At 41.8% G+C, this 60,948-nt stretch overlaps 2 long non-coding RNA genes across 2 annotated transcripts; one reads left to right on the top strand and one right to left on the bottom strand.

Moving 5' to 3' along the window:
* Nucleotides 1-2,580: 2,580 nt before the first annotated feature.
* On the bottom strand, nt 2,581-9,511 carry LOC117073217. The gene is made up of 3 exons (XR_004433172.1): nt 9,104-9,511; nt 7,287-7,383; nt 2,581-3,277 (listed from the first exon to the last, which is right to left on the bottom strand). It is a non-coding gene; the product is annotated as an uncharacterized LOC117073217 (long non-coding RNA).
* Nucleotides 9,512-9,688: 177 nt separating this feature from the next.
* LOC117073475 lies at nt 9,689-44,139 on the top strand. Its single transcript, XR_004433244.1, has 3 exons — nt 9,689-10,181; nt 26,393-26,456; nt 43,993-44,139. It is a non-coding gene; the product is annotated as an uncharacterized LOC117073475 (long non-coding RNA).
* The last annotated feature ends 16,809 nt before the right edge of the window (nt 44,140-60,948 follow it).

Genomic DNA, 60,948 nt, shown 5'->3' with positions numbered 1-60,948 from the left:
TCTTTGGGGGGTGATTGGATTTAGATGAGGTGATGGGTGGGCTCATGATGGCATTAAGTGTCCTTATAAGAAAAGGCAAGAGAGACCAGAGTTCACTCACTTTTTGTCTTCATCTCTCTTTCTCTTTCTCTCCCTCTCTGCCTTCTCCCTGCTATGTGAGGACACAGAGAGAAGGTGACCATTTGCAAGTCAGGAAGAAGGCCTTCACCAGAACCCAACCATGCTGGCACTCTGATCTCTGACTTTCAGCCTCCAGAACTGTGAGAAAATAAATGTCTGTTATTTCAGATGCTTAGTCTATGGTATTGTGTCACTGCAGCCCAAGTTGAACAAGGTAGATGATTGTAACAATGAAAATGAAAATAAAAACTTCAGCAGTGAGCATTTATTGAGCATGCGGGTACCAGGCATTAGGAAGAACACTTTGCTGTGGGTTTACCCACATAAGCCACACCAAACCACCACACTACTCTTTCTATAGGGTCGAACAGTATCCCTATCCTACTGATAGTGAGCTGGCCTTAGACAGCTAAAATGGCTTAAGCAACTAGAGAATTAGATGAAATTTCCCAGGAGGGGATCCTTGAAGGACAACATGTGTTGGTTCAATAGAAAGTGGGTCAAGGTGGGGGCCAGTTAGGCAGAAGCACAGAATGTGAGAAGCCATGAGCAGAGGGAGTTTATGCCACACACTGGGAGGTGAGCAATGGGGAATGGTGAGGGATGAGGCTGCAGATGAATCAGGGACAGATCTGAAGGGCCTGGAAGGCAGTTTGAACTTTAACCTGGGATCTTAAACTGCCCTAAGCACTGGGGCAGTGTAATCAGAAGAACATTGCAGCTGTCATGTGGGGAATTAACTGAAGCCAAGAATATGACTAGAAAGGATGGCTACATCACAACCATCCAGTCATCAGGAGAGTAAATTGGGCTGGACCAAAGATGTTAAAGAAACATGATAAACAAAGGCGGGGATGCCCAGGGATTGATCTAGTGCTTTTTGCCTGGTCAAACAGCAGCATGGAAGTGCTGAGGGCTGAGTGGGCAATCAGTCTAAGGGGACAGAGATGATGTGTTTTGTTTTAGATATGTTGATTTCAATTCCTGGGGGACTCTTAGTAAGGAGTTGGAATTGCTCTTTGGGAGTTGGGGAGGGAAGGCTGTATGTAAGACACAAGGGGTTGGTCATTAACATGTGGTGGTGGCTGACTCTAGGGAGGTGACAAGGCAACTAAGGGAGCATGTGTAGCCTATGTAGAAGGAGACAGGAAGGCCACAGAGGAAGCCTAACATTTCACAGCAGAAGGAGAGTTGCTAGCTAAGGATACTGGAAGGAAGTGGTCACAGACTTGGGAGAAATCAGAAGGATGTGTGTGATCCTAGCCAACAGAGCTCTCAGTTGCAAAGCAATCTTCTCCAGCGGATATAGGATTTCTTTCTTGACCCCTGCTGGAGGTACTCCAAACACTTTACTTACTTTCCACATTCCCCATCTGTCCTAGTTGGCTCGGGCTGCCATAACATAGTATCACAGGCTGTGTGGCTTAAGCAACAGATATTTATCTTTTCACAGTTCTGGAGTTCAGATGCCAAGATAAAGGTGCCATGGTTGGTTTTTGGTGAGGGCTCACTTCCTGGCTTGTAGACGGCTGCCTTCTTGCTGTGTCCTGACATGGCCTCTTCTCTGTGCATACAAGGGTGGTGGGGAGAGTACCCTAATCTGTTTCTCTCTTCCTATTCTTATAAGGCCACCAGTCCTAGCAGGTTAGGGACCCACTTTTAGGACCCCGTTTAACCTTATTTACCTCCATAAAGGCCCTATCTCTAAATATAGTCATATTAAAGGTTAGGGCTTCACCATAGGAATTTTGGGCAAAACAGCTTAGTCCAGAATACCACCCAACTCACTCAATTTTTGTAGATGGTCTCACCAAGCGATTTGTCAAATAACCGTCTGAAGGATGTAGGAGGAAATAATATCAACTGCAGAGGTAAGTGGGACTAGCCTAGAACCTGAGGATCCTGAATTCTCCAAGACAGGAGGGAAGAGAAGACGTGAATGAGAGCAGGGACAAAGAATGTGAACAGCGAGAAGGGGATGTGAGGGGCTTTCACATGGAGTGACCCTGAGCCACATACATTGCAAATGACTTCCTCTACTCCAGTGACTTTTTAAAAATTTATTGCCTAAAAATTGAGTTTGCAGTCCCTCCCTAGCTCTATTTTCAGCCATCCATTGCAGTAGATCATTTATGCTGGGAAGGTCTATTCTATGCCAGGTTCTGTGATTGAAGCTTGGGGAGGAACATGTGCCTCAGACATAGATTCTTCCCATTACAGTTTCACTGATTATTTGAAAGGGGGCTTAGACATGCAAAATAAATTACAGTACGGTGTAACTGGCCCTGTAATACAGGTGTGTTTTAAGAATTATCATAAATAGTTGTTCAAAGTCTAACATTAGTGACATGTGGTCTAACAAAGAAAGAAAGCTTTTCAGGCTGCTTCTCCCTCCTGTTTGTCTGTTTGTGCCTGTGTAGAAACTGAAGTGATGCAGCTTATAGAACTTCCAGGAAAGCTTTTGATTTTGAATTAGACTTATTTCAGGGGCCTTGTTGAACTCTCATAGGCTTTTGGCTGTCATCTGCTAGTGAAATTACTGAAGATCATGAAAGCTTATTTTAAGGTGCCCAGCATACCCAATGATCACAGATTCTGGGCATGGGGGATTGAGTGCTCTGAACACAAGTTGGTAAGCATGGCAGACTGCTATGAAAGGGGTGCATTTCAACTGTGTCTTGAAGCATGAGTACCTTACTAAGACTGAGATTTGAAATCAAATATTCTCTGGCACCTTGACCTTAGCAAAAATGGGACTGTGTTTCCTGAGGTCCATTTCTGTAATAAAATTCCTATGAGGCATATTGAAATATTAACAGGATTTCACCTATTCTGGAATTCCTCTATGGTTGGTGTGCCCAAGGAAAGTGTAGATCAATAAGTATAAACAAACTGAGACCCATTTTTTGAGTTTCCTCTTATTAACAATATCATTTTTTTTAAAAAATCAGGACTTAAAAAGCTAAACAAATGAAGAAACACAATAAACGGATGATCGATGATAATAGCATCGTCTATGGAATTAATCATATAAAGTTCTCTGTAAAGTGGTCTCTATCCGGAGCTGCTGTTCTCTCATAGTATCCTGTGATTCCTCACCCCTCTTGACTCTGAGCTCTTCACGGGTAGGTGCCTTGTCTCACTTGTCTTCCCATCCCTGGAAACGGCAACAACTATTTGCATAATAAATGAATGAATAAGTGGATAAATCAATGAATGAGTAAAAGCATTTTCCTTCTTTCCCGTCTCTGTGGTAATCAGAAACCGAGGTGTGGTGTTCTTGGTTCTCTATGACCAAAGATGCTCATTCCTCATGTCCTACCTCCACTTCAATTCCCAAGACACCCCTGACTAAGGATGTTACTTAACCTTTGAGCCTCTTATTTCTCATCTCTAAAACAAGAACATTAAACACCCTCTCTCAAAGCTGTTGTGAATATGAGAAGTAACACACATAAAATCTCTAACCCAAGGCTTGATAGGTGGCAGGTGTTCAACCATGGAAGAGTCATAAACCTCTCAGGTATCAGGAAAAGTTCAACCTAGAACATGGGGTCATCCTTATTGTAGAAGGCTTATGACTGGAAAAATGTAAAAGAAATTTGGTAGTGTCTGGGCATCTATAACAGCACATTTCCATACATCTCACTTGTTTGCAAGAGGGATGGCCAACTTAGACAGCAGTGGCTAAGTTGAGTTGTTCCCCAGTGAGTGTACAACATGCAACCCTTTTTCTGAGATCTCATTCCTGCCCACCACCAGAGTTTTGCTTGAGGAAGGTTCCTTCATTGCTAAGGTGAGGGGAACCTCAGGCACCATTTTAAATAGCTCCTTTCTGGTTTTGTTGCCATCCAAGGCAGGGTTTTGGTTAGATCTAAATCTCTGCTTTCAGCTCAGTGCAAACCCTTCCTATTGCAAGGACAATGCGAATTCCTACAGTTGACATTAAGTGGGCTCTTCCGTCAGGACCCCTGGACATCACTGACAGCAAGGGGTCTGGGGTCTGGGAATCCTTGGACCTGTGCCAACTCAGAACTGGCCTGAGGCCTTTGGAAGCCATGGCTACTGCCATTGAAGCTACTCGGCCCAGTGCCTGAAATCCTTCAGACACAATGGAGCATCTGGTTGCACCCATCCTTCCCAGGAAGCTTCCAGGCTTCCCCAGTGGTCAAAATGAGGATTACGGGAACACGCTGCGTCTGTTCATTCAACAGCTGAGACCCTACCTGCCAACACAGCTCCCACTTTTCTGTGCACATGAGTAAAAAGAAACTACAAATTGATTGTTAGCTTTTGTGGACAGTAATGCTTATAGGAATGGGATATAGCCCCTCTGGTTTAGCCGGAACCTGCAAAGTCTTCTAGGCTGCTCAGCCACTCTGAATGTAACGTGCCTTGAGAGTCAATTTTGTGACTTCATAAAGTCGGTGAGTTCACCTCTGTTCTGCACAGCACTTTACCACCCTAGTTATAATGTTTTAAATCCGTGGAAAGAAAAGTATCATTTTGATTTAAGAAATGCACGTGTGGAGAAGGATACCGATATATCCTGAGAGACTAGCAAACGCTCGTACACACCCTACACCCTGTGCCAATGAGTTTTAGATTTCTTTCTTATTTTGTCCACCGTCATGGAAATGTAATTTTTTCCATGTGTCAGATGATGGAGGCCACGTCTTTCTGATTCAAAACCATGAGCTTTTTCCCACATCAGAGCCAGCCAATAGGATAATGGTGTCTAATTCTCTTTTTAAGCCACATTGAGACCAACAGATAGCATCAGTTAGGATTAGATTTGGCTGCATATAAAAGAAATCTGAATGCAGTGGTCTAACCAAATGGAAAGTATTCTCACCCATAAGATAAAGTCCAACCCATAAACTGCTCCAAACCCACAGATAAATTCCTTTTTGGCTTGAACTGTGTTGTTCTGTGATTTACAATTTTTGAATTTATTACCACATTTTAACAAAAATCATATATCATATAGAGATACACATTGTTAGGCTCCTTCCCAAATAGCACTGTTGGCTGATGCTGCCTAAACTGTGACTGCCTGTTCAGCCCCTGCACGGCCCTACAGTGACCGTCCATCCCTCCTCTGTCACCCCAGTGCTGAGAATGAGAGTCTTGGCCAAGTACCTCTCAGTTGCTGCCCTCTGAGTCTGCAGCCTCTGGTTTGCGCTCCAGCATCTGTATTCGTTTCCCAGGACTGCAGGAACAAAGTACTGCCAAACTGGTTGGTTTGGGACAACAGAAATTTATTGTCTCACAGTTCTGGAGACTGAAGTCTGAGATCAAGGTCTCGACAGGGCCAAGCTCCCTTTGGAATCTTCAGGGGAAGGGTCCATCCTTACTCTTCCAGCTTCTGGTAGCCCTGGGGGCTTCTTGGCTGGCAGAGAACCACCTTAGCGCTATGCTTCACATTATCTTCCTCTGTGTGTGGCTTTGTGTGTAAATGTTCCCTTTTTATAAGGACACCAGGCCTATCAGGTTAGGGCCTCACCCTAATGACCTCCTTTTAACTTGATCATCTGCAAAATCCCTATTTCCAAATAAGGCCCCATTTTGAGGTAGTAGGGGGTTAGGACTTCAATATCTTTTGAGGAGACATGATTAAACCCATAACACCTTTTGAATCTCCTTTGATCTTTCATTTCCTAACCATTTCCCCCTATTTTGGTATTTTTTGTGTTTTAGCTCTTATCCTTTCTTAGGGCTACAGTTCCTACCTTATCATACCCTTGTTTGTGGCCATTCACTTTTCCATTAAGAAAACTTCAATTCCAGTTAAAATAGCTTCTATCTCTTTATCTTGGTAACTCAAAAACAAATTTAACTCCATTAGGATAGACTTTGTTTAATGTGTTTTTTTCAACAGAACCATTTGGGTGAGGATGGGAGCCTGACATGGGGGTGACGCATTTGTTCTAATCTCATGGGAGTTGCTGCCTGGATCTCTCATACTGAGAAAGATGTAAGTCCCAACCAGACTTAGTGGTTGGGAGTTCTGTGAGGGATGGGTGGTGTCTCCTTAAGTGCCAAGGAGCAGGGCAGGCAAGGGTATGGTGGGGTGCATGCTAGGTAGTGCCCATTTGGCTTGTTCAAAGTTAAGTGTTTTTTTGACCACTAGGAACTCAGTGATGAATTATAGAGTGGTGCTTACCTTTGTAAGCGAGGAAAAGACTCTTGATAACAAGTGATTGCAATACAGAGTAGTAAGTACTCTTGTAACATGGAGCAGACCCAGAAAGATGGAATCTGGCTCAAGTAGCATTCTCTAAAGTACACTTCTAAGAAATAAAAACTCTATTTATAGTGAGATATATTGGGAAGTCTTAATTCAAACTACACTGAAGGCAAGAATGTGGTCCCAGGTCCCAGGATCGAGCCATCACCGAGGACCTGAAAACGGCCTGTGACCACTGGGCTGGAGAGAGCAGTATTGCAGACCAGAGGCTTCTTTTCCACATATATCTGCTGTATCTTAGGTTCTTTGGTACTAGAATGTCCATTACCTGCTTTAAGGCCATTATAATTAAGTCCTGGGGTTTTCTTACCCACTGAAAGCACAGCTTTAGAGTTATAATTGAAAAAATGGCTGTGTATCAGAAATGTTGCATCTGTCCTATTTTCTCTGCAAATTTCAGGTTGTCTGCCTGACCTGTTAACCTGGGAAAGGCTGTGGAGTGCTGGTACTCTCTGCCTGTCATGTGGCTTCTGTGCATTCTTCGTTGACAAGCAGCATGCAGCGCATGGTCTGGAGTGGGGGGAGGGGCTGAGACATCCAACACAGAGTCAGACCCCAGCATACGAGCTCCTCCTCCTAGAGTTTAAAGTCGGGAGAAGTGCTGGGGGGAAGCAAGGTGAGTAGCAGCAGTCAATACTTGTGATAACAAGTCATTCTGCTTCTTTTCTTTCTGATCTATCCCCAGACCCCTACTACTTATCTTCTATGTACCCTTCCATCCCCACTATGCTTGCCTGGGTCAGCCTCACACAATCCAGGCACAGGGCTTGGTGTCCAGTCCTCTAGCGATATGCCCTGGAGGTTCCTGTACCTGGCCCACGTTCTTTGATAAGCACGCCCTTCCCCACTGGGGCCCTTTCCTAGTCCCACTATGGAAAGCCTGAATCCAGGGTTAGGGAGACTGGAGCCTACTCACCTCTTCTGGGTGGGTCAGACCGCGGGTTTCTTCACATTGCTGGAAGCAGCCTCATTACAGCTACTATTGGGACAGCACTGTGTGCCAGGTCTGGGGTCTGAGGGGTCAGATATTGTAGCAAATAGAAAATAAATGAAGAGGTCAAGATTGGAGATCCAGGACTGGTCAGAAAGGGGTGGGTAAGAGGACCACCAGCAGCAGGTCCTTCTAATGACCTCCATCCTGACAGTCATCAGAAGGAAGTGCCTCTGTTGCTCTTCCTCCTAAGGTACAGCAAGGCAGGATGGGAGAGTGGGCCGAGATCTGTGGACCCTGGGCTCCTGACTTCAGCCTGTCTCAGGAGCCCACTGGGAGCCATTACAGATATCTGCATGTTTGCAACTACTTTAAGGCTCTCGGCTGGGCATGGAAGCATGGCCCTTCCCTTCATTTCCCACAGAACAGCTCAGGGCAAGCTAGAATAATCACACAACACTTGCCCAAGGCCCAGCAATGCCCCAGCAAGTGACCAGAGGCTCAGTCAGCTTCTCAGACTTGCAGCCCTGCCCCACCCTCACCAGGCAGAGGGACATGATGGCAAAGGGGACTGCCTGTGTTTCAGTTCCTCTGTGCTCCTGCTACTCTTCTGGGGAGGAAGCATGCATGGTTTGGCCACCATGTGGAGGGAGCCTTGTGCCTAATGGGCCACTCCGAGCTGTCAGAGGATCTACTGGCTGAGGATGTCCGCAGAATGGCCGTTGGAGGTCCAGCCATGGGACACCATCATGGTGACTTCTTCCTGGTTGCCCAGTGTGCTGCCCCACCTGGTAGTTGTAAAGTCCTGATATTGATGACTGTAGGGGTGAGGCACACATCTGGTGTTCAGAGTTCAGTCTGGCCTAAGCGCTGCACATGAGTTGGATTTATGTGAGGCTGGCTGGAGGCTCCTGGAGGTGGGGTTGACCTCTGGCCTGTTTGTTCTCCTAGCCCTTGTACCCTCTCTCCTTTGCTATCTCTTCCTCCCCCGCTGGCCCCTCTGGCTAAATTTCCCTGTTCGCCCAGTGCTCCATGTGTGGAAGAAGAAAAAATAACAGCATTGTCTGCATTTAGGGCTCTTTTAAATTTAAAAAAATGTATGGAGTTGAAATTCACATTACATACAGTTGGATATTTTAACATAAACAAATTCGGTGGCATTACATGCACTCACAGTGTGAGCTTTTAATCATATCAGTAACTTAAAATCATTGATCCAGGTCCCTGGCCACTTGCTATGGATTTGACATGTGTTGTGTCATTTACTGCTGTCACCAACTCTAAAACAGGAGTCACCATCACCCCTCTTTCACTGATGCAGAAATTAGGTCATAGCCTTTCCCAAAAATACATGGCTGCAAAGTCTTAGAGTATAAACTTAAACCCAATCCACTGACCCTGAAAGTTTGGTTAAATAATTTATTTTCTATTCTACCATGTTGCTTATTGGAATATGAAATCAAATTCTCTGCAGTTTTCCCACTTGAGAGAGGGCAGCATGCTGGTCGAGGAGAAAAGGACCAAGTAACTTCTTGTCTCTGACCTGCTGCTGCACCAAACTCCGTGGCTTGAGGATGGGGTCCAGGCAGTGCCTCCGAGGCCTGAGCACCTTTGGGATTTAATGCACTCACCTGGCCTCAGAATTCTTAGCAGCAGAGCATTCAAGGGAGCAAACACCCAACTATCTGAGTCAGCCCAAGAGAGAGAACTGCTCCCCACACTGATCTCTAGGCCAGCCTCCCTTTATGTGGAAAAGGACAAGGATAAGGGCTTTGTTTAGTGCCATGGTGCCTGTTACAGACCTTGGGGCATTGGGCTCTCTGTCCAGCTCTCTGTTGGGTATGATAAGCTGCAGAATAGAGGTCACTGGGTCATAGCTGGCCACTGCTTTGGGGCAGAGACACTATCTCCATCCAGTCCCCAGGAGGCTTTTAACGGGGTGCTTCCTCCTGTGAAATGTCCCCTCAACCAGCATGCAGCTCACATTTGCTGTGCCACCTCACAGTGACAGCTCACACAGCCAGATCTCCACTATGGCAACAGGCAAAGCTGCTGATGTGGATGGCAGATGGCTGTGGCAGTGGTTGGGGAGCTGGCTGCGTAGAGGAACAGTGTGATCGGGTTCACATCAGATAAGAAGAGGAGGCAGGGAGGAAAGGAGAGAGTCTTAAGTGTCTGACAATGGAAAGCCAACCCCAGCTGGAACCTGGCAGCCCTGAGAGCAGCATAGGGGCGGGGAATGGGGGGCACTATAATGGGATTAGTGGGACTCACTGTGTCATAAAGGAACATTTGAGCACACCTGTCCCAGCAGAGCTGAGAGACCACTTGGAGTGTCATGCTGTGGGGGGGGGAGGAGGGGGCGGGGGCCAGTTGTTTCTCTCCACCAAAACTCTAGGTCTTTTCTTTCTTCTTTTTCTTTCCACTGCCCCCCACCCACCACCCCACTTCTAGGTGGGAAGAGGTTTGGGGAGGCTCTGCTGTACTAGGGCTGGTGGCTTGCACCTGTTAGGGTAATAGCTAATTCCTTCAGCCCATGGCTTTTGTGGCTAATGTAATGCTGTATTTCCAATTATTCTGGGGAGAGTGTGAGTGACCCAGGGCCCAGTCACATATGTGTCCACCTGGTTGAGGTTGAGCCAAAACCTCGTGAGGCAGCTGCCAGTGCCTACCGCACTGAGAAGCCAAGCCAAGAGGCTGGAGGGGGTTGGAGGCAATGGGTGAGTGTTTATTTCAAACCTGGTTAGTCACTATATTTGCTTCAAGGACCCCTGCAAAAATTGAGGAAACACAAATCTATAAGTAGGAGAATCTTCTGGAAGTCTGCTGATGAATTCTATGCAAAGAGGTCACAGTCTAGTTTAACTTTTTAAAATAATGGTAAGATGATAGTTATATAATAACATAAACATCATTAACAACCCTAGTGAGCTTTTTTTGGGTCAAGGTTTTGCAGCACACGAGGCTAGGATTTACCTGTTGGCTGTTGAACCCAGACTCGAGCAATATGCAATGCACCAAATTCCACAGAGATTTTGTGTGAGGTTGATATGAAACCTGCTTGCCAAATTTAATAGCAGTGGTATTAAAGTAATGATGATTTAAAGACCAAGTTTAATTTAGTAGCACTAAATTTTTGCTTCCTAGGCTGGGCTTGGTGGCTCACACCTGTAATCCCAGCACTTTGGGAGGCCTAGACAGGTGGATCACCTGATATCAGGAGTTCAAGACCAACCTGGCCAATATGGTGAAACCCCGTCTGTACTGAAAAATACAAAGAATCATCTGGGCGTGGTTGCAGGTGCCTATAATACTAGCTACTTGGGAGACTGAGGCAGGAGGATTGCTTGAGCCTGGAGGCAGAAGTTGCAATGAGCTGAGATCATACTGCACTCTAGCCTGGGCAATAAGAGTGAAACTCCATCTGAAAAATAAATAAATAAATTTCTGCTTCCTCACATCTGTGGTGCATATGATACTCTCTGAACTAAAGATTAAGACACATGATGTGAAAGACCTTTCTGTTGCTTCTGGGTGCAGGATGTAACATAGAAGATACAATTGAGACCCACAATGTTAAAATTTAGGAGACAACCCTACTGCTGAGAGCAAAACTTGGGACGGTGCCCAGTAGAAAGTGATGAGTCCTCCCTGTGAGTGATGGCTGCACCATTCTGACAGCCAGTGGCCCAGATCATGGGCTGTGCCCATCACCAGGCAGGTCCCCCTAAGGGATTCAGAGATGGGGTGGAGGCCTGGAATATACACAAGGAGGGAGGGGAGAACAGAAGCCCTGGGGTTTAAAAATGAGCTTAGATCCTAGTCAACCATTCAAACCCAATCACTGGGCTGGGGTGGAATTCATAATGATGAGTGCACAAGCACAAAATCACATCTGGTGGGACCATCTGGTCCCTTCTGACTGGTTCCTGGGAGAAGGGGGAGGGAGAGTAGAGAACTGTACAGTTCACCCGAGTGGCAACCGCTCTGTCTGTGGAGGATCTCACCTTTTTGATGTGGATTTCTGCTTGAAATCAAAAGAGTGAAATTTGATTGAGTGAACAGAAGAATTGGTTCAGATTTTCATTTTATAACATGATCCCTTTGCCTTGCCGACTTCCTGTGCTCTGCGCCCAACTCTCTCTGTCTGTCTGTCTGTCTGTCTGTCTGTCTCTCTCTCTCCTTCTGTTTCTATTATCTCTATCTCTATTGCCACCTTTTCTTCTAACTCCATCCCTATCTCTAACTCTAAGCTATGGAGATTTTTACCAGACCATGTGGCTTTTATAGATTATACCCCAGTCTTAGACCAGGCAGCTCTTCCTGCTTCTGGAGAAGAAGGGTTCAGGGAATTTAAAGTATTGGACTTTACAATACACTCACAGATGTTTTGGCTTAAATTTTCTGCTAGTTCTGCCAATTCCTTTATGAGCTTTTTATTATTTCTTTTCTGGAGTCAGTAGAGAAACAAATAACAAACAAATGGCAGATGCTTTCCTAAGAGATAAACCCGTCCACCTGGAATGCTGTACCTGCTGGCACTCTGCCTGCTGGAGGAGGGATCGAGGATGCGGATGGAGAACAAAAGCAAATGCATCCGAAATGGCAGAAAGACTTTGCAGAGTCACAGGGGACACTGCAGGAAGGGACCCTGGCATGTGGCAGACACATCATTTGATAAGAAAACGGGGGAGCTAAGGCCAGAGAGGGAAAGTCGTTCACTCAAAGTCAAACACTTCTTACAGGTGGTTGATCCATAAATTGTGTCTTCTGATTTCTCATCTAGGAATTTTTATCCCACATTATCAGGTTTGTTTTTCAAACCCAGGGTGGACATAGTGTGTGGGAAGTGTAGCTAACGGTTTGTATGGCTTAAGGGATGTTGGGAGAGTTACCATGCCGTATTTATTTATTTATTTGTTTACATTTTGAGAGAGTTTTTTTTGCTCTTGTTGCCCAGGCTGGAGTGAAATGGCATGATCTCAGTTCACCACAACCTCTGCTTCCTGGGTTCAAGTGATTCTTCTGCCTCAGCCTCCTGCGTAACTGGGATTATAGGCATGCGCCACCACGCCTGGCTAATTTTATTTTTAGTAGAGATGGAATTTCTCTGTATTGGTCAGGCTGGACTCGAACCTCTGACCTTAGATGATCCACCAACCTCAGCCTCCCAAAGTGCTGGGATTACAGGCATGAGCCACCGCCCCTGGCCATATCATTTGTTTATTTACTTGTTCATGTATTCATTCATTCACTCACTCAACAAAACCTCACTGTTAACACCCTCTATGTGCTAGATACTGGGGATGCAAAGGTGAATGGGATGTAATGTCAACCCTTAGGATGGGCTCTGGCTCTAATGGAACAAGTAGAGATGTAATTGGCCAAGGAGAACACAGAGAGAGAGAGACGGCCTATGGTAGATGTGGAAGAAATCCTAAGGTTTTATAGAGAAGAGGCAACTCACGCTTTCAATGATTTGGAGGTGATTTTTATAAGAGGTGGTGAGGTTTGCTGGATAGGAAAGCTGTGGAAGAGAAGAGAGAGCCTGGCTGAAAGTTCAGACATTTCTTGAGATGGTTTGTGGAGACAGGAAGAGATTCCCTGGGGCTGGAGTGATGGAAGGTCAGAGGGCTTGACAGCAATAAGGCAGGAAATGCACATAGATATTGTGATACTTGAAGGTTCACAGTTGGATTTTTATTCTTTTGGCTGGAAGCTGTTTCCTGTGTTAAAATAGATCAAGAATGTGGTACGCACACATTTACATCTCTGGAATAATGAATCCATGGGATCCTATTTTGAAACAATATTTGATGGGCTTACAGGTTAAGTGGAGCTGAAGTATTGTGGGTGATGTCCTCCTGAAAGCAGACCCAGACACAGAGCTAGGTGTACAGAAGGCATACTGGGGAGGAACCTCAGTGCCCGGAGGAGAGGAGGAAGTGAAACTGGGCAAAAAGAGCCGCCGGTCAGCTCTTTGACCTCACTGCCAGCCCATCTCTGCTAGCCCATCTCAGCTGCCTCTGATGGTGGGGAAGGTCAGGCCATGGGTCCCTGACTATGTCAGTCCGAGGCCAGCAGCTGCTCAGGAAGTGTGTGTTTATGGCTTGAATACAGAGGGGAAGCTGAGAAGATCAACAGAGGCTGCCAGGCAGCCAGGGTCCTGTGGCTGGCTGGGCCACAAGTCCTTCTCTTCGTGGGTCTGAGTAGCACGTCTCTGTGGATGACTCCTGTGGGATGCAGCAGGCTGAGGACGTTGCAGAAAAGAAGGAGGAAGGTAAACAGGATTCTGCATATGGTCACCTCCAGGTCTAGACGTTGCCTCTGATGACATATCTTTCTCATCTCCCCCTCGGAATTCTTTGAGAGTTCTGTGTCCATGACAAGCTCTCAGAGAGCCTAGTCATTTTGTAAGTGATGTCTGTGCTTCAGGGGTACCTTCCAGAAATGAACCATATAGTAGATGCCCAGTGCACACAGGCTGACAAGGAGCCTGTCAGGCAAGGCCCTGAGAAGGGAAGGGGCTGATGGCAGGAGTCGATCCGTGGCTTTCTGAAACCCAGAGTCATGAGGAGAATCAGACTTGGAGTGAGGAGCTGATGTGACAGAGAGCAAGGAGTAGTGGGTTCCAGCAGAGCACCAGCTTCTGAGTATCATCCTGCAGGCCCTGAGATGGGCAGTTCTGTCCATAAAAAAGAGGAATTTTATGTGCACCTCATAACACAACAGAACAGGAATACAATGTGCATTGTTTAAAAGTTGAGATAAGTGTGTCCTGATGGAATTCTCTTACACTGGAATATCCTTCCACCAGTAAGAGCCCAGGACCTTCCAAAGCCCACTTTCAGTGGAGTCCACTCAGGGAGCCATTCCCCCACTCCAGGAGCCTGTGGCCCTGCCTCTTGGATCCCCCAGACCCCAGAGCTCCTCTCAGCCAGGCCCAGGGCACTGGCTTTTAATCTGTAGGCTTTGTGTCTTGGGCGTCCTTCCTTTGTTGAAACAAGGGTCCTCCCAGAGCCTGGCCCAGAGGAGCAAATCATTGTCAACAAAATGCACAGTGGCAGGCCATAGGAGCTGACTTCCATAAATCACAACAGACAATTTTTAAAAATCCTGGCAGTTAAGTTTGGTATGTCAACCTCAGGAGACTCTCTGAAAGGTTACCCAAGTTTCCCCAACTTTCATGCCAGAAAACATTCTGAGTGCCAAGAATGTGAACTCGAGTAGAGCAAAACAAATTCTAAGTAAAAATGGCACATGGGGCTAAAAGGTAAAATAATCTCTGTGTAACAGAGCAAGATTGGGATTAGAGATCTATATGCAGGTATAACTTCCATCCCTGTCCTTTAGTCTTTATTCTTAATTTCCTCCTTTTAGAAGGGGAAAATTACTCATTGAGTCTTACAGATCTATTTATAGTGTGCTATGCTTATGTCAGGAATGTCATAAGATGAAGGACTCGTTACTTTTGTATTTTTAATTCCCTAAATTGTGAAATGTCTTCTAAACAGTAAAGACTATATAAACATATTGTACATTTTAAAGAATATTAATAATAATCAGCACAAATAATTCCTATGGAGTTCCCCACACAGTACCCTTAAATGTCTCTGCACATTTTTCCTCAGGTATTCTAGATGCCTCCTCCTCTCCCACCCCAGAGGACCCCTGCTTGGGATTTCATGTTAATCACATTCCTTTGCTTTATGGCCTAATCTCACATATCCAATCTTCAAAACAATGCATTTCTTAGTTGCTTAGTATAGCCTACTGTGAACTTTATGTACATGGAATTACAATGTGTCCACCATTCTGAAACTGACTTTTTATTCAGACAATATTATGTGTTCAAAACATTGTAACTTGTTGATGTAACTGTAGTTTATTAATTTTTCTGGTTTGGTCTTATGATTTTTCTTAAGCCTGTGGATGTGGTGAGTTCATTTACTGGTATTGCTCTATGATATTTCATGTGCGAAGATGATACCGCAACCTGTTTTTTCACTGTACTCCCAAGGGAGTGCTGGTTGTTGCCTTCCCTCCTTGGTTTCCAGTGGGCAGAGAGCCGTTTTGCACAGTTGGCAGTCTCCCAAGCACATGGGCACTTGTCCTTTTTTGGGTGGAATGACTGTGTTGTAGAGTATGTATATGCTCTGTTCTGTTAGATTTTGTCAAATTGATTTTCCAGATGGTTGGGCCACATTACCTTCCACTGCTCCACATCCTCACCAGCACTGGGTTTCTTCAGATTTTTATATTTTGCCAGTTTGATGGTTCAAAGAGGCACTGGACTGTGGTTCTTGTTTACATTTCTCTGGTACTGATGAGCCCCTTGGGGATAACTGGAGAGACACTGAGTGAGAGTGGTGGTCAGAACTGGATTCTGTAGGACGGGGTAGAGAGGAGTAGAAGGCTGCAGTGGCGGGGGGTGGGGCACACATGGGTCTGGTGCACACTCTTTCTGCTTTTTTCTCATTTGTATTGGTTCCAAGTTCAGTCTCAGAAGAATCACATCAATTCTGACTTGTAATCTCAAGTTTTCAGAAATTTTCTGTGAGAATCTTTGAAGCTTGAGGGCTGTGATTTTTCTCCAGGATGAAGGTTAAAGCCTGAAAATGTGCGGAACATTCTCCTAACAACCCAGTCCAGTAAATGGTGCATGAGACATGTGTAGGGCACTGTGGGTGAGGCTGAGGCATCACCCCAGATGCATGGGTACATTCCTGGGAGCACAGACATGTGAACCTGCTTCACCCTCCACATCTGACCCTGGGACTCACCCATTTTTCTCTACTCCCACTGCTCTCCTGGTCAGATGACCCATTAGAAGACTCAGGGAATGGTACTTTATTTTCTTATAAAGCTACCTTTACTGAATTTGCATATATTAATGATAGTATTCCAGCTTGACTGAAGCTGGCTGTGAGGTTTGTGTCTCATGGAATTGTTCTGGGAACTTCCCAGAAGGCATGCGAGCTCTCTGACAACATGATAGATACTCAATAAAGAGTAGCTAGTATCAATTAGCCATGTCTAATTGAACAAATACTATGACTAATATCCTAAATGCAGGAGGTATGGTGATAAGTAAAACAGTGCCTTGTCCCCTGAAGCATGCATTCTACTAAGGGAGACAGCTGCACATATGGAACATGTGAAGACATAAGGCAATCACAGATAGTGGCCCTTCCAACAGGGAGAGCCAGGTGGCACAAGCCAGGTGGCACAGTGAAAAGAGAGGAGACAGGGCATTCCAGACAGAGGCAGGAATACCTGCAAATGCTCCCTGGGTACGAGCTCTGTGTGTTGTACTCCCAAGGGAGTGCTGGCTGTTGTCTTCCCTCCTTGGTTTCCAGTGGGCAGAGAGCCATTCTGCACAGTTGGCCGTCTCCCAAGCACATGGGCACTTGTCTTTTTTTGGGTGGAATGACTGTGTGGTAGAGTATGTATATGCTCTGTATATGCACCAAGAGAAGTCAGGCAGCTGAAGTGATGGTAAAGGTTGAAGGTCATAGAGATGTGAGGCTCCACCAATCCCAGGTGTGGGCCAAGGCACAGAGAGGAGAATGCTCTCTGTTTGTATCTTATATCAGCATTCCGTGATGGGGCTCAAAGTTATGCTCTCTGAGGGATCCCACTCCCAGATCTATATGGTAGATGCTGGGGAGGCTTAGGGGCTTCCTTGCTCCAACCCAGCCTGGGCAGGAGGAAACTTTTGATGCCTGCCATGGGGTAACGTTGGCAGCCTCAGCTCACTCCAGCTTTTGTCTGGTGTCTCTACTTGCATCCCATCAGTGGAACCCCAAACAGTTCTGGGGATCCCAGGGTGCAGGCATGGTGTCCATAATCATGCTGGGCGCCATGCTGTGCTATGGGGACCCTGTTGTCACAGAAGTAAACCATTGCCTAGTGGAGGAGGCCTGCCCCTTGCCTCTTCCTGTACCAGCACTCAGCGTCTGTGGTCCCCAGCCCTGGGCCGGGGTGCCCGTGAGTCGTGGGTAACACTGGGCACACGTTTACGAGTGTTTCTTACATATGAATGCCGTATGTGCCCCAGTGGAAATAAAATAAGGACTCATTTCAGTGTTTTATTATTTGGATCATTTCCTGATACCTGAATAATGAGCATTGGAATGTGCTCACGAAATTCGTGTTATGTAAGGACTATTTCTTGAATGTAAACTTTCAAAGGATGCTGAATTAGAACTTTGGCAATAGCCAAATACTTTTTTCCAAACCATCCCAAACTTTCCATGGATGGTGGCTCCCTTCCAATTTGGAATGGCTTCGGTTGAAGATGTTTTTTGCATTGGTCTTTGTGTTCACAGTCCCTGGTGAAGGGGCTGATAGGCTTAGAAGCAGCATTTGAGGAGAGAGAGACATGCACAGAGGGAGAGAGGGAGGAGGCAGAGAGGCAGAGTGAGCAAGAGAGAGCTGTACTGTGTTATTTCTCAGAAAGTACCTGGCAGGCTGGAAGCAGCTCATGAGCCAATATTTGAAAACTATAAATAGAGTCCTTTGGGATTGGCTCACATGAATTGGTAGGAATGTCAAGCTTGGGAAGCTGCTGGGGCATGGTGGGGGGAGAGCAGGCAACAGTGTGCTATTCCTAGGACAGGTAATGCCTCTCTTTAGTGGAGCGGGGAGGGCCCTAGGAGGACTGCAGACAGGAGGAGCTCAGGTACAGGTACACTGTCAGGTCAGACATGTGAGCGAGTTGGTGAGAAAATTCATACGTTCAACTGCATACCACACTTGGGAAGCAGCTGTAGCATTCAGGGTGGGAATTCTCAGCCCTGCTGCAGCTGCAGCATTCAGGGAAGGACTCTGGGGCCGGGCTGGGACAGGGCTGAGCAGGGAGCTGGATTGAGGGAAGTTTGAAATCACGGATCTAGGTAACCCTTCTAATTTGATGATGGGGAGATTGAGGCTTGGCTCTTTGTTCTTTTTCCTGCACCTCCACCAATCTTCCATGGGGTAAAGACCAATTTTAATGCAATTCATTAAGATTCTTCTGCCCATCCGTGGAGGAGGTTGGTCGGGGGGCCAGGACACAGGAAGACTGCCATCCTCAGCTCCCCTAAAAGCCACTGCAGCACAGGATGCCTGGACTGGCTCCTCTCCAGCTTCTTCTCAGAAGATAAAATGTCAAACTCAGAGCTATCCCACGCTTGTCAAAATGCGTCACAAAGAAAACTCATGGCGACAAACACCTAGGCATGCTTCCTTCCATTTGCAAGTGTTCAGTACTGTTCGTTTGGTGCCAGCCTTAAGTCACATCATCAGAGTGCTCTGGGGACCACATGGCATTCTTTTCTTGCAGTACTTTTCCTGAATGCTCCTAAAATGTAATGTACATTGCAGGGGCATTCTAAGACAGAGCCTAGACAGTGAGGCTGTCCTTGACTACGTTACACCATGATCTCTGTATAAAGACCTTAGGGAGAAACCTCTGACCTCTGTTTGACTTGCTGTGTTTCTCCTTGGGCAGCCAGCTAACCTTTACACTGCAGACTTGGGAAATGGTGCCACTGATCCCATATCCCTTGATGCACTGGTTACACAATCTCACAGCCCAATGTGCCCCCTCTTCTGTGCAAGTGCATGGTTATATCTACTTGTGGGTCTTCATCCTTTTTTTCCTTCCTGGCATTGTGAGTGTGTCCATCTGCGTGAGAGCTCTGGGTTCATCCTGAGCCATCCTGGTGAGGACAGAGATTGTTCAGAGCTCAGGTCCCACCACCAACATCCCTCCCTTTCCTTCTGTCTTTTTCTTCCCCACGACCCCACTTCTAGCATCTCACTTCCTTCCTTGCCTAAGAATCTGCCTGTTCTCATCCTCTAACTGCCTCTGACTCATTCTGGATGATCAAGCATCTTTGGGATCTAACAGTCTAAGGTCCCAGTTCCAGCTCTACTGCTTATTACCTGGGCAACTCTGTATTTGTGATTTAGCCTCGCTGAGCCTTAACTTTCTGCCAAATCGGGTAGACATAACCCTACTGAGGGCTAACACAGGGGAAAACCATAACCATGGCTGATCCATTATGGCTGCCCCAGAAAAGCCAATTTCCTTGTCAATCAATGCCAAGACCACTCCCTTCTGCATTAATCAGACCCCACCTGCCCTGCAATTTGTTCCTTAGAATTCAGAACAAAACAAAACGAAGCGCAGAAACCTCTGGCCGTCCCCTTCATCCAGCAGATGGCAGTCTCTGACCAGGAATCTCTTGGCCTAACTGCCATGGGAAACTGCTGCCCTGTAGAGGATTTGTCCAAGAAAACCCAAATAAAGAAATATTATATATTATTTTCTATGGAGAACTTGTGTAATGAAGAGGAAACACTTTCTCTCAAGCAACTGATGTGGATTTCTCTTAGGTTTCTGCAAAATGCAGGTGATAACCCTTGAGGTCGCACGCTTTGTTTTCCGGGTGCGTTGCCAGGTTACAGGGCACACCTATGCTCTAAGAGATGCGCGACAGCTAGGGGATGGCTTCCCCTTGTTCTTCCTGATCTTCATCTTGGTATTTTCTTAGAAACACAAACAAAAAAAAAGGCGTTGTGTCCTTGGTTACTGTGACAGCTGTGATTGGGGTCGTCAGGTGGGAAATGGGTTGGGTTACTTTCCACAGAAAAAACAGAAAACATCTGGTGCTGACATGCTGATGAATCTTCCTCCAGCTGCTTTGGAAAATCTGGGATTGGGGTGGGGGTGTGGAGGCATTCTGCTGGCTCATGCAGAGGAGAAGCTGAGAGGAACTGGGCTCATCTGCAGGTAGCAGGGCCTGGCCCCCTCCTCTCCTTGCCTTCCTCCCTTTCTCTTTCTCCTTCTGCACTCACACATGCATATTCTATCTTTCACCTTTTCTCTCTGGATGCAGGGGTAGCCAGCCAAGTGGATTCCTTGTCCTGAAAGAGTTTATAACTAATATCAACAGGGAAATAGGATTTTGAGGAGGAGAATCCTCAGTTACATCATCTGTTTCCCCTACAGCTGGAGTGGTCTATGCAGAGTGAGGGACACCCTTCAGACAGTGGCTTGCAGGGCGACTGTGGCACATGCTCAGCAGAAGGAAATGTATACACGCAGTCTGCTTACATCCCAAGCTGCAAGGGGCTTGTCCAGCTTCTCACTGAGAGATGGGCTCCTGATGTGTGTGTGTGTGTGTGTAATAGGGATTCCTCAAACCCCAGAAAGAGGTGCAGAAGCTCTACAACCCTCCACTCCCAACACACACTCAAGAAATAGCAAATATGCTTTGCAGACAGTAAGACACCTCATCTCAGGCCCTAGTCATTCTGGCCAATTCTACTCCACTTACTAAAATGGTCTAAATTCAAGCAATGCACTAACTTGCCAGCATTTACTCCTCGCTCACTCACACAAACACACATTTGTGTGTTTCTTATACAGCGTGTTGGAAACACATTTCGAGGTGGTCTTCAGCCAACAAACCCAAGCATCTCTAGTCCATCTTCAAGACATACAGATATTTTCTTCCTTGTCTTTTGCTTCTCCCCCAAGGATGCAGCCATTGGGTTACTGCACTGGCCCTGCCCATTACCTTCTTTCCCTTGGGCGAGCCTTGGGGCTTCCTGCCCTTCCAGCCACCATCATCATGCTTCACAGCCTCTGTCTTCCCTGTCTCTCACATGCTTGTGCTTTGTTATGTGCTGTTGAAATGACTTTCCTACCAAGATTAAAGTCTTCCTCACTGCAGGAATAACTATAATCTGTAATCTCAGAGCAGAGAGGCCTGATGCTGGACACACCCAGCCCCCAGCAGGGGAATGGCAGGACTCAGGACCTGTGCTTTGGTTCAACCTTTGCTTTCACCACACCAGGCTGTCCTGCAGAGGGACAACCACGGGGCTGTCCTTCCAGTCAGAGGCTTTCTCACGTTGCTTCTCTGTCACTAGTCGGTAAGTCTAAACTGGCAAAACACATAGGCTTTTCTTCTCCAAAACAAAACCCTGAAGAGAAATGTTCAATTAGAAAAAGGAAATGAGAAGAGAGTCCTTTTTTTCACTTTATCAGGGTCCTGTGGGCTCTGACTTTCCCACTCCCTGAATTCATTAGGGTCCTCTCATTCTGCAGCTTGGCGTGTGCCCCAGACAATTTTTTTTTTTTTTTTTTTTTTAAGACGGAGTCTTGCTCTGTCGCCCACACTGGAGTGCCGTGGCCGGATCTCAGCTCACTGCAAGCTCCGCCTCCCAGGTTTACGCCATTCTCCTGCCTCAGCCTCCCGAGTAGCTGGGACTACAGGCGCCCGCCACCTCGCCCGGCTAGTTTTTTGTATTTTTTAGTAGAGACGGGGTTTCACTGTGTTAGCCAGGATGGTCTCGATCTCCTGACCTTGTGATCCGCCCGTATCGGCCTCCCAAAGTGCTGGGATTATAGGCTTGAGCCACCGCGCCCGGCCGACAATTCTAATGGTAAACTGTGTGTGTCAACTGCCTTGCCCATGGTGTGGCCAGTTTACCCTTTTGTTTCTGAGTGTGTCTGTGAGGGTCTTTCTGAATGAGATTGGCATGTGAATCGCTGGATTCAGAAGAGTAAATTGCTCTCCCCAATACGGCTGGGTTTCAACTAATCCATTGAGGGTCCGAGGAGAACAAAAGGTGTAAGAAAGAGGAATTCTCCCTCCATGTTTTTCTGCCTCATTGCTGAGCTGGGACCTCTCATCTGCTCCTGTGCTTGAACTGGGATTTCCATCATCAGCTTCCCTGGTTCTCAGGCCTTGGAACTCAGACTGAATGATTCCATTGGCTTTTCTGGGTCTCTAGCTTGCAGACGGCAGATGTGGGACTTCTCAGCTTTCATGTATTTGTCAGTTTTCATGCTGCTGATAAAGACATACCTGAGACTGGGCAATTTACAAAAGAGAGAGATTTAATGGACTTACGGTTTCACACGGCTGGGGAGGCCTCACAATCGTGATGGAAGGTGAAACACATTTCACATGGCAGCAGACAAGAGAAGAGAGCTTGTGCAGGGAAACTCCCCTTTTTAAAACCATCAGATTTCATGAGACTTATTCACTATTATAAGAACAGCACAGGAAAGACCTGCACCCCATGATTCAATTACTTCCCACTGGGTCCCTCCCACAACATGTGAGGATGAGATTTGGGTGGGGATAAAACCAAATCATATCATTCTGCCCCTGGCTCCTCCCAAATCTCATGTCCTCACATTTCAAAACCAATCATGCCTTCCCAACAGTCCCCCAAAGTCTTAACTCATTTCAGCATTAACTCAAAAGTCTATAGTCCAAAGTCTCACCTGAGATGAGGCAAATCCCTTCGCCCATGAGCCAGTAAAATCAAAAGCAAGTTAGTTACTTCCTAGATACAGTGTGGGTACAGACACTGGGTAAATACAGCCATTCCAAATGGGAGAAATTGGCCAAAACAAAGGGGCTACAGGCCCAATGCCAGTCTGAAATCCAGCAGAGCAGTCAAATCTTAAAGCTCCAAAATGATCTCCTTTGAATCCATGTCTCATATTCAGGTCATGCTGATGCAAGAGGTGGGCTCCTAAGGCCTTGGGCAGCTCTGTCCCTGTGGCTTTGCAGGGTACAGCCTTCTTCCCAGCTGCTTTCGTGGGCTGGCATTGAGTGTCTGTGGTTTTCTAGGTGCACGGTGCAAGCTCTCGGCGAATATACAATTCTGGGATCTGGAGAATTGTGGCCCTCTTCTCACAGCTCCATTAGGCAGTGCCCCAGTAGGGACTCTGTGTGGGGGCTCTGATCCCACATTTCCCTTCTACACTGCCCTAACAGAGGTTCTCCATGAGGCCCCAGCCCTGCAGCAAACTTCTGCCTAGGCAACCAGGCATTTCCATACATCTTCTGAAATCTAGGAGGAGGTCCCCAAGTCTCAATTCTTGACTTCTGTGCAACCACAGGCTCAACACCACATGGAAGCTGCCAAGACCTGGGGCTTCCACCCTCTGAAGCAACAGCCCAATCTGTACCTTGGCCCCTTTTAGTCACAGCTGAAGCGACTGGGATGCAGGGCACCAAATCCCTAGACTGCACACAGACAAGGAACCCTGGGCCCAGCCTATGAAACCATTTTTTCCTCCTATACCTCTGGGCCTTTGATGGGAGGGGCTGCTGCAAAGATCTCTGACATGCCCTGCAGACATTTTCCCCATTGTCTTGGTGATTAACATTTGGCTCCTTGTTACTTATGCAAATTTCTGCAGTCAGCTTGACTTTCTCCTCAGAAAATGGGATTTTTCTTTTTTATTGCGTTGTTAGGCTGCAAATTTTCCAAACGTTTATGCTCTGTTTCCCTTTTAAAAGTGAATGCCTTAAACATTCACTCAAGACATGACTTCAGTGTTTTGTTGCTTAGAAATTTCTTCCACCAGATACCCTAAATCATCTCTCTCAAGTTCCAAGTTTCACAAATCTCTAGGGCAGGGGCAAAATGCCACCAGTCTCTTTGCTAAAACATAACAAGAGTCACCTTTATTCCAGCTCCCAACAAGTTCCTCATCTCCATCTGAGACCACCTAATCCTGATTTCATTTTCTGTATCATTATCAGCATTTTGGTCAAAGCCATTCAACAAGTCTCTAGGGAGTTCCAAACTTTCCCACATTTTCCTGTCTTCTTCTGAACCCTCCACACTGTTCCAACCTCTGCCTGTTACCCAGTTTCAAAGTTGCTTCCACATTTCCCAGTATCTTTTCAGCAGCGCCCCACTCTACTGGTACCTATTTACTGTATTAATCAGTTTTCATGCTGCTATTAAAACATACCTGAGACTGGGCAACTTACAAAAGAAAGAGGTTTAATGAACTTACAGTTCTGCATGGCTGGGGATGCCTCACAAACATGGAGGAAAGTGAAAGGCACATCTCACATAGCAGCAGACAAGAGAAGAGAGCTTGTACAGGGCAACTCCCCTTTTTAAAACCATCAGATCTTGTTAGACTTACTCACTATCACAAGAACAGCATGGGAAAGACCTACCCCCTGCTGATTCAATTACCTCCCATTGGGTCCCTCCTATAACACATGGGAATTCAAGATGAGATTGGGGTGAGGACACAGCCAAACCATATCACTCCATAACTGCATGAGCTAGTCCCTCATGAGACGTTTCTGTATATATACATTGCCTTGGGTCTGCTTCTCTGGAGAATCCCAACTGATACAACAAGAGAGTCAGATTGAGACAAAGGCTGAGGCTGTGTCCTCACAAAGTTCCAGCTGACTAGACCTGACTGTCCATAATCCTTCCCTCCAGGGCCTGGAAGTCTGCACAATTGGCACACAGAGCTGGGCTTCTCACCTGGGCTCTTTGGGATGCTGCTCTGGGAAAGTTCCTTCCTCTGGCCGACCCCAGGTAAAATGAATAGAATGGCTCTTATTTTACAAAGTTGAGAATGGATTAAAATGGCGTGACTGAGCCTGGTACAAAGATGCTCCCATACCAACACATCATGCCGTTTCCTTCTTAGACTTTTTGCAGCACAAACCAGTGGAACATATCACCTGGTGGCAGGATGAGTGAAAGGTGTTGAAGAGGAAGGGACTTTCAGAGACAGAGTCAAAAGTATTGGTTTCTGGATTTTCTGGGACTTGCAGAATGTATCGGGGGCTTGTGATTCTGACAATTGCACAGTTTAGGTTAAACTTTTCAAGTTTCGTTTTTTGATATTTTATTTTATGATGCCTACTTTCAATTCTTTGGCCTGTATGACTTTTTTAAAGTGATTTCTTCCAGGCATTTGCTATATGTTACGGGTTGAATTGTGTCCCCTGCAAAAGGACCTAATCCACAGTATCTGGGAATGGGACTTTATCTGTAAACAGGATCTTTGCAGATGATCAAGTTAAGGTGAGGTTATTTGGATGGGCCCTATTCCAATAGGGTTGCATCCTTTTAAAAAGAGGAAAAAGATGTGAAAAGACAGGCAGAATACAACCATATGCAGACCAAGGAGAGAGGCCAGGAATGAATCCTTTGCTAGCATCTTAAGAGGGAGTGTGGCCCTGCCTTGATTTCAAACTTGTAGCCTCCAGAACTGTGAGACATTAAATTGTGGTCCTTTGTTTTGGTAGCCCTAGCAATTGAATATACCCTATTATTTCTGACTGGCCATCTCTGTGTGGAATGGGAAGCTGGCTTCAGGGAAGGCCTCCCCTGGGAAGGCTTTCCTGTAGGGTGGGGAAGATGACCTGTTGTCTGGCTGGGATAATGGAGCTGCCTCCGGCTCCAAGTATCATAGCTAACCTATCCTCTGCCTTAGTGGGGGCATGAATTTCAGTGTGTGTAGGATATGGTTCAGGAAGGAGGCAATTATATCGTGTATTTTTATAATATGTGTTTGTTTTATAGCTCAGTCTCACTCAAATACTTAAAGGCTGTGAAAATCATTCCATTTTATTTCTTCTGATCCTTAGGGACACTCCCTTGCTGCTTCCTTCCATCTCTATTGTCTGTCCTCTGTCTCTTTTCCTCTCTCTCTCTCCAACACTGATCACCTATAGGGTGCAAAGATGCTTCCAGTTGATTGCCTTCATCCTTGAGAAGTCCACAGTGTGTGAGGAATACAGATGCATGAACATAAACACGGCTCAAGGTGGTCAGTGCTGGGAGGATGCTTCCTGTAAAGGAGATTCGGGTGCACAGAGACAGTGTGGTCTAAATCTTCTAGGAACATTTAGGAAGCCTCCAAAACTTCAATGAGATTTTGGAGTCTGCCAAGAGGGAGCTGTAATGGAGAACATCAAAAAAAGCACTAGAAAAACATTAGCATCATGGTTAAATGCCTGGGACATGGAAGAGGTTGATGCAGTTTTGTGCACCATCAGAGGATGCAAAAGTTTCCCAGGTTATCAAGTATTCCTTTAGAAAATAACTTTAAGTGGTTTTATGAATCCATTTTTATTATCTCACAGTTTTAAAAAGTCCTTTTTCATGTACATTTAAGTATTCCTACTTATTTCTATTATAAATACCTTAGATATGTAGGCATAATTACAGCTAAGATTCCACGCATATTTGCATTTATGCTCTGTGTGATCCCAAAAAGTCAATAAAAATTATTTTATACCTTTTAGGTCATCACACTTAAGGGGGAAGAGATGAACAAAGACACCTTCAGAGGAGAGAAGCCAAAACCAGGTCTGACCATCACACCTGCCAGGGTTCTGTGTCTAGGATAAGCCTGTGCCCTCCATGTGCCAACAGGGGAGTCAAATGAACAGGAGGACTCCTTGTGCAGGCAGATAGCCTACCTGTCCAGCATTGGCGCTGAACAGTTATCACTTCTGGAGTGAAACAAAGCTCTTTGGATTTTTAGCTATGAGAGACTAGAAGTTTTAAGCAAGGCAAGAGCAAAGCACATTGTCTCACTGCCCTGGATTCTGATGGAGACCCATGTAATCATAAGGGGAAGAATGTCCTTGTTAGCCCAATCTCTGGCATGAGGTCTTCAGTCTCAGAAGCTGGACACAGGCCCCAGACTAGACCTACCCCATGGAGTGGAGGGCTTTCATATAGACACAGAGGTCACTGACAGTTGCTGTGCTTGACTTGGGGGGTTCTGCATCAACGGCTAAAAATTAGTTAATTATTACCTACCCACTGGAGTGGAGGCCATTCATATAGATACTGAGGCCACTGACGGTTGCTGAGCTTGACTTGGGGGTTCTGCGTCAATGGCTAAGAATTAGTTAATAATTTATTGAAACAGCACCATGGTTACTCTCTCGCATCCAGTTCCGACTCCACACGTGTGCCATGCTCACTGGAGCTGCAAAGTGATGCTGCTGGGAGAGAAATGTCGGCTGCTGTTTGCGTCATTCTCACAATGCCACAGTTGACATGCCCAGACTACTCCAGAGACTCGGAGTAGACACTTTTGGCACAGACACTATGTTCAACCTTTGCACAGCAGGCATTTATAGTCTCTGATGGTCAAAGAGAAAAACACTTGCATTTCAGATTATGCCCTGATTACTTGGCATAGGATGGATACTTAGAGGATGGATACTTACATAGTTTCCTCTACAAAATAGCTGTCCATTTCTTATTAGTCATAAGAATTAAAGTTAGGGAAAACATTTAGCCAAATTATCCTCAAAAGCTTAGAAGGAAATATCTACTTGCCACATACTAATCTTGTTTTATATGTCAATGTATTGAGATGCAATTTGCACACCCTACCGTGCCTCTGTTTGGAGTGCACTCAGTGTTTTTTAGCATATTTCCTGGGTTGTGGGGCCATTATCATAATCAATTTTACCACATTTTTGTCACCCTATAAAGAAACCCTGTGCCTCTTAGCAGTTCCTCTACTTTTCACTCATTATCCTCGACTCACCCGCTAGCCCTTGGCAACCACCAGTGTACTTTCTGTCTTTATAGATTTGCCTGTCCTGCACATTTCATGTAAATGGAATCATACAGAGTACTTTGTACTTCTTTTACTTGGCATAGTGTTTTCAAGGTTTATCCACCTTGTACCCTCTGTCAGAATTTCCTTCCTTTTTGTTATCAAGTAATATTCTATGTATGAATATATCACATTTTATGTATTCATCTTTGATAGACATTTGGCTATTTCTGCTTTTTGGCTATTATCATGATGCCATCAACATTTATGTACAAGTTTTGTGTGCACATATGTTTCATTTCTCTTGGATCTATACCTAGGAGTAGAATGACTGGGTCACATGACAACTCTGTGCTTAGCCTTTTGAGGAACAGCCAGACTGTTTTCTAAAGTGGTCGCACCATTTGACATTCTCACCAGTAGTGTATAAGGTTTCTACTTTCTCCAGTTACTTGCCAACACTTGCTGGGCATTTGATTACAGCCATCCTAAAAGATATGAAGTGATAGCTCATTTTGGTTTTTATATTTATTGCCCTGATAGCTAATAATGTCAAACACCTTTTTGTATGCTTAATGGTTTTATATGCCTATTTTCTTTGGAGAAATTCAATTCTGAACTTTTGCCCATTTTTATTTTTGCATTTTTGATTGTATGTTTTATCTTATTTTTTTTGAGATGAGGTCTCACTCTGTCACCCAGGCTGGAGTGCAGTGGTGCCATCTTGGCTCCCTACAACCTCCGCCTCCTGGGTTCCAAGTGATCCTTTCACCTCAGCTTCCTGAGTAGCTAGAACTACACCATGCTAGGCTGATTGTTTATGTTTTGTAGAAATGGGGTTTTGCCACATTGCCCAGGCAGGTCTCAAACTCGTGGCACCAAGTGACTCACCTGTTTTGGCCTCCCAAAGTGCTGGGATTACAGGTGTGAGCCACTGTGCCCGGCCTAGATTTTTCGCCCATTTTTAAATGAGATTATTTGTCTTATTTCCATCTTAATCTTCACAATATTTTATGAGATGTTGATCTCTGAATAACATAGTAGTCTCTTTGTTAGCATTCATGAGAATAGCTGAAACATTAGAAAAGCACTCTCACAGCAAAATCAATTTAAGTAGTTTAATTAATAGAACGTACCCTTCAACACATATGTCATGCATTGAGTCAGCCTGTAGGGTGTGCTGCTGTTTTTTGACCACCTCAGCATTCACTTTGCTCACAGGTAATAATCTGAAGCCTGTGTTGATAAGATAATACATTATTACAGAATCATTGGGTAGCAATTAGACAATATTGATCCAGGTTAAACATGCATATAGTTTTTACAAAACAATTTCACTTCTAGAAAAATTTCCTACGGCTATACACATATATGTATTTGCAAAGACATCATTACAAGAATGATAACCACATTGCGCCACCATGCCACAAAACACTGGAGAAAGCCTCTTAGAACGGCATAGCTGGCGTAAAGTCTAATAATGTAAAGATCATCCAAAGACTATGAACCATTGAAAGGAATAGAAAGATATGTATGTGCTGATATGGAATAGTCTCCAAAGAAGTTAAAAATAGCACAAGGCACAGAACAGTGGATAATGTAAAAACGTGTGTAAATATAGGGATATATATGTACGTATTCATGCATTAATCACATGTATGCGTTAAATATTTCTGGAAGAACACACAAGTGACTGCTCATAGTAGGCCATCTCTAGGGGAAGGAGATTGGTTGTTGAACGTATATCCATCTACGTTTTTGCGTTTTATCACGTGTATATACTAATTGTTCAGTAAAATGTTTTAAAAGTGTGTTTAAATAGTCAGTACAGGTACTTCTCAAGTTTTGAAAGGATTGTAGAATTCCAACAAATTAACCAGATTTGGTTCCCTTCATGGGTAGAGGCGCTGGTATATGGATCCCATTCCTTGAACCCACAGGAAGGAAGTTAACAGACAAGCAAACAACAATAAAATCCTGGCGTCAGTTACCACTTCCTGATGGTGAAGTTCTAATGGACCGTTTTCCTACTTCATCAGGCAGGCTCTCATCCACAACCATGGATGAAATTTTTAAGGAGAAAGGGAATGCAATCAATTTTCTCTCGTCAATATCCTTTCCTCTTCTCATTGCTCTTTTCCCTGTGATGGCTAGAAATTTGAATGTCCTTGTTTCTTTCCCCACAGTTAGACATCCAAAGGCTCTTTCCTCCAGCTGTAGTTTACCCCGGAACTGCAGTCTCCCTGTAAGCATATATTAAGTGTCTGCCCTATGACTCTCTTGTGACAGCCCTAAATCCATAATAAATATATTGCCTTATTTTATACTGTGCAAGATATTGGATTGTGAAACTAGATTATATTTACTATTTGTTTAGTTTGAAATGGATATAGCTATTCTTTTTACAATTGTGTTTTATCTGTACATTCAAGATTCATTTAAAATTTCCTCACCTCCTTCAGGATGTGGATGGAATTAGACACACAATTTTAAGATACCGCACATATGGAAAAATAAGATCTAATTTACGTGGTTTGAAATTGAGAGGTGGATAGGCAGGAATCTGGTGTAGAGTAACCGTATGTTCAGTTGCTTCATAAAGGCCTATGGTGTGCTGGTCATTGTGCTTAGACCTGGGCAGGTACAGAAAATCATGCCCATGGGCACTCCCTGAAGACTAGATTTGGTAAGCAGGAAGCAATCATTACAGTTGAGGGAGGACAATGTGCTATGGCAGATGTGGGGCACAGAGGAGGGGGCAACTGATAGGATTTGAATGTTTTATGATGGAAAATTACAAACATACACAAAAGTAGAAGAAAGACGATGCCAAGCCCCTCTTGTAGCTCTCACCTAATGAAGCCATAATCCACATGACCAATCTTGCCTAGTGTCTACCCCACCCCCATGCACTCACAGCATTGAAGCAAGCCCTGGCCCGCATATCATTTTATCCATTCTCAATAGCATCTCTAACCAATACAGGCTCTTCTTAAAGTGCAATAAGAAATGCTTTGTTACAGCTAGGCTAACTGACAATTACCTAAATTAACAGATGCTCAGTCAGTGTTGAAATATTTCTCGGTGTCTCATCAATGCTCTTGTTGGCTTGCTAGGTCTATACCTTGCAGCTGATGGGTATATTTCTTGTATCTTTCTAGTTTTGTCTTTCCTTTTCTTCCCCCTTATTACTTATTCATTGAAGAAAGTAGATTATTTGTCCTACAGTCTTTCCTGAATACAGAATCTTGCTAATTTTATTTCCGTGGTGAAGTTTGATATGCTCCTGTCTCCTGTCTGTTTCCTGTAAACTGTTGGTTCTACTGAGAGGCCTGGTCAAGTTAACGTGCTCAGTTGGTAAGAATTCTTGGGAAGAGGCATCATTATGTTCTCCCTTTTGTACCACATGGGGAGGAATGGAATTGTTTGCTGATGTTAAGTTGGATCAGTGGTATAGATGAGGTCAATGTGATCTGCTCATTATAAAATTTCCCATCAGCTCTTTACCTAAAAGATTTAACAGCCCCTAGCAACTATTGTCCTATCTATATCAGTAGGAATTGCAAGGCAGTTATATTTATAATTATATTCTTCTTTTTGTACATCTTGGTTTGAATTTTTCAACTGAGGTACCGTTCTTAAGAAAGCAAGATTAAAGTGTGATTATTGCTATTTTTCAACCAGTTTTCAAGATCATGAGCTTGTGTTTCTTTACTTTCTCCAGCTCTGTGGGGTAACAGTGGAGTGTGCAAGTATGTATGTTTGATTATGAATGCATGGATTTTTGTATATTTCCTCTATTTTTGCAGTTATTACTCATCGGATTCTCAAATTGTCCTATCCTTGGCCAGTTGACTTCTTCTGTCCTAGCCCCAGTAGCTGTGATAATGCTCCCACTACCTAGAGGAAAAACACATTCAGACCCAGCCTTAGTTATTCCTTCCAGGGGACCTGGTTGCTGTTAGTGGGCAAAGACACTTTGAGACCTGGTCTAGACATGGTACAAAAAACTCTGTCTGAGTGAGTTAGAGAAGTCGTCTGACAAATACATGTAAATACAAACAAAGCAGTAAGAAACAGGAGTGTGAATAGGAGAAGAGTAAAACAAAGTCAAAAGGGATATGCGAGCATCTGGGAAAAGAACTGGATTGGGATTTAGGAGCCCTGTATTCTAGGTCTTCCTTCCCAGTGCTGAGCCTCTGCTTCCCCATCAGGGAAATGTGTGAACCAGGGGGAAATGGATGCCTTCTATTCAAAACTTTCTGACCTTTGCCTCCAGCATTTTGAAAATAAACTTTATGTTTTAGAACAATTTTACAGAAAAGGTGCGAAGATAGTACAGAGAGCTCACGTGTATCCCACACCTGGTCTTCCTCATTATGAACACTTTTAGTATGGTCCATCTCTTACAACTAATAAACCAATATTGTTGCATTATTAACTAGAGTCCATACTTTATTCAGATTTCCTTAGTTCTATTCTAGGATATTATCCAGAATACCACATTACATTTAGTTATCATGTGTCCATAGGCTGTGACAGTTCTTAGACATTTATTTTTGATAACATTTTATTTATTTATGAACTTTTATTTCCTTTTCTCATCTAATTTGTGTTAACTAGGGCTTACTAAGTAAGATGTTGAATAGAAGTGGGAACAGGGGATATCCTTGCCTTGCTCCTGATTCTAGGGGGAAATTGTCTAGTTTCTCACTGCTACGTATAATATTAGCTGTAGGGTGTTTTTTAAAAAAATATTTTTAAATCAAGTTGAGAAAGTTCCCTTCTATTCCTTGATGAGAGTTTTTATCATGACTGGTAGTTGAATTTTGTCCAATGCTTTTTCTGTATCAATTGATAGGATCATATCATTTTTTGTCTATGACCTGATAATGTGGTGGATCATGCTGACTGATTTTCAAATGTTAAGTAGCATTCCACACCTAAAAAAAAAATCCCACTTGGTCGTGGGATGTAATTTTTTTTGTACATTATTGGATTCAAGTCACTAATCTTTTGAAGGCAATAGTTTAAAATATATTTGCATCTATGCACATGAAACATATGGATCCATAGATTCCCTTCCTTAAAATGTCTTAACCTGGTTTTGGCATTAGGGTAATGCTAGCACCATATAATAAGTTACGAAGCAATTTTTCTGCTTCTACTTTCTAGGTGAGATTGTAGAGAATTAGTAGGATTATTTTTTCTAAACGTTTGGTAATATTTACCCCTGAAATCATCTGGACCTGCTTTGCCTTGCTTTCTTTTGGGAGGTTATTATTTATTAATTCAATTTCTTAAATAGATATAAGCCTATTTAAATGAATATTGTCAAATTTTGGTAGTTTGTATCTTTTAAGGAATTGGCCCATTTCATGTACGTTATCAAGTAACAAATAGCGTTGCTTGTAACATTCCTTTATTATTCTTGTAATACTCATGAGATCAATAATGATGACCTCTCATGGATTTCTGATTTTGATAATTTGTGTTCTCCCTCTTCCTCTCTTTTGGTTAGACTGGCTGGGATTTTATAAATTTTAATGATCTTTTCAAAGAACCAGCTTTGGGTTTCATTTATTTTCTCAATTGTTTTTCTGTTTCTAATTTCAATTACATTGGTTCTAAATGCTATTGTTTTCTTCTATTTGCTTGAGACTTACATTGTTCTCTCTTTAGTTTCTTAATGTGAAAGTTACTCACTATAGGGTTTTCTTATTTATTTATTTATTTATTTTTATTTTTGAGACAGAGTCTCACTCTTGTCACCCAGGCTGGAGTGCAATGGCACTATCTCAGCTCCCCACAACCTCTGGCTCCTGGGTTCAAGTGATTCTCCTGTCTCAGCTTCCTGAGTAGCTGAGATTACAAGCATGCGCCACCATGCCTGGCTAATTTTGTATTTTTAGTAGAGACGGGGTTTCTCCATATTGGTCAGGCTGGTCTCGAACTCCCGACCTCAGGTGATCTGCCCGCCTTGGTCTCCCACAGTGCTGGGATTACAGGCGTGAGCCACCGCAACTGGCTGGGTTTTCTTATTTTCTTGCATACACATTTAGTGTCATAAATTTCCCTCTGAGCATTACTTTGCTGTTTCCCAAACATTTTGATAAATTATATTTTCATTTGCAACTAGTTCAAAATATTTTTAATTTCTCTTGAGTTCTTTTGACCCTTGTGTTATTTAAAAGTATGCTGTTTTATTTTTATTTTTTATTTTTTATTTTTATTATACTTTAAGTTCTAGGGTACATGTGCATAACGTGCAGGTTTGTTACATATGTATACTTGTGCCATGTTGGTGTGCTGCACCCATCAACTCGTCAGCACCCATCAATTGTCATTTATATCAGGTGTAACTCCCAATGCAATCCTTCCCCCCTCCCCCCTCCCCATGATAGGCCCCGATGTGTGATGTTCCCCTTCCCAAGTCCAAGTGATCTCATTGTTCAGTTCCCACCTATGAGTGAGAACATGCGGTGTTTGGTTTTCTCTTCTTGTGATAGTTTGCTAAGAATGATGGTTTCCAGCTGCATCCATGTCCCTACAAAGGATGCAAACTCATCCTTTTTCATGACTGCATAATATTCCATGGTGTATATGTGCCACATTTTCTTAATCCAGTCTGTCACAGATGGACATTTGGGTTGATTCCAAGTCTTTGCTATTGTGAATAGTGCCGCAATAAACATATGTGTGCATGTGTCTTTATAGCAGCATGATTTATGATCCTTTGGGTATATACCCAGTAGTGGGATGGCTGGGTCATATGGTACATCTAGTTCTAGATCCTTGAGGAATAGCCATACTGTTTTCCATAATGGTTGAACTAGTTTACAATCCCACCAACAGTGTAAAAGTGTTCCTATTTCTCCACATCCTCTCCAGCACCTGTTGTTTCCTGACTTTTTAATGATTGCCATTCTAACTGGTGTTAGATGGTATCTCATTGTGGTTTTGATTTGCATTTCTCTGATGGCCAGTGATGATGAGCATTTTTTCACATGTCTGTTGGCTGTATGAATGTCTTCTTTTGAGAAATGTCTGTTAATATCCTTTGCCCACTTTTTGATGGGGTTGTTTGTTTTTTTCTTGTCTATTTGTTTGAGTTCTTTGTAGATTCTGGATATTAGCCCTTTGTCAGATGAGTAGCTTGCAAAAATTTTCTCCCATTCTGTAGGTTACCTGTTCACTCTGATGGTAGTTTATTTTGCTGTGCAGAAGCTGTTTAGTTTAATGAGATCCCAATTTTCAATTTTGGCTTTTGCTGCCGTTGCTTTTGGTGTTTTAGACATGAAGTCCTTGCCCATGCCTATGTCCTGAATGGTACTACCTAGGTTTTCTTCTAGGGTTTTTATGGTATTAGGTCTAACATTTAAGTCTCTAATCCATCTTGAATTAATTTTCATATAAGGAGTAAGGAAAGGATCCAGTTTCAGCTTTCTACTTATGGCTAGCCAATTTTCCCAGCACCATTTATTAAATAGGGAGTCCTTTCCCCATTTCTTGTTTCTCTCAGGTTTGTCAAAGATCAGATGGCTGTAGATGTGTGGTATTATTTCTGAGGACTCTGTTCTGTTCCATTGGTCTATATCTCTGTTTTGGTACCAGTACCATGCTGTTTTGGTTACTGTAGCCTTGTAGTATAGTTTGAAGTCAGGTAGCGTGATGCCTCCAGCTTTGTTCTTTTGACTTAGGATTGCCTTGGCAATGCGGGCTCTTTTTTGGTTCCATATGAACTTTAAAGCAGTTTTTTCCAATTCTGTGAAGAAAGTCATTGGTAGCTTGATGGGGATGGCATTGAATCTATAAATAACCTGGGGCAATATGGCCATTTTCACGATATTGATTCTTCCTCTTCATGAGCATGGTATGTTCTTCCATTTGTTTGTGTCCTCTTTGATTTCACTGAGCAGTGGTTTGTAGTTCTCCTTGAAGAGATCCTTGACATCCCTTGTAAGTTGGATTCCTAGGTATTTTATTCTCTTGAAGCAATTGTGAATGGAAGTTCATTCATGATTTGGCTCTCTGTTTGTCTGTTACTGGTGTATAAGAATGCTTGTGATTTTTGCACATTAATTTTGTATCCTGAGACTTTGCTGAAGTTGCTTATCAGCTTAAGGAGATTTTGGGCTGAGACGATGGGGTTTTCTAAATATACAATCATGTCATCTGCAAACAGGGACAATTTGACTTCTTCTTTTCCTAACTGGATACCCTTGATTTCTTTCTCTTGCCTGATTGCCCTAGCCAGAACTTCTAAGACTATGTTGAATAGGAGTGGTGAGAGAGGGCATCCCTGTCTTGTGCCAGTTTTCGAAGGGAATTTTTCCAGTTTTTGCCCATTCAGTATGATATTGGCTGTGGGTTTGTCATAAATAGCTCTTATTATTTTGAGGTACATTCCATCAATACCGAATTTATTGAGTGTTTTTAGCATGAAGGGCTGTTGAATTTTGTCAAAAGCCTTTTCTGCATCTATTGAGATAATCATGTGGTTCTTGTCTTTGGTTCTGTTTATATGCTGGATTACGTTTATTGATTTGCGAATGTTGAACCAGCCTTGCATCCCAGGGATGAAGCCCACTTGATCATAGTGGATAAGCTTTTTGATGTGCTGCTGAATCCTGTTTGCCAGTATTTTACTGAGGATTTTTGCATCAATGTTCATCAGGGATATTGGTCTAAAATTTTCTTTTTTTGTTGTGTCTCTGCCAGGCTTTGGTATCAGAATGATGTTGGCCTCGTAAAATGAGTTAGGGAGGATTCCCTCTTTTTCAATTGATTGGAATAGTTTCAGAAGGAATGGTATCCGCTCCTCTTTGTACCTCTGGTAGAATTCAGCTGTGAATCGATCTGGTCCTGGACTTTTTTTGGTTGGTAGGCTATTAATTATTGCCTCAATTTCAGAGCCTGCTATTGGTCTATTCAGGGATTCAACTTCTTCCTGGTTAGTCTTGGAAGAGTGTAAGCGTCCAGGAAATTATCCATTTCTTCTAGATTTTCTAGTTGATTTGCGTAGAGGTGTTTATAGTATTCTCTGATGGAAGTTTGTATTTCTCTGGGGTCCGTGGTGATATCCCCTTTATCATTTTTTATTGCGTCTATTTGATTCCTCTCTCTTTTCTTCTTTATTAGTCTTGCTAGCAGTCTATCAATTTTGTTCATCTTTTCAAAAAACCAGCTCCTGGATTCATTGATTTTTTTGGAGGGATTTTATGTCTCAATCTCCTTCAGTTCTGCTCTGATCTTAGTTATTTCTTGCCTTCTGCTAGCTTTTGAATGTGCTTGCTCTTGCTTCTCTAGTTCTTTTAATTGTGATGTTAGAGTGTCCATTTTAGATCTTTCCAGCTTTCTCTTGTGGGCATTTAGTGCTATAAATTTCCCTCTACACATTGCTTTAAATGTGTCCCAGAGATTCTGGTATGTTGTATCTTTGTTCTCACTGGTTTCAAAGAACATCTTTATTTCTGCCTTCATTTCCTTATGTACCCAGTAGTCATTCAGGAGCAGGTTGTTTGGTTTCCATGTAGTTGAGCGGTTTTGATTGAGTTTCTTAGTCCTGAGTTGTAGTTTGATTGCACTGTGGTCTGAGAGACAGTTTGTTATAATTTCTGTTCTTTTACATTTGCTAAGGAGTGCTTTACTTCCAATTATGTGGTCAATTTTGGAATAAGTGCAGTGTGGTGCTGAGAAGAATGTATATTCTGTTGATTTGGGGTGGAGAGTTCTATAGATGTCTATTAGGTCTGCTTGGTGCAGAGATGAGTTCAATTCCTGGATATCCTTGTTAACTTTCTGTCTCGTTGATCTGTCTAATATTGACAGTGGAGTGTTGAAGTCTCCCATTATTATTGTATGGGAGTCTAAGTCTCTTTGTAAGTCTCTAAGGACTTGCTTTATGAATCTGGGTGCTCCTGTATTGGGTGCATATATATTTAGGAGAGTTAGCTCTTCCTGTTGAATTGATCCCTTTACCATTATGTAATGGCCTTCTTTGTCTCTTTTGATCTTTGATGGTTTAAAGTCTATTTTATCAGAGACTAGGATTGCAACCCCTGCTTTTTTTTGTTCTCCGTTTGCTTGGTAGATCTTCCTCCATCCCTTTATTTTGAGCCTATGTATGTCTCTGCATGTGAGATGTGTCTCCTGAATACAGCAGACTGATGGGTCTTGACTCTTTATCCAGTTTGCCAGTCTGTGTCTTTTAATTGGAGCATTTAGTCCATTTACATTTAAGGTTAATATTGTTATGTGTGAACTTGATCCTGCCATTATGATATTAACTAGTTATTTTGCTCGTTAGTTGATGCAGTTTCTTCCTAGCCTCGATGGTCTTTAAATTTTGGCATATTTTTGCAATGGCTGGTACCGGTTGTTCCTTTCCATTTTTAGGGCTTCCTTCAGGGTCTCTTGCAAGGCAGGCCTGGTGGTGACAAAATCTCTAAGCATTTGCTTATCTGTAAAGGATTTTATTTCTCCTTCACTGATGAAACTTAGTTTGGCTGGATATGAAATTCTGGGTTTAAAATTCTTTTCTTTAAGAATGTTGAATATTGGCCCCCACTCTCTTCTGGCTTGTAGAGTTTCTGCCAAGAGGTCTGCTGTTAGTCTGATGGGCTTCCCTTTGTGGGTAACCCAACCTTTCTCTCTGGCTGCCCTTAAGATTTTTTCCTTCATTTCAACTTTGGTGAATCTGGCAATTGTGTGTCTTGGAGTTGGTCTTCTCGAGGAGTATCTTTGTGGTGTTCTCTATATTTCCTGAATTTGAATGTTGGCCTGCCCTACTAGGTTGGGGAAGTTCTCCTGGATGATATCCTGAAGAGTGTTTTCCAACTTGGTTCCATTTTCCCCCTCACTTTCAGGCACCCCAATCAGATGTAGATTTGGTCTTTTTACATAATCCCATACTTCTTGCAGGCTTTGTTCATTTCTTTTTCTTCTTTTTTCTTTTGGTTTCTCTTCTCACTTCATTTCATTCATTTGATCCTCAATTGCTGATACTCTTTCTTCCAGTTGACCAAGTTGGTTACTGAAGCTTGTGGATTTGTCACGTATTTCTCATGTCATGGTTTTCATCTCTGTCATTTCATTTATGACCTTCTCTGCATTAATTATTCTAGCTATCAATTCTTCCACTCTTTTTTCAAGATTTTTAGTTTCTTTGCGCTGGGTACGTAATTCCTCCTTTAGCTCTGAGAAGTTTGATGGACTGAAGCCTTCTTCTCTCATCTCATCAATGTCATTCTCTGACCAGCTTTGATCCGTTGCTGGCGATGAGCTGCGCTCCTTTGCAGGGGGAGATGCGCTCTTATTTTTTGAATTTCCAGCTTTTCTGCCCTGCTTCTTCCCCATCTTTGTGGTTTTATCTGCCTCTGGTCTTTGATGATAGTGACGTACTGATGGGGTTTTGGTATAGGTGCTCTTCCTGTTTGATAGTTTTCCTTCTAATAGTCAGGACCCTCAGCTGTAAGTCTGTTGGAGATTGCTTGAGGTCCACTCCAGACCCTGTTTGCCTGGGTATCAGCAGCAGAGGTTGCAGAAGATAGAATATTGCTGAACAGCAAGTGTACCTGTCTGATTCTTACTTTGGAAGCTTCCTCTCAGGGGTGTACTCCATCCTGTGAGGTGTGGGGTGTCAGACTGCCCCTAGTGGGGGATGTCTCCCAGTTAGGCTACTCAGGGTTTAGGGACCCAGTTGAGCAGGCAGTCTGTCCGTTCTCAGGTCTCAACCTCCGTGTTGGGTGATCCACTGCTCTCTTCAAAGCTGTCAGACAGAGTCGTTCGGGTCTGCACAGGCCTCTGCTGCTTCCCCTGTTGTTTTTTAGCTGTGCCCTGTCCCCAGAGGTGTAGTCTACAGAGACAGGCAGGTTTCCTTGAGCTGCTGTGAGCTCCACCCAGTTCGAGCTTCCCAGCGGCTTTGTCTACCTACTTAAGCCTCAGCAATGGCGGGCGCCCCTCCCCCAGCCTCGCTGCTGCCTTGCGGATCGATCGCCGCAGACTGCTGTGCTAGCAATGAGGGAGGCTCCATGGCCGTGGGACCCTCCCAGCCAGGTGTGTGTATAATCTCCTGGTGTGCCCGTTTGCTTAAAGCGCAGTATTGGGGTGGGAATTACCCGATTTTCCAGGTGTTGTGTGTCTCAGTTCGCCTGGGTAGGAAAAGGGATTCCCTTCCCCCTCGCGCTTCCCAGGTGAGGCAATGCCTCGCCCTGCTTCAGCTCTCGCTGGTCGGGCTGCAGCAGCTGACCAGCACCGATTGTCTGGCACTCCCCAGTGAGATGACCCCAGTACCTCAGTTGAAAATGCAGAAATCACCGGTGTTCTGTGTCGCTCGTGCCAGGAGTTGGAGACTGGAGCTGTTCCTATTCAGCCATCTTGCTCCGCCCCCCCATTTAGGCCATGCTGTTTTATATCCAAACATCCAAGTGTTTTGCAGCTGTCTTTCTAGTTTAATTCATTGTCCCCTGGAGATATCCTTTGTGTGGTTTCTGTTCTTTTCAATTACCTAAATTACCTAAATTACATTACCATTATGATCCATTACATGGTTAATCATGGTAAATGTTACATAACAACTTAAAAAGAATGTGTTTTCTGTTGTTGGATGGAGTAGTCTAGAATGTCAATTAGATCAAGTTGATGGATAGTTCTTTGCTGGTAAATTGTGTGTTTACTGATATTCTGCCTGCTTGACCTACTAATTACTGAATGAGGGGTGTTAAAGTCCACAACTGTATTGGTAGAGTTGTCCATTTCTCCTTTCATTTCCATCAGTTGTACCTTATGGATTTTGATGCCTTGCTTCTCAGCAGATAGATGTTTAGGATTTTTATGTCTTCTTGGAGAACTGACTTCTTTATCATCATGTAACACCATTCTTTACCCATGAAAATTTTCCTTGTCTGAAGTCTGATTTGTCTGAAACTAGTATAGCCACTTCAAATTTATTTTGCTTAGAGTAAGCATGATTTATTTTTCCTCTTGCCTTTTGCTTTTCACATTTCTGGTTATATTTAATGTGTGAGTTTTTTTTTTTTTGTAAGCAATATAGAGTTAGGTTTGTTTTCAATCCACTCTGACAGTCTCAGTCTTTTAATTGGTATATTAAAATCATTCTCAATCAAGTGAATATTGATACAGTATAGTTGGATTAATATCTGCCATGTTTGTTACTGTTTTCTATTTATTGTAGTTTTTAAAACCTCTCCTCTTTTTCTGCTTTCTCAGGTTTTAATTGCACCTTTTCTATGGCTGTATTTTATCTCCTCTACCAGCATATTAATTACACTGAAATTTTTTGTTTTTGTTGCCCAAAAGTGTATAATACACATTTTTAACTAACTTAAGTCCCCCTTCAAATAACACCATACTGATTCAGGCACAGGTGTCTTGTAGCAGAATTCTTCCAATTCTTCCCTCCTGTTCCCTGTAACATTGTTGTCATGCATTTCATTTTTTCCATATACCATAAGAATAAGAATCCAGTATATTGTTACTATGATTACTTTAAACAAACGGTTATTATTTATTTTATCCTACTTTGAGTTCTGGGACATAGGTGCAAAATGTGCAGGTTTGTTACATAGGTATACATGTGCCATGGTGGTTTGCTGCACCTATCAACCTGTCATCTAGGTTTTTAGCCATGCATGCATTAGGTATTATTCGTCCTAATGCTCTCCCTCCTCTTGTCCCTCATCCCCCAACAAGCCCTGGTGTGTGATGCTCCCCTCCCTATGTCCATGTGTTCTCATTGTTCAAATCCCACTTATGAGAACATGAGGAAAAACAGTTATTTTTTAGATCAATTAAGAATGAGAAAAATGAAGTATTTTGTTTTATCCTCGTTTATTCCTTCTATGATGAACTTTCTTCCTTAGGCAGATTCTAGTTTCTGGCCTATATTATTATCTCACTGCCTCAAGAACCAATTTGAACACTTCTTGCAGGGCAGGTCTGCTGGCAGTGAATTATCTCAGTTCTGGTTTGTCTGAGAAAGTCTTTATTTATCCTTCCTTTCTGAAGGATGATTTCACTAACCTAAAATCCTATAGGTTAGTATTTTTTTTTCTTTTCAACATTTTATTTTATTATATTTTGAGATGGAGTTTCACTCTTGTCACCCAGGCTAGTGTGCAATGGTGTGATCTCGGCTCACTGCAACCTCCACCTCCCAGATTCAAGTGATTCTCCTGCCTCAGCCTCCCGAGTAGCTGGGATTACAAGTGTGACCCAGCACACCAGGCTAATTTTTGTATTCTTCATAGAGACGGGGTTTCACCACATTGGCCAGGCTGGTCTTGAACTCCTGACCTCAGGTGATCTTCTTGCCTTGGCCTCCCAAAGTGCTGGGATTACAGGCTTGAACCACAGTGCCCAGCCCTTTTCAACATTTTAAATGTTTCACTTCGTCTTTTTTCTTTCATGGCTTCTAAAAAGTCCTCTGAAATTCTTACTTGTATTCCTCTATAAGTAAAGTTCTGTGCCATCCCCAAGTTTATATTTCAAGATTTTCCTCTTTGTCTCTGATTTTCTAAAGTTTGAATATTGGATGCTTCGGTGTAAGATTTTGATGTTTACCTTGCTCATTGTTCTCTGAACTTCCTAGATCAGTGGTTTGGTCCCTGTCATTAATTTTGGGAAATTCTCAGCTGTTATTACTTTAAATTTTCTTCTGATCTGTTTTCTTTTATCTTTCCTTCTGGTATTTCAATTATGCATATGTTATATCTGTAGAAATTGTCCTACAATTCTTGAATATTCTGTTTTTTATTTTATTTTATTTTCTCTTTGCATTTCAGCTTAGGAAGTTTCTATTTGGCTGCCTTTAAAATCACTAATTCTTTTCTTTAAATAAGAAAATGTTTATTGACACATACTATCTGACATATACTAACTGGTCAATGACTAGCTGCTAAATACTTCAATCATACTTTTAATTGCTATATATAGTATTCTGCCATATTAACTTATAACATTTTACATATCCATTACCAACACAAAAAACGTTTTTCTCTTAAAAAATTTCTGCAATAAAAATAGTGATTTAATGAGCATCTTTGAGCCTCTTCTACAAACAAAGGAGTTTTTCTAGGGCATATGCATAGAAGTAGATTTGTTGAGTTATGCACATACAAATTTCAATTAGACTAGATACTATTAAATTCATTCCAGTACGGGATGCCAATTTCCACTCAATCTGTAGGATATCAAGACAGGTCTTGATTTTCTGCAGCCTCAACATTTTAAAAAATTGTGATTAGAAAAAAACCCCACATATTGTAAAATTTCCATTTAGACCATTTTTAAGTGTACAATTCAGTGTTGTTAATGATATTTACATTGTTGTGCCACAGATACCCAGAACTTTTTCATCATTTCAAACTGAAACGCTATACCCACTAAACAACTACATGCCATTCCCCCTTTCCTCCAGTCCCTGGTGGCCGCCATTCTACTTTGTGCTTTTATGAATTCGAGTACTTTAGATACCTCATATAAATGAAATCATCTACTAGTCCTCTTTTGGTGGCTAGAAACATTTCCTTCTAGTTATTTCTTTGAGTTTTCATCTCTGCTTCCATTAGTTATCTGTTACATGTTGCCTCCTTTCTCTATGAGAGTTCTTAACATATTGTAGTTATTTTAAATATGCTGTCTGATAGTTTTTAATTCTGTGTGATGATTAATATAAAGTATCAACTTGATTGGATTGAAGGATGCAAAGTATTGTTCCTGGGTGTGTCTGTGAGGCTGTTGCCAAAGGAGATTAACATTTGAGTCAGTGGACTGGGAGAGGCAGAACCACCCTCAATCTGGGTGGGCGCCGTCTAATCAACTGCCAGTAGGGCTAGAATAATGCAGGCAGAAGAAGGTGGAAGGAGTGAACTTGCTGAGTCTTCCGACCTTCTCTTTCCTGTGCTGGATGCTTCCTGCCCTTGAACATCTGACTCCCAAGTTCCTTGGCTTTTGGACTCTTGGACTTATACGGTGGTTTGCCAGGGGCTCCTGGGTCTTCACCCACAGACTGAAGGCTGCACTGTCAGCTTCCTTGCTTTTGAGGTTTTGGGACTCGGACTGTCTTCCTTGCTCCTCAGCTTGCAGACGGCCTATTGCTGGGCTTCACCTTGTGATCATGTGAGCCAATATTCCTTAATAAACTCCCCTTCATATATACACCGATCCTATTAGTTTTGTTGCTCTAGAGAACCCTGACAAATACACTGTATATTACTTAAGTCTAGTTGTAACGTTAGCTTTGTCTCTTAAGAAGTGTATTTTCTTGCCTTTATCATGCTATGTCATTTTTGTTGTTCTTAGAAGGTAATCAGAAATGAGGTCAACAGGATGAATCCCACTGTTACGTTGCTAGAGCCCTTCTGGTGTGGTGTTAAGATGTGCCCCTGGAATTTTAAATTTGGTAAAACCCTGGAAACTGAAGATAAAAAAGAGAAGACCAGCTCTGCATGGTGAGCCTGTGAGCTGCATTCCTGGCTGTTGTCATGGTGATGCAGATGGGCTGTCCTGTATGGGGACCCATGCGCTACCTCCCATGGGGGGCGTGGTTACCTGTATGTGCGGTTTTAACCTATCTGCAAAGAGCATATCTGGGTTTTCAAGCAGCAGAGACTGTAAAACTATGTTTAGACAGAATGGGGCTGAATAAAGCATCCTGTGATACGTGTTCTCCAGAGGAGAGCACATTGGTTGACTGTTATTTTTATACTTTGACCTTGTGAGTTTTAGTTGGAATTAATAATTTGACAAAATCTGAATAAGGATTTCCAAATTTTTAAGGGGAAAATGCTTTCCATTCCTGTTGTAGATTTCACTGACCATTAGTCTTTTAACTGCCGTATTTCCTCCTGTGTACAGTGAGCTGTTATGTAACAGATCAAAATGGCAGAGTTCCAAGAACTTAACTGCTACTCAAATGTGAGTTGGGGTATGTAGTGTTTGAAATATTTTTCACTTGCTGTTAATAGCTGTTATGTGGTTCCTGTGTCCAAATACTAAGTGCATTTGCTCATAGATGTTCGCACATAAAGAATGAGATCTGGGGATGCTGAAGTCAATGTCACACTATCGTTAACAAATTTATGTTTTCATAACTTTGCTACTAAGCTTAAAGATATGTTCCCTTCTTTTTATTCTCAGAACATTATGAAGCTTTTTAAAAATGGATACGTATCATAGCATGTGAAGCAAAATTATACCCGGAATCTAATAAAATTAAAAAACAGAGAGTTTAGTAAAGTGGGAAAAACAATGGTTTAAAATTGGGATTCCTGGATTCAAGATCTGTCAATGCCCAGCCATGTGATCTTCATTTTGGACATTTTAATTCCCTTTCCAGTTAAAAAATGAAAAAGTTTAACTAGGCAACCTATAATCAAGCTCCTAGTTTTAAGACTTACAATTTTCTATAAAGAAATATACTGGGAGAAAGTAGAAAACACCTGACTCCTGGGTTTGAGAACCAGGTCTCTTATCTCTGGACTGGGTAGCTTTGGGTGAGGTATATACTTGACTGTCCTCAAAGTTCATTAACGAAGTGGCAGAGTAGAGTGGGCAGGGGTTGAGCGCCCTTTAGATGCTAAAATTATGAAAGTATATAATTCTTCTATGGTTATTCCACTTCTTTTTCTGAGATATGGAATTTCTTATTATGGATTTTTTTGAGACATAGAATTTAATTATAATATTATTGTTTATTATTTATTATTGTTATTATTGTTTATTATTTAATATTAAATATGTGTTTATATTTCTGTAAACTGTTCATTTTAAACTCTACATAACTATGTGAGTGTCTTACACGGGAATGACCCTATTCCTTTTAGTAGTTCACATAATTTTAAATATTTGAGTTCCTATAATTTCACACATTTTTAACTCCATGTTTTAACTCATGCACACTCAAGTAGATGTGTGAGCACATACATGTGTGCGTGTGTGTGTGTGTTTCTGGCAATGAAAGAAATTTGGACATTTTTGTGGTGTGGGTCAAAAACAATTTTTATTGCTATACTTAAAACCAGAATCTAGTAAAACTCTTGGCATCTAAAAATGGATCTCTTTTTTCCCTACATGACCAATAAGTAAGACTGATGAAGAGTTCCTATTCTCTTGGGGTTAGTAAGGGTAATGTGATGCTAACTTTTAAGATGGTCCATATGCCACAATAGGGTGTCATTGTAAACAGGAGGAAATACAGCAGTTAAAAGACTAATGGTCAGTGAAATCTACAACAGGAATGGAAATAATTTTCCTCTTAAAAACTTGAAATCCTCACTCAGATTTTGTCAAATGTTTTGACCAAATGTTTATAAGCTGTAAATAAATACTAAGTATAGAGGCATAGTACTGAATACTTGAAATATCTTTCTGAATTTTTTTTCTTTTTAATACATTGGTTCAATGAACATTTCTTAGTAAATAAAAGTTGGAATAAGTTCATCATTTATTAAATAGAGGTAGTAGCTGCTGTATTTTTCGTAATCACAGTTAGCATTTGTGGTTAAGCCCCTAAATTCATGTTTTTCTCTCTGAAAGGGGTTTTTAGGAATAAGTCACCCACTTTGTCAGTTCTGCCTGGCCTGATCTCCATGCCTCATGTTCCCTTTTGGGGTGATCCTGTGAGACGCATGGTGCTGGGGGGTCTGGGAATTCAGGAGGGCCTTGGGGTGTGTTCCCTACATACCTCACTATGCTCTTCCACTCTGACCCATATGAGAGAGCAATTTAATGTGAATCTATTTTGAATAAAATAATTAAAGCAAATGTGTTTTGAGAGAAGTTCATTCGTGACTGCTGGCAATCTATAATATAAACACAAATATTTACTGTGTGGCTTTCACTGTTCTAGGAGTTGAAGGCAGAAAATAAAATCCTTGACCATATAGAGCTTACATTTTAATAAAAATGATGGCACACTAGACAACTAAATCTTGACTATTTTAGAACCTTAACCTTAGCTTATTCATGTTGATTCATGTGTTCTTTCATTTCTGAACTCATTCAACAGATATTACAAAGGATAACACAGCTCAGGGTAGGAACATTTAATTGGCAGGCGAAAGACTTAGAATTCTGCCCTGAATCAAATCACTTGTTGAGTGTAGTAGTGATTGACACATTCCTCACACGGCTGCTGTGACAATCTGGGCTGGGCTTGTCAGGGAGGTTCTTCCGCTCTTGTGGATCTCTCATGCATGCCTGGTGGCTGGCTGGGTATTGGCTTATTTAATATGGCCCCATTGTAGACAAATGACTCTTTCTCCAGCAAGCTAGGCCAGGTATGTTTCATGGAGTGGGGGATTGATTGCAAAATGGTTCTTTTCTCCAGCCTTTCCTGTTTCCAAATTGTTTGCAATGTGACTGTGGAGTCCCTTTAATCAAGAGATTGAACGAATTTCCCCATTTCCAAAGTCTGAAAGTAGAATGTGAGGAAGTGATGCTGTGCAACCCTCGAGCACTAGGCATTAAGAGGCTATACACGTGTTTGTGGTATCCCTTGCTTCTCTGCTTTCACCAGCTGTCTTCACTGGGTCCAGACATGTGTGAGAGCCCAGTCCAGATCAGCAAAGCCATGCAGCCAATCTCTAGTCAACTCACAACTGATAATAGGGAGATTTGAAAACATGAAAAAGCAGAATATAAAATGGGATATATATTATAATAACCCTTTTTTTTTATACAAGAGAATACACAAATATGGAAATAATTGCAGAAGGGTGATGGGTTTATGCACCTTTAAAAAATAAATAATATTCTTAATTTTATCATAAACAACAAATGTAAAGTCTTTCCTTTTTGCCAAAACATGTGTGCATCAATTTGGAGTAAGTACAATATTTTCCACGAATACAATTTTATTTGGAATTCCATTTTGTTATTTAAAAAGCCTCGCAACACCTAAGTGAACCCCATGATCCTAGCTCAGACCAGTAGAACTGCTCGGTTGAGACCATAACTGCCCTGCTGGCCCACAGGTGGCTAGTAAAATGAAGTGCTTGTTATTGTATGCTGCTAGGGTAATTTAGTTGTTTGTTACACATCTGCGTTGCACAATAATTAGCCATTACCTGTGTGGTTTTAGGTAAGTCATCAGCCTCTTGACTGGTGGTGCCTGCCCCTGGACTGCAGACAGCAGTGGAAGAGAGGCCCAGGAGAAGGGTCCTACGGCGCTCTCAGGGAAGGTGGTGTGGATGGTCATGTGGGCCCCGTGTGTCCATGGAAATCTATTTTAGTGATAGAGTGGATGGGAAAACATGGAGGAAATAAGACAAACTTGAGTCCAGCCCCCATAGCACCCATATTTTGTCAACTGGTCACATCTATGTGTTTGAAGTTATTGCCCCTTTAAGTTCTCTCTGAATAAGAGTGAGAAAGATGAATGAGAGACAAAAAATAAAAAAGTCAGAGAAAGAGAAAGAAGAGGAAGCGGTATATAAGATGTGTAATTATAAATAAAGATTAACTGAAATAAACATGAACTTCTCAGGTTTGGTTTCTGTCCCCTCAAGCCCACCATACTGCCCACCACACCAGGGGTATGATGGCTGACATGACAGAGAAGCGGTCCCCAAACTTCTTGGCACCAGGGATGGGGGGTTGGTTTCGGGATGAAACTGTTCCACCTCAGATCATCAGGCATTAGTTAGATTCTCACAAGGAGGGCTCAGCTTAGATCCCGCAGTTCACAATAGGGTTTGTGTTCCTATGAGAATCCGATGCCGGTGCTGATCTGACAGGAGGCGGAGCTCTGGCGGTAATGCTCACTCACCTCTGCTCACCTCCTGTTCAGTGGACCGGTTCCTAACAGGCCATGGACCAGTACTGTGGCCTGGGGGTTGGAAACCCCTGCCATGGATCATTCCAGCCTCATTACACCTAGACTTAAAAGTCATACCATCAACACAGATGCTTCATGATGACTCTGACTGAAGTTCTGATTGTACAGTAAGAGCTAGTGTCACACGTAGAGAGCTTAATCACATCTTTACGTGGACATTACACAAATAGCCAGGGCAAAAACCTCAACATATTTTCCCTCTTAACGCTCTTCCTTGTCATCTGACCTGCAATAGTAGCACTGGCCTGAATTAAATCCTCTGGGCTTTACAGATCTGATAAGCAATAGTTTCCTTGTTCTTGTTTATACATCTCTTCTTTCCCAGCCAGAGAGAATTCTCTGTTGCTTTCTTACAAAAAAATGTGCCCCCCTTCTTAGCCTGGCTAGTCTCATTGCATTTCTGCCCTGTCAGTCCTTCATTTTCATTGGCAAAATGGGAAAAATGATATCTGCCTTTTCCAATATTACAGGGCTATTGCTATGATCAAATGAAGTGATTAAGGTCCAAATGGAGTTAGTATTAAGCACCAGGAACTCTGCAGGATTCCAAGATGATTTGGTCATGGATTCTGTCCTAATAAAGAAGAAAAATGTAAATGATTTATAGATTCTTCCTCAGTTTATCTTTATTTCCCCACCCTGTGGAAGTGGATTAATAACAAAAATAGACTCTTTGTGGTGAATTATCTTTGATAATTGCCCCTCATGCTAGAAAATAGAACCAGGATCAGTGACACTGGTGAGCAGCTGTCTTCCTCTAGAAAAACCTTTGCTCTATCATCGAACTAGGCTTACAATTTAAAAAGGGAAGAAATTATTTCATTAAAGAAAGCAGCAAGAGTCAAAGGCCTTTCTCGCAGACTTCAAACTGTTAAAGGTAACTAGAGGTGACTGACCAAATTAGGTCAGGCAATAAATGAGAAATATGTTTAATCTTAGCACGATTTTCCACTCTGTTTTCTGTTTTGTTTCATAGGTGGAGGGTAGTTAAATATATGTCTACTTTGAATTTGAAAATACACTTTAGGAATTGTATCTTATCAGTAAGTGCTTTACAAACACCATTTATTATCTGATTTGAAATATTGCTAATCCATTTGAACAATCCCATTTATCAAAAGTATGTCAAGGAAATTTTGTGCCATATTTGAATAGGTATGTGTAAAAGTTTTCTCAGTATTGTTAAAAATAGTAATAAGTTGAATTCAGTATAAATATCCAGCAACAGAGGATTTTTAAAATAACATATGACACATCCAAACAATGAAATGCTGTGTAGCCAGTAAATAATTTCTATGGAAATCTTTTTGGTTTATATTTTTATATCTTTTTCCTATGTATTAATACTGGAACATAATGTTAAAAGTGCTTTTCTCCAATAATGGGATTTCAAGTAATCTTAATGTATTTATTATGCTATAGGCAATGTTTTCTGTAGTTTCAAAATTAAAAAAATGTAACATAAAAATACAAATACCACTAAAGATAAGGAAAGAATTGTTCTTAATAACTGCAATCAAGAAAAGTCATACAAATGGCATTAATCTTTACTGCAGCTCCGCTTACTTGCTAATAAAGCAACCAAATAAAATAGTTGTTGCATGTAGTAGAAGCAGAGAAAGACAAAGTTTTTATTGTAAATGGAGCCAAACTTGGCCTAGCCCAATCTGCACATGCGTACTTGCTTGACACATAGCCTTGCTTCACAAGTCCTCTTGGCATTGTAAATATCATGGTTCTCTTTTCAAGGACACGCTGTGTGAGAAGCACTTTCTTGGCACTGGACACTAAATAATTATTAACTGACATGTTGCACTTAATAGTTTGTGGTCTCAGCTCTTGCTTATATAAAACGTTTGACTACAGCTCTAAAACACCTCATCGTGTAGGTGGGGAACTTGTCATAGGAACTCAGATGGTAGGACCCGTTGGCTGGTTATTGCTAGCCCTTGCCAGCTTTGTCCTCACTCGCTGCCAACACCCCCCTGCCCCCGGGGCCCTGCTACAGACACCAGGTGCTCCTATTTAGAGCTGGTCATGGATAAGGAAAAGGCAGATTTGGCCACAGGATCTCAAAACATCGAGCCACTTTATGTAGAAAAATCTCTTGAACCTATCGGGAGTACCAGGTGAGCAAAAAGTGACTCATGATTGGATATATCTGAGGATGGCAAAGGGGCAAGTGAGAGAAGCTGGATTAAGTTATCCCCCAGTGAAGAATATTACTTGTGTTAACAAAGTGTAAATTTTCTGACACGTGACTTGCAAAGGAAAATGTGATTGATTAGCTGAAGAACTTGTGAAGATTGTAGCAAATCTTTAATAGTGTAATAATCTTGGAAGATTTTTTGAAGGAACACATACAGAAGAAGAGGAAGAAAGTTCTCCCAAGTTTGACTCAGGTACATCATGTGGTGCTACCATTCACTTCTCTATATGGTGGCCTCTATATTTGCTTTGGTCTCCCTACATTGAATGCATTTTGTTGCAATTTGCTTTTATATCAATTTATAGAAAACTTCTGAAAGAATTCCCTACATGTGCTGCCTCCGCTGATTTCCTCCTGGATTCTCAACAAAACTGAGGCCAGTCTCTAGACCTTATCACATAACCACGGGACTGGAAATGCTTCCTCAAAGGTAACTAATGACTTGATGATTATTCCGCTTCTTTTCATTCTTTCTCGTATTCAACTTTCCCATATCAACTTACAATTCTGATCGTACTTTTCTTCATGAAACTCTCTTTACTTTGGTGTATAAAACTCTGGTTTTGTTTTTTTCAGTTCTTCTCCTCTTCCCTTTTCCCTGTCTTTCCTTTCAACATACCCTTTAAGTGGCCCTGTCCTTAGATTTCAGACTCTAGCTTCTTCCCTTTCCACATTGTGTATCTCTCCAGGTTAGCTCAGCCTCTCTCTTGACTTCACATCTTCATCTCATAGGTGACAAGTATACACCTGTCACCCAAGTTTTCTTGTGACACCATGTGAAAACTTTCATATGCCTGCATGACATTTCTACCAGGACATTCCACCACAGCTCAGAATAGATCTGTCACTCTCCCTAAAATGTATTGCTTTGCTCACAGTCAGTATCTCAGCCAGTGGCACCCCCACCCTGAGGCATCCCTTCTGCTGAAAACATCCCACAGCCATCTCTCTTACAATCCCATCTTTTCACTAACTCTGGTTCATTTTATTCTGATATGGTCCTGGTTTTATCTGCTTCTTTGCTCATTACAAAGCCCGATTTCTAACCATTATCTGTTTTCATCTGGATTACTACTAAAGCCTTTGGTTTCATCTTTCTGCCTACCCTGTACTCCCTCCTCAAATGAGAAGTGCAATTGCTCCAATATATTTCCCACACAAGGCCCAATCATGTCACTCTTCCCACACACTTTTCTGGTTCCCTGTTCCCTGTAATATATAGCATAATCTCTAGCTGGGCCCTCCTTCAGAGCTCTTCCTGCTGGTACCCTGCCTCCCCACCCCTCCTGTGTTGCTCCTTCACTTGTGTGCAACTTCGTCACCCTATCCCATTGCTCGTGTCCTTCCCTCTACTTAAAATACCATTTCCTTTTTCCTCCTTTTCCTACTTCTTCTAATTCAGTTCAACCCTTCTTGACCTAAGGCAGTCAACTGGGGACCAAAAAAATTCTGGTACTCATGGAATGTGGTCTGAGTGTATTTAATATGCTGATTCAGACATTTGGTAATTCCTGGAATTGCAAACTACTTTCTTAAGTAAAACTATCTCATGATATTTGTTAGCTGTTCCTGTGGGGGAAAGCAAAGAACACCATTGAGTAACATGAAAACGGAGGGAAAATGATAGAGAATGACAAAACCAATATTCCTTAATGTGACCATGTGGAATGGAATATCTTCTGTTATACAACGCATCTTTGAGCACAGCCATGGGGATTGCTGTTGTCAATAGAATTCTCAATAGAAAATAATCAGAGCCAGTTTTCCTAAGAATTATTTTCCAAGGAATTTCCCTTACTACAATCCAGGTTTAAAAATAACTCATAGAAACAGACAAAGGAGAAAAGGGAGAAGTTTATCATCCATAAACAAATGTAAAAACCAACAAATTTGTAAGAACAAGTCAACTAAACCTAAATGCAAAATAGTATGCTAAATTTGAGAGAGATGCATATAGAGAGTAAGAGGAAATTGGAAGCAGATATTCTGAGGGTCAGATTTCTTTTGGCCAGTTGCTAAAGAAATATACCATTTCAGCCCACTTGGACCCAGTTTTGCTCTTCAAAAACTAGAAGATCTTTAAGTATTATTTCAGCTTTAACATACCATGAGTATTAACTTAATTCAATGCAGTGTGTCTCTAGTAACTGATGTGCTCAGGACGAATATCTGCCTGAGATTTAGAGATAAATGAATCTTGGGCCTTTTACCTTCAAGTAACCACTCTGTAGTGAGAGAGAATGACACATACATGTTATATTCCCTCACAGGGTAGACTGTGGTTGGTGATATACCAGGCATACACAAACGCAGAAAGGAGCCAGCTGAGATGGCAGAGCAAGGATGAGAAATGAGCCATTTTCAGAGCACATCTCTTTGTGACACCCACATCAGTCTAGTGACTGAGTCTCTAGTGGTGAGATCTGGGGCTCTCCTGGTCTCTGTGGCATGCAGTGTCGTTTAAATCAATGACTTCAATAAATGCATATCAAGATGCTGTAGTAAATGCAATGGAAGTGTATAAGCTTGTCATAAATATGATGGAAATACATTAGCTTGCTAGGTACTTAACAAAGTACCACGGCCTGGGTGATTGCAGCAACAGAAATTTATTCTCTTTCAGTTTTGGAGGCTGAAAGCTCCAAGATCAAGGTGCTGGCAGGGCTGGTTCCTTGTAAAGCCTCTGTCCTTGGTTTGTAGATGGCTATCTTCTAGTTCTTTTCACATCTTCTTTCTATGCATATGTGTCTAAATCTCTTATTTTAATAAACGTGCTAGTCATATTGGATTAAGGTGAAGCCTAATGATCTCATTTAACTTGATTACCTCTTCGAAGACCCTGTATCCAAATAAGAACATATTCTGAGGTCCTGGTGGTTATAAATTTAATGTATGCATTAATAGTATAAATTTAATGCATTTTTTTTGGTGAGGAGCACAATTTAACCCGTAGCATCTAGTGTAAGAAAAAATAGACTCATGTTTTGTCCATAATAAAGGGAACCACTACCCTGTGAATAGTGAGGCGGAGTAATTAAGCACACCTGGATACAGATGCCAGGCCTCCATGTATTAGCTATGTGTCCTTTGATGCTTCTGAGATTGGAGACCTTCAGTTGATTATCTGTAATACAGGAGTAATAATTCTAACATCAGACATTTAGGAATTCTAAATCTAATATCTCAGAAATCAGGAGGAACAAAATACTGGGATATACAGAATAACATTTAACTTCATCAGGAACGCAGAGTAGCCCCTTATTTGTTATCTTGAAGGCACAAAGTTGAGAACCATTAAGTCAGATATGATAGAGTTAATTAAGAAGAAATGAAATAATAGAAAATTTTTCTTGATTTAATGATTGGTAATTGAAACCTTGTCAGTACTTCATTTTCCTCGATCTTTTATGGATAATTCATGTGAAAGAGTTATTTACCACCGGTAATGACTCAACACATACCAGTGGGAAATAAACACTGAATTCTTTTTACTTGTCTCAGCATTGTATGTTTGACTCGTTCCCAAGGACATAAACAAGATTTAATTTGGAAAAAAAAGAAGGATTTTTGAAAACCCTAGGGAGTGTGATAACTTGAATTTATTTATTTCATTTGGCTTTGCATTGTCTCCTTAAGTGAGTGTTCTACTCCTGTGTGTAATGGGTAGGTGCTTTCAACTCTAATTCTTACCACTGGCTATTTTGACTGAAATTTTCATAAATACATTACAATTCAATTTTTTTGAAATACTTCTTGACAAATTTTTCTGTTCATGTCATTCCAAATTTTATTTGCCTTCTCCACTCCCGTTCTGTGGCAAAATACATATACGTAAAAGAACATCTAATTTGAATATGTTCTGAAACAAATCATAAAAGCTAAGATGCACAATGCATGTTGTGGATAGAACCCAGGCACTAGAGTGAGGTGGATATTTTTCTAACAAGCATGGCCAACACTTATCCATTTTTCCCCCTATGTATCAGGCATTTCTAAAGGATAGATCTTATTATCTTAGTTTTATGTGAGAAAACAGGTTATGTGTGCCAGTTCACCAGCTGGGAGATGATGTAAGCAAGGTTCAAACCCAGTTTGCTAAATCTAAGATTGATGTTCTCTAAACTCCATTAAGCTTGACATCCACTTAGTAGATTAGAAGTAACTATGTGAGGGACTTAGAAGTTTCTGGAAGGAAAAAGAAGCTTCAAAATGAGCACAGCCCTGCTGAAAGTAGTGCTGGTCTTTGGAGAGATGATTATGAGTGCAGGACTATCTGCCAGACGAGCTGTATGACATTCGACCACTCTGAGTGCTGTGGAGTGCAGGGTGGAGCAACATGAGAAAAACCTGTAATAAGAACACTTGAATTTAAAAAATGTGTAGTGCATTTGAGGCAAAAAGAATATTTTTGTGACAACACACCCTCTGTTTCAGAGGGTGAGGGGAGTGCCCCTTATCACTATCCACCATGCAGTTTGGACGCTGAGGGCTCTGCTCCTGTGGCACTGTTGGTTGCCTTTCTAATTTTCTCACTATTCTTTGCTAAAGAACCTTGATTCTGTGAGAGACAGGAACGCGCCCAGCCCCCAGGCAATGCATCATGATTGATTTGGACTCATTATGACTAGTAATGACAGCCTCATTTCTCTTTGTCAGATTCTTAATTTTAGAACTTTCCTGATACTCAACAAGATTTTTGCTTCTTCTCATTCCAAGCACCTTGTTCATGACTGGTATATCTGTGTCATACTTATCAAAACAAGATATTGTTCTTCACGCTATGAAGCAATCTTTCCTTAAATTTCTGCCTGTCTTATCATGATCACTGCTTATCATCTCCTTAATTTTCTTTTTCTGCATCTTTGTTATATTTTATGTTTTCCATGTCATTTTGTTTCATACATATATCTTTCTCTTATATTTAGTAATATATATCTTGTGTATATATTTGAAATGGCATCTAGTAGAATATATATCTAATAAAATGTGTTCTGCCAAGGGATTTGTTCGAATCCAATGAGATTCTTTAACCTTTTACACATAAAACTTAAAGCAATTATTTGACATAGTGGATAGAATCAATCACATTTTTGGGAAATAACTTTCTTTCAAAGGACAACAAACAAAATGCATTAAATACATATTTCAAGTCATATTAAAAATCCAAGATCAAAAATGTAGTGAGGATGTATTGAATTTTGTTTTGGGGCAGGGGAAAGTAATGGAGTGTATGTTTGCCTCGTGCCTGAAACAAAACATATTAGCAAAACATATAAAACAATGTGTTTTAAGACACTGAATATCAGGCACTAAATGACCATCATCTCTGAGAGACAGGAATAGAACAAGGTGAGCCCTATAATTTCTCTAGCTTACCACCTTGAGAGGGTTTCCAGGATCAGGGGCAGGAAGAGGGAACCCAGACAGCCTAGTGGAGTTCTGAGTTGAAGAGATGAAGCTGAGAGTCAGTGGTAACAAAGTGGCTAGAATTTGCTCAACTTGGTGCTTGAGAGAAGAAAGGGCACACAGAAAGAACTCTGGCAACTTGCAGATGGTATACAATGTGTTCACAAAATCCCTGATTGCAGAAAACTACCCAAGGCCAAGGAAAGAAGCATCTGGAAGGATGAAAAGCAACAGTACCCAATACTCTCTCTTGGCTGCAAAGAATATTAATTCCATCAGACAGCTTGGAAAGGCATGAGATTCATTAAGAATTAGGTAGAGTACACAAGAAGGCTTTGCCTCAATAGAGGGAAATATTTAGCCCTAGACTGGTCACTATTCTGGTCACAACTAATGAATATTAAACCCCAGAGTTTCAAATTGTTTCCACAAGATTTAACTGCTCAAAGCTCAAGAATATTTATAGGAATACAGAATTATCTAGCTCCCAACAAAGCAAAATTCACAGTGTACGAAATTTAATAAAAATTACAAGGCATGCAAATAAGTAAGAAAATATGACTAGTAGAGAGGAAATAAACAGAGCCTCAGAGAACTGTGGGACAACTGCAAGTAGCCACATATATGTGTGATTGAAGTGCCTGAGAGGACAGAGGGGAGGAGCTTAAAAATATTGAATAGTCAAAAATTTTCCAAGTTTGGTAGAAACTATAAATCCACACATTTAAGAAGCTAAATAAATTTAAGTATAAGAAAAATGAAGAAAACAAAACTAAGGTATATCATAACCAGTTTGCTCAAAACCAATGATAAAGGAAAAATAATACACACTAGCTGCTAATAAAATCTAGGAAAAACAGCTTGAAAAAAGGTGCATTATGTTCAGACCAGCAGTGATAAGGATGACAGCAGATTTCTTATTGGAAACCATGTAAGTAAGAAGACAGCATGAGAACATTTTTTAAAGTACAGCAACAACAGAAGTCCAACATGCCAAGCCAGAATTCTATACTTGTTGAAAATATGTCAAAAATGAAGCTAAATAAAGACTTTTTCAAACATACAAAAGCAGAAAGTATCTGTTACCAGCAGACATATAAGAAATGTTAAAGAAAATCCTTCAGGCAGGAAGAATATTCTACCAGATGGAAATACAGATCTATAAAATTAACAAAAAAACTATTGAAATTGGAATTACATGAATAAATACATAAGATTTTCCACTTATTACTTAAGTCTCTTCGAAATATAATTGACAGTTTTCCAGAAGTAAAATTGCTGGATTATGTAGTAATTCTATTTATAGAATTCTATTTTTTTGAGGTACCTTGATACTATTTTCCAAAATGGCTGTACTAATTTGTATTTCCACAAATAGTGTGCAAGGTTCCCTTTTCTCCACATCCTCACCACTGCTTGTTATCTTTCATCTTTTTTATATTAGCCATTCTATGGGGTGGTTTTTCACTGTGGTTTTAATTTGCATTTCCCTGGTGATTAGAGATGTTGAGCTTCTTTCATAAGTCTTTTGGCCATTTGTATCTCTTCTTTTGAGAGGAGTCTGTTGCAGTGAGCCAAGATCGCGCCACCGCACTCCAGCTTGGGCGACAGAGCAAGAGTCCGTCTCAAAAAAAAAAGAGAGGAGTCTGTTTAGATCCTTTGTTTCTTTTTTAGAAAGGTGTTTTATTTTCTTGCTATTGAGTAGTTTGAGTTTCTCATATATTTTGGATATTAGTCCCTTGTTAGATGTCTGATTTACAAATATTTTCTCCTAGTACATGCCTTGTCTCTTCAACCTGTTGTTTCTTTTGCTGTGAAAAAGCTTTTTAGTTTTATGCAATCTGATTCCTCTATTTTGGCTTTTGTTGTCTGTGCTTTTTGCAGTCCTTTCCAAGAAATTATTGCCAATACCATTGTTGTGGAGATGTCCCCCTATATTTTCTTCTAGTAGTTTTAGAGTTTCACGTCTTATGTTTAAATCTTTTTTTTTCTTTTTATTATTATTATTATTATACTTTAAGTTCTAGGGTACATGTGCATAAAGTGCAGGTTTGTTACATATGTATACTTGTGCCATGTTGGTGTGCTGCACACATCAACTCGTCAGCACCCATCAACTCGTCATTTACATCAGGTATAACTCCCAATGCAATCCTTCCCCCCTGCCCCCTCCCCACGATAGGCCCCAGTGTGTGATGTTCCCCTTCCCGAGTCCAAGTGATCTCATTGTTCAGTTCCCACCTATGAGTGAGAACATGCGGTGTTTGGTTTTCTCTTCTTACGATAGTTTGCTGAGAATGATGGTTTCCAGCTGCATCCACGTCTCTACAAAGGCCACAAACTCATCCTTTTTGATGGCTGCATAGTATTCCATGGTGTATATGTGCCACATTTTCTTAATCCAGTCTGTCACAGATGGACATTTGGGTTGATTCCAAGTTTCTGCTATTGTGAATAGTGCCACAATAAACATATGTGTGCATGTGTCTTTATAGCAGCATGATTTATAATCCTTTGGGTATACACCCAGTAATGGGATGGCTGGGTCATATGGTACTTCTAGTTCTAGATCCTTGAGGAATAGCCATACTGTTTTCCATAATGATTGAACTAGTTTACAATCCCACCAACAGTGTAAAAGTGTCCCTATTTCTCCACATCCTCTCCAGCACCTGTTGTTTCCTGACTTTTTAATGATTGCCATTCTAACTGGTGTGAGATGGTATCTCATTGTGGTTTTGATTTGCATTTCTCTGATGGCCAGTGATGATGAGCATTTTTTCACATGTCTGTTGGCTGTATGAATGTCTTCTTTTGAGAAATGTCTGTTCATATCCTTTGCCACTTTTTGATGGGGTTGTTTTTTTCTTGTATATTTGTTTGAGTTCTTTGTAGGTTCTGGATATTAGCCCTTTGTCAGATGAGTAGATTGCAAAAATTTTCTCCCGTTCTGTAGATTGCCTGTTCACTCTGATGGTAGTTTATTTTGCTGTGCAGAAGCTGTTTAGTTTAATGAGATCCCATTTGTCAATTTTGGCTTTTGTTGCCATTGCTTTTGGTGTTTTAGACATGAAGTCCTTGCCCATGCCTATGTCCTGAATGGTATTACCTAGGTTTTCTTCTAGGGTTTTTATGGTTTTAGGTCTAACATTTAAGTCTCTAATCCATCTTGAATTAATTTTCATATAAGGAGTAAGGAAAGGATCCAGTTTCAGCTCTCTACTTATGGCTAGCCAATTTTCCCAGCACCATTTATTAAACAGGGAATCCTTTCCCCATTTCTTGTTTTTCTCAAGTTTGTCAAAGATCAGATGGCTGTAGATGTGTGGTATTATTTCTCAGGGCTCTGTTCTATTCCATTGGTCTAAATCTCTGTTTTGGTACCAGTACCATGCTGTTTTGGTTACTGTAGCCTTATAGTATAGCTTGAAGTCAGGTAGCATGATGCCTCCAGCTTTGTTCTTTTGACTTAGGATTGTCTTGGCAATGCGGGCTCTTTTTTGGTTCCATATGAACTTTAAAGCAGTTTTTTCCAATTCTGTGAAGAAACTCATTGGTAGCTTGATGGGGATGGCATTGAATCAATAAATTACCTTGGGCAATATGGCCATTTTCACGATATTGATTCTTCCTATCCATGAGCATGGTATGTTCTTCCATTTGTTTGTGTCCTCTTTTATTACACTGAGCAGTGGTTTGTAGTTCTCCTTGAAGAGGTCCTTGACATCCCTTGTAAGTTGGATTCCTAGGTATTTTATTCTCTTTGAAGCAATTGTGAATGGAAGTTCATTCATGATTTGGCTCTCTGTTTGTCTGTTACTGGTGTATAAGAATGCTTGTGATTTTTGCACATTAATTTTGTATCCTGAGACTTTGCTGAAGTTGCTTATTAGCTTAAGGTGATTTTGGGCTGAGATGATGGGGTTTTCTAAATATACAATCATGTCATCTGCAAACAGGGACAATTTGACTTCTTCTTTTCCTAACTGAATTCCCTTTATTTCTTTCTCTTGCCTGATTGCCCTAGCCAGAACTTCCAACACTATGTTGAATAGGAGTGGTGAGAGAGGGCATCCCTGTCTTGTGCCAGTTTTCAAAGGGAATTTTTCCAGTTTTTGCCTATTCAGTATGATATTGGCTGTGGGTTTGTCATAAATAGCTCTTATTATTTTGAGATATGTTCCATCAATACTGAATTTATTGAGCATTTTTAGCATAAAGCGCTGTTGAATTTTGTCAGAGGCCTTTTCTGCATCTATTGAGATAATCATGTGGTTTTTGTTTTTGGTTCTGTTTATATGCTGGGTTACGTTTATTGATTTGCGTATGTTGAACCAGCCTTGCATCCCAGGGATGAAGCCCACTTGATCATGGTGGATAAGCTTTTTGATGTGCTGTTGGATTTGGTTTGCCAGTATTTTATTGAGGATTTTTGCATCAATGTTCATCAGGGATATTGGTCTAAAATTTTCTTTTTTTGTTGTGTCTCTGCCAGGCTTTGGTATCAGGATAATGTTGGCCTCATCAAATGAGTTAGGGAGGATTCCCTCTTTTTCAATTGATTGGAATAGTTTCAGAAGGAATGGTACCAGCTCCTCTTTGTACCTCTGGTAGAATTCAGCTGTGAATCCATCTGGTCCTGGACTTTTTTTGGTTGGTAGGCTATTAATTATTGCCTCAATTTCAGAGCTTGCTATTGGTCTATTCAGGGATTCAGCTTCTTCCTGGTTTAGTCTTGGAAGAGTGTAAGTGTCCAGGAAATTTTCCATTTCTTCTGGATTTTCTAGTTGATTAGCGTAGAGGT

Source organism: Trachypithecus francoisi, unplaced genomic scaffold (assembly GCF_009764315.1).
Source record: "Trachypithecus francoisi isolate TF-2019V2 unplaced genomic scaffold, Tfra_2.0 Lachesis_group4, whole genome shotgun sequence".
Classification (NCBI taxonomy): domain Eukaryota; kingdom Metazoa; phylum Chordata; class Mammalia; order Primates; family Cercopithecidae; genus Trachypithecus; species Trachypithecus francoisi.
This window is presented reverse-complemented; position numbering and strand designations above follow the sequence as displayed.